This window comes from Arachis hypogaea, chromosome 11 (assembly GCF_003086295.3).
Source record: "Arachis hypogaea cultivar Tifrunner chromosome 11, arahy.Tifrunner.gnm2.J5K5, whole genome shotgun sequence".
NCBI classification, from domain to species: domain Eukaryota; kingdom Viridiplantae; phylum Streptophyta; class Magnoliopsida; order Fabales; family Fabaceae; genus Arachis; species Arachis hypogaea.
Window position 1 is genome coordinate 143,165,262 of NC_092046.1, and position 72,089 is coordinate 143,237,350.

The 72,089-nt window shown below is 35.1% G+C and overlaps 6 protein-coding genes and 2 long non-coding RNA genes across 8 annotated transcripts; 3 read left to right on the forward strand and 5 right to left on the reverse strand.

Moving 5' to 3' along the window:
* Nucleotides 1-12,235: 12,235 nt before the first annotated feature.
* Nucleotides 12,236-12,754, reverse strand: LOC112722074 (cell wall / vacuolar inhibitor of fructosidase 1-like). Its single transcript, XM_025773053.3, has one exon. The coding sequence runs from the start codon at nucleotides 12,752-12,754 to the stop codon at nucleotides 12,236-12,238; it is 519 nt and encodes a 172-aa protein (XP_025628838.1).
* Nucleotides 12,755-15,751: 2,997 nt separating this feature from the next.
* LOC140175985 (uncharacterized) lies at nucleotides 15,752-18,498 on the forward strand. Its single transcript, XR_011867117.1, has 4 exons — nucleotides 15,752-16,300; nucleotides 16,500-16,614; nucleotides 17,598-17,746; nucleotides 18,188-18,498. It is a non-coding gene; the product is annotated as an uncharacterized lncRNA (long non-coding RNA).
* A 1,801-nt stretch (nucleotides 18,499-20,299) lies between these two features.
* LOC112722077 (uncharacterized) lies at nucleotides 20,300-20,821 on the forward strand. The gene has a single exon (XM_025773056.1). It carries the CDS (start codon nucleotides 20,300-20,302, stop codon nucleotides 20,819-20,821), a length of 522 nt encoding a protein of 173 aa, XP_025628841.1.
* A 1,206-nt stretch (nucleotides 20,822-22,027) lies between these two features.
* Nucleotides 22,028-23,380, reverse strand: LOC112722078 (serine/threonine-protein phosphatase 7 long form homolog). The gene is made up of 5 exons (XM_025773057.1): nucleotides 23,127-23,380; nucleotides 22,825-23,040; nucleotides 22,620-22,707; nucleotides 22,122-22,526; nucleotides 22,028-22,039 (listed from the first exon to the last, which is right to left on the reverse strand). Exons 1-5 carry the CDS (start codon nucleotides 23,378-23,380, stop codon nucleotides 22,028-22,030), a joined length of 975 nt encoding a protein of 324 aa, XP_025628842.1.
* A 2,553-nt stretch (nucleotides 23,381-25,933) lies between these two features.
* Nucleotides 25,934-26,452, reverse strand: LOC112724107 (cell wall / vacuolar inhibitor of fructosidase 1). The gene has a single exon (XM_025775377.2). The coding sequence runs from the start codon at nucleotides 26,450-26,452 to the stop codon at nucleotides 25,934-25,936; it is 519 nt and encodes a 172-aa protein (XP_025631162.1).
* A 1,805-nt stretch (nucleotides 26,453-28,257) lies between these two features.
* LOC112724108 (uncharacterized) lies at nucleotides 28,258-28,962 on the forward strand. The gene is made up of 3 exons (XR_011867118.1): nucleotides 28,258-28,389; nucleotides 28,514-28,570; nucleotides 28,608-28,962. It is a non-coding gene; the product is annotated as an uncharacterized lncRNA (long non-coding RNA).
* A 14,600-nt stretch (nucleotides 28,963-43,562) lies between these two features.
* Nucleotides 43,563-44,081, reverse strand: LOC112722079 (cell wall / vacuolar inhibitor of fructosidase 1-like). The gene has a single exon (XM_025773058.1). The coding sequence runs from the start codon at nucleotides 44,079-44,081 to the stop codon at nucleotides 43,563-43,565; it is 519 nt and encodes a 172-aa protein (XP_025628843.1).
* Nucleotides 44,082-48,359: 4,278 nt separating this feature from the next.
* On the reverse strand, nucleotides 48,360-48,878 carry LOC112722080 (cell wall / vacuolar inhibitor of fructosidase 1-like). Its single transcript, XM_025773060.1, has one exon. The coding sequence runs from the start codon at nucleotides 48,876-48,878 to the stop codon at nucleotides 48,360-48,362; it is 519 nt and encodes a 172-aa protein (XP_025628845.1).
* Nucleotides 48,879-72,089: the final 23,211 nt, after the last annotated feature.

Sequence of the window (72,089 nt, forward strand, 5' to 3'; positions counted from 1 at the left end):
ATAAAAAGTATTTGTATTATTGTTAGCATTTTTCAAACCTTCCTTAACTCTGATCGTGATTAGGCCTAAAAGATCACCTACCTCGTTGGACATAAATGTAATCTAATCAATTTTCATCTGATAGTGCTATACATTCGCATAGTCATAGAAAAATTACATTCGCATAATTATAGGAGAACTAACTTTAGCGAGATAACAATATGGTATTTAGTTACCACATGAGTATTTTTATATATAGAATTATCAATCAATTATGTATGGCTTCTGATAAAAATAATATATTCAACATGAATATTGTTTGTTAGGTAAAAGATAACAAATTGACAAAGAAAACTAATTACAATGGGTATATTCATTTTAAAAAATATTTTTTTATATAATACTATAAAAAATATTATGGTCACCCTGAATTACTACAGGTTCAACTTCCATCGACAGCGGTGGAATACCTAAATTGAGACATTTTCAGACTATAATATTTATCAAACAAACAATTAATAAAACACTTATTCATATCTTCTCATTTTGAGTATATTTATACATTAAAAAAAAAGAGTTGAAATAGCAAAAGTGATAAAAATAATAATTTTTATAATTTTGTGTGGCTATCTATATATCGAAGATCAGAAGACTACTATGATAATCTAACAAAATTAATTTTATTTATTGCATTCAATTTGAATAAGTAAAAAATCATCTTATTTTATTTTAGTCCTTAATTCACATGATTTAAATTTAGCTCAATATATATGATTTGATTTGATTTAATTATTAGTGAAAAATATATTAAGAACCTATTTTAAGCATAGATTTGTTATTTCAATGATTAATTAATTAATTTAATTAATTAAATAATTAATACAAATAATTAGTATAATTAATTTGATTTAATAAATTAAAAAAACAAATTAAAAAATACTAACAAAATATTAAAAGAAATAAATTAAAAAATACTACAAAATCAATTTGATATAAATAATAATAAATTATGTGATATTTAAATATCTAATCAAATCAATTAGTTGATATAGTTGATTTATCATAATAAATTGTATTTAATGAGTTAAAAGAAACAAATCGCTAAACACTCTCATAAGCATGCATGTCACGTCAACTCCATCATTAAGTGTAGAAACCTGATTTTTATATAATAAAATAGATAATAAATAGAATATATGAGAATATGATATGAGACATATTTTAATTATGAAATTGATATTATATAATATATATTTTCTAAATTCTTATTACTTGTTCGTTACTAATTTTTACGTAATTATTTAATAATTTCCGCCTATGAAACTATCAATTACCTAATATTATGATTTAATTAATAAGAATGATGACATTAATATTTTTTCATAAGTCTTGTTATTATTTATAATTAGGAAATAGCCATAAATAAATTTATTTCTTTAATGAGTGTTAAATTTGTTGTCAAATTCTATATTATCTTTAAAATTTTAGCGTAATTGAGTCTAATTTCTACATTTTGAAATGAATTTACTCAAAAAAATTAATATGTAAATCACATTATTATTACAAATTACTTTTTTTAACATAATTAGTGGTGCTTATTTGAACCATTAAATTTAACTTCTAATGATATTAAAGTCAACATATTTTATTATCTTGTACCTTCAAAGAATTTACACGACTAACATAAAAATATAATAATTGAAAAAAAATTCATTACAATGGTATATTTATTTTAACAAATATTCTTCTATCTAATACTATAAAAAAATACATTGGCCACTTTGAATTGTTACAGGTCAACTTCCATCTACATTAGTAAAATTCCTAAATTGAGATATATTCATCAAACAAACAATCAATAAAACACTCATCCGTACTTTCTCATTTTGGGTACATTTATACATAAAAGAAATTATACATAAAGAAAAAAAAGAAGAAAAGAAGAGTTGAAATAGCAAGAGTAATAAAAATTATGATTCTTATAATTTTGTGTGGCTATCTATATATAGTAGACCAGATAACTATGATTATCTAACAAAATTAATTTGTATTTATTGCATTCAACTTGAATAAGTAAGAAATTATCTTATTTTAATTTAGTCTTTAATTCACATGATTTGAATTTAGCTTAATATATATTATTTGATTTGAGTTGATTTAATCATTAGTTAAAAATATCTCGATTGTCTATTTTATTCATAAATTTATTATTTAATGACTAATAAATTAATCAAGTTAATTAATTAGTACACACAATAAATTTGGTTTAATAAATTAAAAGAATTAAATTAAAAAATACTAACAGAATATTAAAATAGAAAATATTACCAAATCAAATTGATATAAATTATAATAAATAATATGATATTTAAATATCTAATCAAATCAATTAGTTGATATAATTAGTTTATCGTAATAACTTGTATTTAATGAGTTAAAAGAAATAAATCGAAAAATATTCTCAAAAGTATGTCACATCAGTTTCATCATTAAATGCAAAAATTCAATTTTTATATAATAGAATAAATAGAATATATTAATAATCAACATATCACCCTTGTCTCCCACTATATTTGACTATATCTTCAATGTAATTACTTTATTTTGTTAAATTGGACGTTTTACTTTCCTTAATGTAATTATTTATATTACAAATCTCATTTTCCATTTAGTTTTAGATTAATAATCCTTCATAATTCCTGTTCTAAAAACTAGATCGAACATTGAGAATTGGTTATTAAAATGATTTAGTTTAAGATAAAAATTAATCAATAATAAATTGGTTAAAAATTTAAAACAATCAATCAAACAACCAATTAATTGATCGAACTAATTTGATTTTTCAGCGATTAATTGATTTAAAATAATCAAATACAAAAATCAATTTTATTTTATAAAAAAATTATGTATTTTATACATAAATATATTATTTTATTATATCTGATTTAATTTCAGTTAAACTTCGATTAAATTTTTAAATAATTAAACCTCTAATTCTATGGTTCGATCGTCGATTTAATTTTTAGAATCTCGCCGAAAATACTGATTTATTATATATATAAATCTAACATGATATCACCACTTTGTTTTGTTAGGTACTATTTATTTTACATACATTTTCTTGTTAGTTATATTACAGTGTAACAATATAATTATGGATTATTTTGGAAGAAATTAAAACTCAGTTGTCAATAGCTTTATCAAAATTAAAAAAATAAAATAAACCCCTTAAAAAATGGACCAAAAGAAGTGAGGAAAAAATAGCAAATTTATTTCAATCATTTGGAAGAGACACACATAAATATGTAACATATATCATATACTAATTTCGTGGATTATTTTATGACTAGTTATATAAAAATATTTTTATATAAAATTATTAATTAAAATTTATTAGATAATTTAATATAATGCGTATTAATATTTTATTTATTATTAAAAAAAATATCCAGAGAAAAAGGAGAGAATGAGAGAGAGAGAGAGTGGGTGGAAAATACAGAGAAGGGTAGATCTAGGGACCATGGCAATGATCCTAGAGTTTGGAATAGAGAAGAGTATAGGCGGTTGGAACATGAGTCTTACTCTATTTTTGTGAGCAACCTTCTTGAAGACATATCGAAGCGCATCAATGATATATATCTATCCCGAAAACAAAAGAGTGATAAGATATACTTTTTTGCTTTCATTCGATATACAACGAAAAGAGGGGCGTTGAAAGCTATAGCAAAAATGGATCGAATGAGACTGAGAGGTAAGGTCGTTTTTGTTGGAGAGGCTAGATACAGAAGAACGTCGGAAACAATGAACAGACCTCGGGGAGAAAGAGGGGATGACATGCAACACCACGCAGAGCCGAAGCCACATAGAGAAGTCAGGCCGAATGATGGTTTGTCGGATGGACATGCTCTACGAACGGAGAAGGTCGATAAGGACCCGCATGGAAATGGTGGGACGAAGACGGTAGAGGTTGGAGTGGCAAAGAAAAATCTAGAATGGCTGCAGCGAAGTCTTGTAGGGGGCACGACGAAGCCTGTTAATTTTGGATCTCTGAAGGAAGTGGTCGCAAAGAACTTGCCCAATGTCATCCAGGATCGGGAAATGGGATCATACAAAGCTCTGCTGACCTTTGATAGTGCTGTGCATGCCGAAGAAACGTACACCTTGAACATGAATCGCCTCCTACATTTTTTCCACAGTGTATGGAGGTGGGAGGAGTCAGAACATAGTGAAACCCGTAGGATGTGGCTTGAATGTTTTGGGGTCCCGTTACACGCATGGTCTGTCGACACATTCAACACGATAGGAGGCCAGTAGGGGGAAGTAGTTGGGTGTGCTAGAGAGACAAAATTGTGCAATTCCTTTACTGTAGGTCGTGTACAGATTGATACGTGCATAATGGACGTCATTCAAGAATGGATTCATATAACAGTCAGTTCTGTGGGCTTTGATGTCTTTGTGAAAGAAGTTGGACATGAGGCGTGTAACTTACAGTGCACCAGAATACCTGGTAATGAAGCAATAATAACCGATGGGCAAAGGAACCATGGTAACCCAAGTACAAGTCCGGGAGTCAATATATGGCAGAGGCCGTCGCATGGGGTGGCTCAAGAAGAAGACGTGCTAATACAGGTAATACGGGAGGAGGAAGAAGATAAGGATAGAATTGTAATTCCAGCTATAATTTTAAATGAATGGGTTAATGCCAATAATTATCACAAATGCTTGAATATCGAAACGTATCAATCAGTTAGGGGCGAAAATCAACGCGGGGCTAATTTGGGGGAGGGACGGTTATAAGTGAGGAGGGGGAGTCTGAGAGGACAATTTCTGTTGCTATTGATGGGCTGGAAAGGAGACCCAATAAAGGAAAACAAAAAGCTAAGTGCCAAAGCTTAGATTGGGCCTGCTACAACAAAAATATGGAGAAGGGGAATCAATTTATGCTGAGCGCAGCATCAAGTGAAGACTGCAGCAAATCTTCTGGGCCGGTGCTGGGGAATCTGGGTCGGGCGCTATGCTCTTCACCCATCAAAACGGATGAGCAGGAGGGACGCCAACACAATAGCGAAGGTCTTGAGGATGACGGCAACTCCCTTGTTGGGGCTGGCAAGGGGGGTCGTCGGTGGTCACTGGCCGAATGGAGCAGCCTGGGCCGTGGTGGGGTTGCACGCACAAGGACTGACGACTGTGAGCCCGGTGCGACAGCTAGAGAAGGCTGTGACTCGGCGATTGACGGCGGTGCTGAGGGACTGGTACTAATAACACATTTTGGGGGGGGGTATAGGTGAGATGGAACCGATTCGGGGGGGACGGTTGGCCTGGCGCCTTAAATGACGCGGCTGCGGGTGGAAAAGAGAAGAGGGCGAATCATCAGTTTCAGGTGGGGAATGCAGGGCCAAAATTTGGTGAAGCACTCAGTGGAGTTAATACTCAAAATGACCCCTGAAATTTGACCTCCAACTCAATTTAGCCCTTGAATTACCAATTGACTCAAATTGTCCCCTGAAATTTTAAGATGTGGCTCAAGTTGGCCCTTCCGTCTATTTCCGTCACCGAAAAGCTGACGTAGCCCATGTAATTGACACCTGGCAGCCTCAACGGTTGTCTGACGTGGCGAAATTCTTGTATGCATCAATTTAGCCCCGAATAGTTTGAAAAAAAAAACCTGCATAAGTCTTCTTATCAGGCTTCACCTCTTCCTTTATAAACCTTGTACGATTCAACTTCACCCCCTCCACTATGCCTCAGATCCCTCCTACCTTTCCTGTCACCACCACCATCTTCTTCACCATAACTACCATTTTATTCTTCACACTCATCTCTCCTCCGCCTCTCATATCTATCCTTATCCTTATCCCTACCCCTATCATTCTCTCTATTCCTTCCCCTTCTCCTAGAATCCCCTTTTTCATCATCATAATCATCGTTATCTCTATCTCTATCTCTATTCCTATCTCTATGCCTTTCATCTCTATCATATTTATCATACATGTCCCTCCTATCTCTTCTATCCCTTCTATCTCTGTCTCTTCCTCTGTGCCCATCTTCATCGTGTATTTGTCTGTCTCTAACACCACCATGTTTCTCTTTGGCTTCAGCTTCAATCTCCTTATGCAGCTCCTTAACCCTATCCCTATCATCTGCAATAGCCAGTGCCTTGAACTTCCCCTTCGAACCACCACCGTTCTGCTTCGAACCCTTGACGTCGCTGTTCCCAGAATCCTTCTTCGGAGGGAGAATAGCGTGGATTATCGTGAGAAGTGCACGGACAAAATAGTCCGACAATTTGGCACCGTTCTCCTTCAATTTTGTGTCGAATTCTTCGACGTTCTCGGAAGATCGACCCAACTTGGTGATGAACTCGGCGAGTACATTGTCACTGTTTCCAGTGTGAGACTCCATTTCGGTGCAAACCTTCGAAACAAGAGACAAGTACTCGAGCTTCTTCAACGAATCTTGTGGGTTCTCCACCGCCATGGCTCTGATGAAGAACCGAAGCGCGAATGACGAATTGAGAATTAGCGTGGATTCGTGGTGTTATGTGAGTGCGAATTATTGGCTTGTGTGTGGCAGTCAATGTGTGAGTGTGTTGGCTGTTGTGACCGGATTGTGTGAGTGCGAGATGAGAGAGTTAAGAGACTGAGGTGAGATTGTGGAGAGTCTGAGGCTCAGCTGCTGGAGTTACCTGAGGCTTGGTTGCTGCTTTCCAACTCACCAGAAATGACTATGATTTGGGAAAAATGGGGTTGCTAGATTTTTTTTTTTAAATTATTGGGGGCTAAATTGATGCATACAAGAATTTCGCCACGTCAGATAACCGTTGAGGTTGCCAGGTGTCAATTACATGTGCCACATCAGCTTTCCGGTGACGGAAATAGACGGAAGGGCCAACTTGAGCCACGTTTTAAAATTTTAAGGTACAATTTGAGTCAATTGGTAATTCAAGGGCTAAATTCAGTTGGAGGTCAAATTTCAGGGGTCATTTTGAGTATTAACTCGCACCCGGTGACTACCCTGATCTGAACGTAGGTGGAGGTCCGGTCATTGCTCAACATAGTATGCGGAGGAATTCTAGCCATGATGAGGGACGCGGTGAAGGGAATGAGATTGGGTATGAGGAAGGTGAGAATGCTGTGGAAGAGGACAGTGACACGCAGGGTTTAAAGCTAGCTGAGCATATGCTTGAGAACCGAAGAACTTGGGAGTTGGCAAAGGAGTCAGGTGCAATGCTGGTCAATGAGGAAGTCGACATCATGGCAATACTCCAATTGCAGGACAAAGAAATAGAACGCAAAAGAAAATTGGCGAAATAGAAGAAAAAACTGAGACGGTGCAGACCCAAAAATAAAAACAGGTGTCAAAAGAATTTTAAATGATTTTTAGCTTTTGGAATGTTAGGGGGTTACGAGGTGATGGAAAGATAAGAATGGTGAAGGAATTAAAGAAAAAACATAGTTTAGATATGTTGGGTTTGATTGAGACTAAAAAGGAGTTAGTGACCAGATTTGATGTTTCAAGAATTTGGGGACAAGATGGTATGGGGTGGGATTTTGTAGGCTCTGATGGTGCAGCAAGTGGGCTCTTGTTAATATGGGATGAATTAGTGTTTAAAATGAATAATTGCTATAAGGGGAGAGGTGGTTGTGTGTTGAAGGGGTCCTGGTGAAGAGTAACTTCAATTGTGCTTTTTTCTTGGTCTATGGTGCACATAATAGGTATGCGAAGATTCAGGTATGGGAGGAATTGAGTTACATGACTGGGTTATGTCAGGTTCCTAGTTGCTACATGGGAGACTTTAATGAAATAGTGCATGTGGGCGAAAGGCAAGGTACTGATGTTCTACCTAGGTCGGCGGAAGATTTCAAGAGTAGGATACAAGATATGCATCTAGTGGATTTGCCGCTCACAGATCGCAAGTTCACATGGTTTCGGGGACGGTCTTGCAGTCATATAGATAGAGCTCTGGTTAGTTTGGAGTAGTTAGAGGAGTTTCCTGAGACCCGGATACGCGGTGGCCCAAGGGGTTTGTCATACCACTGTCCTGTAATTCTAGAAGTCATGAAGCAGAGGGCAGGTCCAAGGCCGTTCCGAAGTTTAGATTCTTAGTTTACACATGAAGGCTTTCTTAGGATGGTTAAGGAGGAGTGGAGAGGCTTGTGGGAGATACAGTTCACAGACAAGTTGAAGGCTTTGACAATTTCGTTAGGGAGATGACATAAGGTTCATTTTAGGGATGTGGACAAGAAGATTACGAAATTTGAGAAAGAAATCAAGAAGGTTGATGATTTGGTAAGCAATGGGGTGTATGATGGAACAATGGAGGCTAGGAGGAGGGCGCTGGTTACCTGCTGTGAGAGGTGGTATGTCAGAAAAGAAGTTCATTGAAAACAGATGTCTCGGTCTCAGCAAGCAAAGGAGATGGACAAAAATACATGATACTTTCACAACATAGCTTCAGCAAGAAGGAGGAATAATAGGATTGATACACTGCTAATTAACGGAAGACTAGTCAGGAATCAAGCTAGAATAAAAATTGCTATTAGAGAGTTCTATAGAGATTTATATCACCAAGAGAGGTCTCCGATGGCGGGCTTTAGAGACGGTCTGGTGAGTAGGATAGAGCAGGAAGACTCTGTAAATCTGGAGGCGCTGCCAACAGTTGAGGAAATCAGAGAGGCCGTGTGGGACTGTGAGTCTTCTAAGGCACCAGGTAGTAACGGATACAACATGAATTTTATTAAGAGGTGTTGGGGTGAGATTGGGTCTGAATTCACGACTGCAGTGATGGGGTTCTTTCAGACATCAAGGTTGCCGGCGGACTCCAACATCACTTTGGTGGTGTTGGCACCTAAGTTCATTGGGGCAAGAGAGATTAAAGATTTGCGACCTATCAGCATAGTTGGGTGCGTGTACAAGGTTATCTCCAAGATTTTGGTCAGGAGAATGAGATCAGTGATGCCAGCGTTAGTAGGGAAAGTTCAGAGTGCATTTGTAAAAGGAAGGAAAATTTATGATGGAGCACTTATCGTTTGTGAAACTGTAAACTGGCTCAAACTGAGAAAAAAGGAGGCAGCAATAATCAAGCTTGACTTCCAAAAAGCATATGATAGAGTCAAGTAGAACTTTGTGGACCCTGTATTGCAAAAGATGGGGTTTGACAATAGATGGAGATCGTGGGTTATGGAGTGTGTGACCACAGCATCTATGTTGGTTCTGATAAATGGGTCGCCATCCAAGCCATTCAAAATGGAAAGAGGTCTGAGACAAGGTGACCCGCTTTCTCCTTTCTTATTCGCATTGGTTGTGGATGTACTACATCGAATGGTGGGAGAGACAGTCAGAAATGATCGTATATCACTATTGTTGATTGGGAGAGATAGTATAGCACTGTCACATCTTTAGTTTGCTGATGACACAATTCTGTTCTGTCCACCAGAGGAGGAAACTATTAGGAATTACAAGCGAATATTGAGATGCTTTGAGTTGATGTCAGGGCTCAGTATTAATTTTGACAAGTCGAGCTTGATTCCGATAAATTGCGACGATCAGTGGATCTAGAGTATGTGCCAATTGTTGGGTTGTAAGGTTGATTCGCTTCCAGTCAAATACCTGTGTATTCCCTTAGGTGCAAATCCGAGGTTGGTGAAGACCTTGAAGCCTATAATAGATAAAGTGGAGGAGAAGCTCAGTTTGTGGAAAGCTAAAGTACTAAATAAAGCTGGAAAGTTGGTGATGATTAAATCAGTTCTAAATAGTCTGCCAGTGTACTATTTGAGTTTGTTCAAGATGCCAAGAGCTGTTGCTGAGAAATTGATTTCACTACAAAGAAGGTTCTTGTGGAGCAAAGAGGATGGTAGTAATGGAATGGCATTAGTAAGATGGGAAGTGGTACAAGCCCCTAAAAAACTAGGCGGTTTGGGAGTTGGAGATGATATGGTTCATAACACAGCTATGTTATTTAAGTGGTGGTGGCGGTTCGCAAAGAAAGATTGCCCGTTGTGGAAGAAGGTGGTTTGTTCTTGTTATAATCTGAATCTTAATGAGCTACTGTCAACTCAAGCTCTACCTTCTAGAGGAGGCTCGTGGAAGGATATCTTCCAGTTACAAATAACGAATAACCATATCAGGGAGAAGATGGTTACAGGCTTATCCATGGAGATTGGTGATGGACGGCGTACTCGGTTCTGGAAGGATATATGGTTGCTTGGTGGGTCTCTAAAGATCGGTTTCCCAGGCTTTTCTTTGTTTCAAACCAATGTGGATCTGTTATAGGGGATTGTGGGTTCTGGGACGGATTAGAGTGGATTTGGAACTTCCAATGGAGGAGAGAGCTCTTTCAATAGGAGTTGGGACTACTGGATCAATTACATGAGACATTGAGACCTGTGAACTAGTAATTAACAGAGAGGATATGGTGGTGTGGAAATATGATAAACTAGGAGTTTATTCAACTAACTCATTTGTTCAGGTTTTGCAGGAGGCGATACTCCCAGAGGAGGTTACAAGTTACAGCTACACAAAGACCATTTGGAAGGGGTTAGTTCCACTAAGAGTAGAGCTGTTTGCCTGGTTTGTCCTGATAGGTAGGGTGAATACAAAGGAACGGTTAAGCCATCTTAGGATCATTAGCCAGCTAGATAACGCCTGTGTTTTATGTAATAGAGATGTGGAACATGTGCAACACTTATTTCTATACTGTGAGTTTACTTGGCAGGTGTGGAGTGCTTGGATATCAATGTTTAGCCAACAATGGTCTATTTCAGGCACAATGAAAGAATATTTTCTGTGTTGGATAGAGGAGCCGAGGAGCAAGGAGGATAGAGAACAATGATTGAGATGCTCCTGTGCGATCGTTTGGAATATTTGGTTAGAAAGGAATAGAAGGATATTTCAGAATAAAAGCAAAGGTGTTAAAGAAATTACTCACATGACTGTCATGAACCATAACGAGTGGAGAGGTGCGAACCCTTCTAGTTGTTGATGGTTATGCCGGAGATGATAGGAGGATTTCTTAATGGCTGCCATGTTACTTTTAAGTTGTTATTTTGTTTCTTGTTTGATTGCTCCACTGTATTGTGTTGAACTCTTTGTTTAAAAAAAAAAAAAACTAGACTTCTAATTTTCTTACAATAGCTGCCAGCAAAAGAGCAATATCATGAATCAGGTTATCATGAATCAGGTTTGGTGTATGTTTTGCTACATACTTGCACTATAACTTTATTTTTGTCATCATTACTATTTACGTTTGTTTTTAGAGACACGATGGAACATAATCCGAAGGAGACACTGAAATTCCATTCCTGCCGCTCCTACTGATAGTGGATCTGCGGCTCTCGGTGCTGTTTGTTGAGTTAGTTCTCGATTCTAACACTGAATTATGTTTTGGAATTTAATTTTTGATTATACATGGAAACGTTCGATCTTGGAAACAGAATGAATTTTATTATTCTTTCAAATATATAAATACTTCTAAGATAAAAATAGTTTTAATGTTTAAATTAAAGAAAAATAAAAGATATTTGACCACCTAAAAATGGTTAGATCCTCACACACCAGGGGACCACGAACAACATTGCCAAATTTCTCCACCTCACACATACTTGTGTTGAACTGATTGTACATTTTTCATTTATTATATTGATAGTTATTAAAACTGAGTTAGTAATTGATTTGGTCAAAATATTAAATCACTAGTTGAATCATTTGACTTAATAATAATAATAAATTAAATATATAAAATTATAATAAAAATTTAAAACTTAAATAATAAAAATAAAGAAATGTGAAAGATAATTTGCAATTTAAAAATTGTCCACAATCATAATGAACACAGTAGTTTATTATGGACGCGCATGGGTCAAAAGATTGTACTGTAATTGCATGTAAATAGTCTGATTTTTTTAATAAATTTAAGGCGAAAACTCAAGTGCAGTTGTTTTCATGTAAAACTGATATTTAAAAATTGTTTGACTAAATAACCATCTAACAATTTTTAACTATTAACTTCATATGAAGATAATTGCATGTAGTTGGCCATTAGACTGTAGATGTGGTGTTTATAGAAAACCAACTTTGTTAAACCATGATTCGAAAAACTGAGAGGGTAAATACCTAATTATCATTATTAGACTAATTATAAATCCTACTAAATTCGTGTAAAGTGAAATTAATTGTGCAATAATTAAATATAATTTTGATGTATCCTTTTGTAGTTATATAGGTTTATTTATTGAGTCAGCAGAAAAGAAAAAAAGAATCAGCCATTTAACAAAATCTTAAGAATTGCAGCAGAAATATCAAGAAGCTGCAGCATAATCCCATTCCTAGAACTCAAAGGTGACTGATTCCCAGTGAATTTCTTGTTGCAAGCAACAATGTCTTTCTCAGCATAGGAAATAGAGTAATTTGCAAAGCCAAAGTTGCCTCTGTTTATAGAACCAACAGCTTGAGGAAGAACATACTTAATAGCAGGGATATATGACTCAGCACAAAAGGTCAATTTATGCTCCAATTCATGGTCAGTGACTTTCTTAATAAGGTCTTCAATGTAGTTGAGAGTGTTAGTGGCATTTACTATAGTGTAGTTGATCATTATCACAACCATACCCTTTGGATCACTTGGGGTGGCAGGGTTTGAATGGATGATATTGCTACAGAGTTCATAGTATGGTGTCTTCTTGCATGTTTGGTCTATCAAATCATCTGAATATGTTGTGGATAGAAGAGTCAAAGTGAGAAGAACAAGTGTTAACGTGGTTGAGGCCTTATTCCTCATTTTCTTTTTCTTGAAATGATGATGGGTTTGTATTGAGTGAGGAATTATGAGTTAGTTTGGCAGGTATTTATGGTTAGTTTGGCCGTTATCTCAGTTCAATTTGATATAAAAAAAAATTTACGCATTAAAATTAATCACTAATATAAAATATATATTAAAATATAAAATATGTATTAAAAATAAATTAAATAATATAAATATATATTTATGAGTTAAAAAATAAAAAAAACAATTAATATAAAATAAAAGAAGTAAACTAATTTAATTATATCATGTGTAAAAGGAATACATACATATAGAAATATGTATTTATCATCTCATAAAAAAAATTATTATATTAATATAAACAAGTTTAATTATTTTTATTGCAAACTCGATTATTTTAATAATTAATTATTTAATTAAAAATAATATGTGTATTAATATATAAATATATTTAAATATATAATAGATATAGTAATAATTTTTTGATTGATTTATTGTATATTCATAATATTTTTCTAGTAAATATAATTGAAGAAATAGCAATAAATTTTTACTCTGTGATGATAGTATAAGTTTATAACCCACAATACGGTAATGTTAGAAAAACAAAAAAAAAATTATAATTTATTTTATTCAATAATATTTATTAATTGTCATAATTAATTTATTTTAAATAAATTATAGTTATTTTTGATTATTTTTTTTGTTACTAAACATTCCGATAACCCACAAACGGTAAAGGTATGAGACATTGTTGTAGGTGATTATCTGTACTTATTTTATGTTTTTTTTTTTCTTTTTTCTTGACAATTTCACTAACTGAGAATATAAATTTTATACAAACTATTGGTTAACGCAGATAATTTTTTTAAAGGAATCATTGAAGACGATATGATGGAAATTTTTTTGACTGAATTAAATTTTTTCCTATGCATGAAATATTTCAGTCAACTAACCTTATCATTAAAGTCTCACACTTTTAACGTTTTCACGAGAATTATTTCAGTTGATTAAATCAAATATAAATGTTTTAGCCTCGCAGGACTTTGATGCATTAAAAAATATTATATATACATTAAAAATTATATATATTGTGTAAAGTATGTTCTCTGCAAAATTCTAGTATTTGTGATGACATGCGTTTCTCTTAAACTCACCTACCAAAATATATTAACAAAAAAAAAAAAAAAGACCACAATCTTATAAAGTATATATATTCTGTTTCCTTCTTCTCAATGGATGTGCAGTTTTACACTTTTACAAGAAGAATGTACATATATGGTTGTTATGAGTTACCTTCATCAACATATTCTAATTCATAAAACAAATCTATCACATAGGAGAATCCCATTAAAATAAATAAATAAATAAAAGACAATGCTTCCAATTTTTTAAAGAAAATAATGAAGTAAATTTAATTAAAGGATAGAGACGTATATTTTGACTAGAATAATATAAGTTACTAAACATTAATTCTTTACCATAATATTCTAATCTTCAATTAAAATTAAATTTAAAATTAAATATGAAACTCGTTATCAATACGGTGGTTCACTTTTTAAAATAATACTAAATATTTAATAAAATTTATTATTTTTTGTCAACATTTAATTAATACTTTAAATATTAAATAATAAATATTAAATTATAAATTTTAAATTTTAATAATATAAAAATAACACGTTGACTAAATTTTAACTAATATTCATATATATAAAATGTTAACTTTCTAATATTTTTTCGCTTTTTATTTAGAATTAAAACTCAACATCTCACCCTTGTCTCCCACTATGACTATATATTCAATGTAATTACTTTATTTTGTTAATAGAAGTTTTACTTTTCTTAATGTGATCATTTATATTCCAAATCTCATTTTCCATTTAGTTTTAGATTAATAATCTTTCATAATTGGCTGAAAAAGATTTGGATTCTCTAAAATTTGAATTTCACTTTAGAAAGTAAAGTGTGATCTCTCACTATTTATTTTATAGGTGAAACCAAAAATAAATATAAAAAAAAAACTATTCAAGAGTATAAGATCATACTTTACCCTCTAAGGTACAAATTTAAAATTTAAAGGATCCAAATTCGGCTGAAAACCATTGTTCTAAAAGCTAGGTCAAAAATCGAGAATTGGTTATTAAACTAATCTGATTTAAGATAGAAATCAACCAATAATAAATTGATCAAAAAATTAGAAAAATCAATTAAACAATTGATCAAATGTCCCAAAGGCTACCAAAAACTGAAAATATCAAATTTGCGTAGAAGACCAAAACTCAAAGTGTCGAAAAAACATGAGCACTAAAAAGTAATTGAAAAAAGTTAACTAATTGAAAAAACTAAATCGATTAAATCGAAATGAAACTCACCATGAACACAATGTCAATAATGATGGAATGTTGATCGGAGTTTCGAGTAGGGAGAATAAAGAGGTCAAGGGGAGGTTGCATTGTTTTAAATTCGAACGCACCTCTTATCAATGGCCAAGCCGTTGTTAAAATTAGTTATTGACAGCAATAAAATACACTTTTCATTTATTCAATTTTATTAATGACTTAGCCGTGGGTAAATATAAAGGACGCACAAAATTTGAAAATTTCAACCCATGAATTTACCCTAGCTTTGCCGTTGATAAATAAAAAATTAATTTAAATAATTTAGCCATTGGCAAGTCGCAACGTTTATTTTATTTTCAAAAAAATATTTTCACATCGTACCGACGGAAGTAATTAATAATTAAATTATTTTTAAATAAAAATTAATTTATTAACATTATGGTTAAGTTGTCGATAAACCAATTTCTAAATTTTCAATAAAAAATTATCAACAACTAAACTGTTAGTTACTAGCATTGTCAGTATTATTTGTGTCTGTCCAATAACGTTTATGTGGTGCCAAAACTTACTTACAGCTAAATAGTTGGTAAACTAAATCACAAGATAAAAAAAATGAAAACCTTTAAATATTACCGATGCCTTGGAGATTTATCGACGACATAGTCATTGGTAACCTTCACCTCTAAAATGGTTGTCGGAACTTTTGTCAATAAACTCGTCCTGTGTAGTAGTCTTTGGGACCAGAAGATTCTTTGGCCAATAATTATACCAAAAATAACTACTAATTCACCTCAAACTCACGGTTGTCGCCGCTAACCTTGTTACAAGCACCCTTTCCCCTTTGAGAAAAGCACTGCTTTTGCCGGATTCGAGGTCATCATTGTTCTTCTTTGCTCTATGTTATCTACTAGATTTATTCGCGATCTCCTCCTGCGCAGTGCGTGGTTCAAATAGGATGCAGCTGCACGATAGTCCTACCACCGTCATCTCCAACCTCTATCGTCGACACCACGTATCGCAGGTTTAGACATATCCTACCTACTCTTCTACGTCCGCGCCTGCTCCTTCGAATCCGCTGCTAGAAGCTCCTCCTCCTTGGAGCATTACAGATTGTGTTCGATTCTGTTTTAAATCCGTTGCATGATTCTACTCATTGTTCTAGCCTTTTTGTCCTAGGTCTTTTGTTTCATATTTCCATTGCTGGAGCAGCTAAAACGAGGTAAGTGGCATGAAATTTGTCCCTAATTATACTGGTTGTATTATACAAGTTTAATATCTATTTTAGGTAAATGATTGTTGTGCTGAAATCTATTGCGAAATGGTTACAAGTTGCTTTCGTTTCTATTTTTTGTTGATTTAAAAGAATGTTTTTGCTCAATCAGGTTGTATTTCAGTTTTGATTTGTATATTTATTTCAGATTGATAAGTTACACATTTCTACCTTCATGTTTGAGGGAGGTAAAGAAATTGGTAAGGCCTATGCATGGCCCAAAATCTCTCATGGATGAATCATTAAGGGTGGCAATGAGTAAGGTAAGGTATGATCTGAATCCAACCCTAATCGGCGGGTTGAGAATATCCTAATCCTATCCATTCTTAACTCGCGGGTACCTGGTCCTACTCACAGGTTGTCAAAAAAATACAACATTATTATATAACTTGATGATAATTTAAAATAGAACCGATTTTTATGTAAAAAAAAAGTATTAAATTATCAAATAATGATCTTCTCTTAATGGCTAAGAATCTTTTGCATTTAATGAGAGGTCTTTGATTCAACATCCACTTGAAACATATTTTTATATAAGTATATAATATATATATATATATATATATATATATATATATATATATATATATATATATATGGATCGGGTGACCGAGTAAAGTGAATGTTGCCACCCCTATGAATCATGAACCGAAATTGTGGTTTCATGCTCTTTTTTTTAATGTCTGAACAGCATCTCGCTTTAATAATGAGAAAGTGAGACTTGTGCTTTGTTGGGATCAAATTCTTCGTATGATTACTTTGGATTATTCTAAATGCTTTGTGAATTTGTGTTGTTGTTAGTCTGATGATTACTTAGTTTTTAGTATATTCTAGTTATTCTTTCAAGGAAGGATGTAATTCTCATTAAAATTTTAGTTTATTCTCACACACCTCACAAATCCATGAAAACTATTGGTTTGGACTTTGGAGTTTAGTTTAAGCTTTATACGTGTTAATAATTTCTTGTTTGTTGGTGTACAAAGCCATGCTTGTGAGCAGCACATATCTCTAATTCATTTAACTATTTCATTTTGGTGTTTGAGATTTATTGTATCAAGTTTTCTATCTCTGAAGCGAGTTTATTTGATTAATCAAATTCAATCATCAATATGTATCATTATGATGAATACATTTATAGCTTTTTCTTTTAATCACTAGTAGCTAACTTTCTTCAATCATACTTATAGCTAGTAATTAATAAATTCTTATTTTATTTTACAAATTGCAATATGACTTAATTTTACAGGGACTTAGATGAAGAATTTAGAAAAGACTTATTGGTTATGGGAAGCTTTGATTCTTAAAGACTTGAATAAAACGCACATGATGAAGATTTGGTGCTTGGAAGTATTCTTAATATTTTCCCATCATTTTCACTGGAACAACCATTGAAAGGTGATCTTTCATTCTTTCTTAACATTTTATTTGATGATGCACATAAATACTTTGAATACTTTAATAATATACATAAGAATAAAAGGATGTAGAAAAATGTAAGAGTCTTCTATATTCTATATGAAGTTGGGTTGCAGATTAAATATACAAAGGGCAACAAGGTAAGTGTAAAATGTCCCCAATTATATGGCAATTTGTTTGACTTTGTAATCCTAGAAAACAGGAGGGATTTGAAGAGGAATTGTTATGGTTTTTGTTGACAAAATGGTGTGAGCACTAAAAAGGCTTGGTGGCCATTATGCTATAGTAATAATGTATTTAGACTCGCTACCTATCTTGCTATTATATGTTAAATGTTTGCAAGCTTATTAAGAGTTAGATACATTTTAGCAAAAGCATCTATGAAGTTTTTCTTTCATGTATATATATTTTTTAATTTAGGTGATTTCAGGATAAGCTTGCTAAGGAAATGGCATATGTTGCTACAGGATTTGGGCATGTAATGTTGCCTGAGAATGTTCATGAACCAGCCTTAAATTGTGCATTTTAATCAAACCAAATTATTTTTTGCACAATTTTAGACAAGTAACATAGTTCTGAACATTTGCAAAAACTACAAGGAATCTTTGGAAGAAGTTGTTGTCTTATTGAGCAGGTACATTTTAGGCATAATTTTATATGGTCCTTTTTCATATATTAAAGGATGAATAATGTAATGTTAGGATACTTAGAGAGATGCATTTAACCGTGAAAGTGTCAATACAAGTTTCTTTTGATATATTACTCAGTTTTACTTAAATGAAAATTAGGGTAAAAAACTTATATGCGCCAAGGGGAGTTTAAAATTACCTAAATCAGCTAAATGAAATTCTGATACATCAATCCACCAAAGATCACTTTAATGTAATTCGAATCAATAAAATTCGAATTAGATTTCCACATAATTCGAATTGACAAAGTTCGAATTATTCCCAAGCATTATTCCAAGGTAGTTCGAATCAACATGCATCGAATTAAGGATGCATAGTTCGAATCATATCAATTCGAATTACTATCATGACGTGGTTAAGGGGGAAGTTCGAATCTTCTTGATTCGAATTACTCTCGTTTGGTAATTAAAAGTAATTCGAATTGAGTTAATTCGAATTACGTATATATAGTGCGAATGGAATTGATTCGAATTACTGTGAAGCAGAGCTCTATATATATGAGGTGTACGTGAGTTGCTCTCAATAGAGGGACAGATGGCTAGTGAGGATAGTTTTCTAGTGTTGGTTCACCACAGAGGATCGATTAAGAGAAAAACTCGATCCGGTGTGAAGTTCACCGATAAGGATCATCTCTGTATTATCGTGAGGCCTACGACGAGCTATGATGACCTTGTTAGCTCTGTACTGCTGAAACTTGGTCTGGATGGTGTGAAAAGGGTTAAGAAGTTTTTCTATCGCATTTCAACCACGGTGCTCCAAGATATCGTGAAGTATGATTGTTTCATGATCGGGAGTGATGAGGACTTACAGGTCATGTTTCATTGTCGCCGGCAGTTTTCCGAGGTGAGGACACCAGAGCTGTTGGCAAAGTTGGTTGATATGGTATCCAGTTCGGGGGATTCAAACTGGAATACACACACTTTAGCCACGGTGGCCGGTTCTAGCTCGAGACCTGCCGTTGCTTCTTCCACCGTCCTTGCGTACGAGCCACCGATCCAGCCTGTTGCCTCCCTTTCGTTCGTTGTTGATCTTAGCGGCAATGTCGGTGACGAGGTTGGTACAGGGGAACATCTTCCGACCTCATTACATTGTGCTACACCGGCTGGTGTTGGAGACGGATTGTTTGATGATCCAGATGACGATGATGTTGAGCCGGATCTGATTGCTGATGACAGTGGCGATGACCTCAGAGCGAGTGACCCGAGAGGGGTTGTAGGTGGATCTAGTTCTGGCACACAGCAGTACCTACCCCATTTTTCATCATTGGACCTGGATGCCATGAGGCAGGATGGGCTTCTTGGGCAGGCTGCTGGATTTGGCACTAGAGATGCAGATGGGTCTGTTGGTAACTTGGTATGACAGAGTTCCAGGTTGGTCAGCAGTTCTAGGATAAAGATGAGACCATGTTGAGTGTGAAGACTTACAGCATCCACCGAGGGGTACAGTACAAGGTAGTTGAGTCTGACTATCGCCGGTATGTGGAAAAGTGTTCTGAGTTTGTGAATGGGTGCACATGGTTGATTCGGTTGAGTCTCCGGCAGCGCAAGGGCATCTGGGAAGTGAAACGGTACAACAGACCGCATACGTGTCTCGCCACCTCTATCTCCAGCGACCATAGGAGTTTGGATTATCATGTGATATCGACATTCATTATGCCAATGGTGAGGGCTGATGCATCTGTCAACATCAAGGTGCTCCTAAATACCACGGCCGCAAACTTTGGATTCAGGCCGACGTACAGGAGGGTCTGGATGGCGAAGCAAAAGGCTGTTGCCGTCATCTATGGTGACTGGGATGAGTCGTACAACGAGCTCCCTAGGTGGTGTTAGGAGTCCAGTTGACCATGCTTGGTACAGTAGCAGTCCTTCGGACATGCCCTGTTCGAGTTGGGGGACAGCTGGACGAGTCTCAAGCTTATTTTCATAGGCTGTTCTGGACGTTCCCACCTTGTATCGAGGCATTCTGTCATTGCAAGCCGTTGGTGAGTATTGACGGCACCCATCTATATGGCAAGTATGGGGGAACGTTGCTTGTCGCAATTGCACAGGATGGGAACTCCAACATACTGCCAGTGGCATTTGCACTAGTCGAGGGTGAGAATGCTGAGTCGTGGTCCTTCTTTCTCTCTCACCTCCGTCAGCACGTGACACCGCAGCCAGGTCTGCTAGTTATTTCGGACAGGCATAATGGCATCAAGGCCGCGCTTGAGGCTCTTGATGGGGGATGGCTACCTCCGGCTGCATACCGGGCATTCTGCATTCGACACGTAGTAGCAAATTTCGCCCTCACCTTCAAGGGCAAAGACGCTCGGAGGCTTCTTGTGAATGCCGCATATGCCAAGACCGAAGTGGAGTTCGATTACTGATTTGACATTCTGCGCTCTGAGAATCCGACGATGTGTGACTGGGCGAACAGGATTGAGTATTCGTTGTGGATACAGTATTGTGATGAGGGGCGCAGATTCGGGCACATGACGACCAATATCTCTGAGTGTGTGAACTCAATCCTTAAGGGTGTTAGGAACCTCCCTGTGTGCTCGCTGGTGAAGGCCACATACGGCAGGTTGGCTGAACTATTTGTCCGCAAGGGGAAGGAGGCCGAGGCCCAGCTGGGTACCGGACAACAATTCAGTCAATACCTGGTAAAGTGTATCGAGGCCAATCTGAAGACGGCTATGTGAAACTCAATGCTGCATGATCTGATGAACTAACGAAATTAAATATAACACTGATAACGAAAAGATATAACATACAACAAAGATAACGAAATAACATATACCACGATACACAAATCATCTAAAGAGGTGTGACCCCGTGCCACAAAGACGTGGAACCCGTGTCCTGTGACCTCTACGGATAAGGGGCTCCTCATCCTCGATCTCATCCTTTTCGTCCTCCGGGGGTGGCTGTGCAGGCGCCCTAGACTGGACATGTAGGGGTATGGACGATGATGGTCCGGCGACTGAATGTGACACAGCAATATGTGCGGATGCTGGGGTCCCACCCAAGGCGAAAGCCTGAACAGGTGCCACGGAGGGAGGCTCATTCAGATCGACATCTAACACTGCCTATGTCCCCGTCGTCTGTCCCCGTCGACGCGCTGCCTCATCCTCCTGCATGATGGTGGTGATCTCATCTAGGAAATGTGATCCACCAAAATCCACGTCAATCCCATCACCGGCAAGAAACTCTGAAAACATGGATCCCGGAATCACCCATGGCGTATTCTCCTGAGGTGTCTGGTCGTCAACGGGAACACCAACGGAGTAATCTCCGAGCGGCCCCTCTCCAAGCCCAGTGTCAGCATGGCTCGATGGATCTCCCATATCGGATCCATACCACTCTCCACCATGTCCACCATGAGCGGGCCTAACACCCTCCACTGGAGCCCCTCTTTCAGCGGCATGATCACCACGATCAGGCATATCCTGCCTAGGAGCAGCCCCCTTCTCCTGCCTCCACGCCCTCCTCGTCGACCACCGCCCCTACCGGCCTCATCACCCTCCTCCATAGCCTGGTCTAGCCATCTCCACTCACGCTGGCTACGACGTGTCCCGACTTGAGCTCTCCTCTCAACCCGACGCCTGTCAGGAACGTCATCAACTCGGTCCATATCAGGAACTCGGCCGGCACCCCTCTGCGTCACCTCAATCGGAATAGGAATACCTCTCGGATCCCCAAGTACATCTCAGGTGACAAGAACCTCTTTCCATGCTGATGCCACCAGGCCAAGAACTCATGTGAGGGTCCCGGGTCAGCAACAACATCGAACCGTAACACGTGATCCGCACGTGTCTCCCAGTGAAGATGCCAATGCTGTAAATAGGACGGGAACCAACGGTCACCTCCTCTCCCGTCCTTCGACATCAAGAAGTCGATGTTCAGGGCGGGATGCGGGGGAGGCTGTACGCTGCCGAACTGCGGTAACACTCTATCAACCTGATGCCACTCAACCACCGCAAAATATATCAGGGACGTCACACACCGCCATAACATCGTATGCCGAGGCTCCAAGACCTCCGGATGGACAACCTGGAGGACGTCGGGTGTGCTATAGGGCATCCATATAAACTGAAAAAAGCAAATCAACTCCATTAGACGAATTCGTTAAACCATATAAACTGAAAGAAGCATTAACTATACATATTAGATTAGCGTACTTACATCCCAAGCCTGTAACAAGTCAATCCTCAGTCGAGCCATCTGCACCCGAGGTCCCTTCTCGCTAATCCTAGGATTGTAACCTGACCACCTGCGTAGGAAATTAAACATGGTACTGCATTCATGAATGATTCTAAAAGGCATAAAATTACATGCGAAATTGAAAATAAATAAAATGAAGATAAATAGTACAATACGATAGTGGTACCTCGAGGCAAGGGGCCAGCTAAACGCATCATACCCAACAGGCCTAAAACCAGAAAACTGCCAAAAGATCCACGACTGAAGTAACTGTAACGGCTCAGCTAACTTCACGACATGTCTGTTGGCCACTCGGCACATGCACCGGTACAACCATGCTAGTGCAGCAGACCCCCAGCTGTAGCCACCCATCTCCTCAAGCCTAGCCACGAACGGGAGCCATCTGATGTGAATACGATTGCCGGACTTGTCGGCAAACAGCTGGGTGCCCAACAACATCATGATATAGGCACGGGCATAGCGCCTCACCGTCTCCTCATCGGCCCCCTCGGGGCACTCTCCAAAAGTCTCCTGGAGCCAGTGCAGTTCACTGCGAACTTCTGAATTTGGTTCGCGGGAGGTAACACACCGAGCAACTCATGGAACCACTGCCAAGCTAGCTGGCCACCCTCTATGTATACGTGGAAGTCTGTCAGGAAACCACTGACGTAACGTCCGTCCACTGGCAACCTTAACTGGTACGCGGCGTCCTGAAGTGTGATGGTGCACTCTCCGAACGGCATGTGGAACGTGTGCGTCTCCGGACGCCACCTCTCCACGAATGCACTCACAAGGGGCTCGTCCAATCGGAACCATCTGTCGTTCAGTCTCGCAAGATGGTATAGTCCGGCCATCTGCAAGTACGGAACGTACCTATCATCAAGTCGCATCCCCTGCTGCCGCCGCATGCTCGATATGCAACGCCGGGGCTGCGCATTACATGGACCGCATAATTAGAACGATTTACAATACCACTAATAGATAAAATTCATGACGTAAACAAGTAAGAAAATAACACATGCAATAGGAGATATAGTCAACCACTACGAAATTGCAAACAAAAGCCGCAAACATAGACCGCTTCTAAATTCCACATGCAAAAGCAAATTGTAGTAAACCGTTAGCAAAATCGCATACTCAAACCGCATCCAAAAAATCAGAAAAATAAACCACATGCAAATCCACTTACGAAAACTGCGGGCAAAACCACTCATTAAACCACTCGTTAAACCACGGGCAAATCCACTAACATAAACCGCATACAACACAACTAACCCAAACCACTAACATAAACCGCCAATAAAACCGCATGCAAAACCGCTATCATAAACCACTTGAAATACCGCTTTCATAAACCACTAACATAAACGAATATCATAAACGACCATCAAAAACCACTAACCTCGTCGTTGATCACCCCGGCTATATGAACGACTCCATCCAGTCGATACAGCCTTCCCGGATCGTCCCCCATCGCCTAAGTATGCCGCTCCAGAATTTCTCGGACCGGTTTTGGGTCGTTTTCTCTGGAATTTGGTGGGGTATGAGAATGGAAAACTGATTCGAATGAAATTGGTTCGAACTCCTTATATAGGGCACTCACTTGTAATTCGAATCAACTCATCTCGAATTACCTTTTGCTTCGAAATGTGAGTAATTCGAATCAACTCCTTTCGAATTACAATTTGTTTCGACTTGTGAGTAATTCGAATCAATTTAATTCGAACTTCCTCTTATTCACGTGTTCCTACTAATTCGAATTGATACAATTCGAATTATGCTTCTATAATTCGATCCAAGTGGATTCGAATTACTTGAACGACATGCTTGAGAATAATTCGATCTGTATTGATTCGAATTATTAAGGAATGTAATTCGAATTAACTTGATTCGAATTACATTAAAGTATGTTTTGGTTGAATAGTATATCAGATTTCTATTTGGCTGATTTGCGTAACATCTTTCCTCCCTTGGCTCAAATAGGTTTTTTACCTTGAAAATTAGGTGCAGAGGAAGACAAACAATTTAATATGTTAACTTGAAAGTCTATGAGAGATCAAAGTGACAGAAATCAAAGTAATTGATTATATACTCATGGAAAATATCAGCGATATTTTTCTCTTTTGTCATTTACTACTCGTCAATAAATTTATTTATTACAAGTCATTAGAATTAGTCTTGATCTGTTATTGGTTTATTAGGGATGTTAAACTAGCTTTTGCTTTGCATTATATGAATTTGAGATTGGATTTTGCTATGTTTTAGCATTTTGAAGGATAATCCTGAGAATCAGATGTTGTTTTGAGTGTTAGATGGATTAGAGAGTGATGAAACATGACAAGGAGGCATGAATTATGGTTTTCTTTGCAATAATAATCTAGAGCATTTGAGATGCACGGAATAGCATCATATTTAGACGTGATACACTTGATTAGGAGAATAAAACTCACACTCTTGCTCGTGTATGTGGGTATTTCACCATTCAAAAAAGAAAGTTATTTCAAAGTGCTTTGACTTTCATAAATTTTTTTATAATCTTATATAGCAGATTGAACTGCTGTCACAATATTTTTTAGAACCGATAGCGGCGGTTAAAAACCGCCACAATTTAAAAAAAAAACTATTTACCAAATAACGGTGTTTACAGTTGCACGCGGCAAAAAGATTTATTTGTTTTGCGACAGTTATATTAACCCTTTCTGAAAATAAATCCCCGCAAAAATTTCCTACGCACTATAGGACGGAGGTTGAAAAACTGTTGGAGATCGATTTTGCGGGCAAATTGCAAAATAAACCGCCGCTATTCGGCGTTTATGTTGTGGTGACTACATACAACATTAAATAAATAAATGGTATATTATTTAGAGTTTTAGAAGGACATTTAATTAGATTTAATTAAATGGTAACCTCCTCCCCTAAAATGGCCTTGGAACTTCCGTCGGTAAGCTCGCCTGTGTTAGTGTTTAGGACCAGGAGATTCTTTGGTTAATAATTAAACAAAAAATAACTACTAATTCACCTCGATCACTTCTGACTTTTTACCAATCCCATGCCGATATGCCTGTGTTTTATTTTAATTTATAAGCAAATCCAACTTTGGCTAATAATTGCATATTATTTAAGAGTTTTATACAGACATTTAATTAGATTTTTAAATAATTTTTAAAATAATAAATTAAAAAATTAACTATTTTTATTGATATAATGATATACGATTAATTATTTATATAAAAATTTTATTGATAATGATAATACATGAAGATTAAATTCATTATGTAATAATTGAACTATATATACTATAATTGTTTAGCAATAGCTCCTAGGATGCGAGCAATTTCATGAGTAATATTGTTCTCCTTAGTGATTGGCGATTTTCCATTGAAGCTTTTCTCACATTTACTAACCACAAGTGCAGCAGTGTTAGCATAATCTTCAGCCAAACGGGGTTTCCCAATTTTGAAAGAATCAATGGCTGCAGGTATAGCAGTATTGATAATAAAACTGTAACTTTCAAGACAAGTTTTCAACTGAGCCTGAATGTCTGGTCTCTTTCCCACCCCAAGCAATACGAAGAGAATGTCTTTGGGATCTTGTGCTTTGAGTTTCAAAACTTCTGCCATGATTATTCCGAGACCTGGAACATCCCTAACATCCTTGCTATCATAAACAGCTTTTATGTAACCAAAACATTGGGAAGGGTATGGTGTCTTGCTGCATGTTTGTGTTATGAGTTTGTCATCGCTTTCACATGGTGCTATTGCAATTGAAGCCACAACAATTGTGCACAATAATGTATTTAGAGAAAAATGCTTCATGTTTAATTACAGAGAATAATAATTTATTATGAGCCACCAAGATGAAGGGGGGATATTTATAAGTGAGGCAATTTAAATATGAGAGATATCATTTTGTTTGTTTTTGGAAACTTGATTATTCTTTTGGATAGATTTAATTTTGTACATTTAATTTTAGACCATAGTGAATCTGGAAAGATATTATACCATGTGCGTTTGGATAATTATGTTTTGAAATTTAATTTTATTCACATATGGAAACTATCGGTCTTGGAAACCTAATTAATTTTATTCTTTCATATAGATAAATAATTTAACCATGAATACATTAAAATCAGTAACCAAAATTATTTATTAGTATAAAATATATATTAGAATATAGATATATATTGAAAATAAATTAAACAACACATGTAGTTATACTTATACATAAATATATTAGTGACGGCCTAATTTTAGTGTACAGATTGTATTTTTGTAAATCATTTTATACAAAAATTAGGCAACCAAACAATTTTTTAACTAAGTCCAACTAAATAATTATGTGCGCGCTTTTTCTTCTTTTTACTTGTACTCCGGCTATTTTTTTTCTTCTTCACTTCCTTTTTCTTCCTCTTCTTCTCTTGTTATTGTAGTCGTCACCACCACCACGACTTCCTTTTCCTCATTTTTTTTTATTTGATTTTTTTTCTTCTTTATTTTTTTCTCCTCTTTCGTTATATAAATGTTTTTTAATTTAATTTACTAAAAATAGATGCTATAATTTTTAAAAAGTAAAAATTTTACCAAATTAAGTCTTAAATAATTAGATACTAAATCAATTTAAATTAATTGAGTGATTAATTTATTTGAATGCTTAAATATATGTTAGAAGTTCAAATTCTATTTTATATGTATAACAAGAATTAAAGATTGGAGATTGCTCATTGAAGCTTTCCGCACAATCACTAACTCCATGGGAAGCAACATCAGCACCTACTTCAGCCATGCGCGGGTTCCTATCTTTGAAAACATCAATGGCTACTTTATCTAACATCAATATGCAAAATATTATGGATTAATGGTCAAATTAATCTTTGAAAAATTGTCCAATTGTTATTTTCGTCTCTGAATAATTTTTTTAATCAAATTAGTTCCCTAAAGATTTAACATAATCTCGTTTCTCCTTTCGTTTCTGGACTAATAGTTTTTGTCAATGGTTATACACGTGGGGTGTTACCTGACACGTATGTTGACAGCTCTACGCCTAGATGGAACCTGATAATATATGTTTATTATATTACGTCAAAATAGTCCCTGGCCCTATTTGTATAACCTTAATCCCAAAATCTATAGAGACATTAATCCATCTTGTTGAGTGGTGTTACAGTGGTGCAGAGTATCCCTTCAACCCCATTAACACCTTTGTGTTGTTCGATTTATAAATTTTTTATCCTCTGTGTTACCTTTATTTTTGTAAATAATTTATTCATGATTCAGCAACAGAATTCCAAAACTCCCAATCATTGTCTTAATCTACAAAGAACACCATCTTAGCAAACCCTGCCCTTTAGATGGGCTTTTTTATTAAAATAAATAAAGAAAAGACATTAATTCTTTAAATATGCATGCATGAAATTAATTCCCACAATACGCAGGTCCATCTCAGAAAAATCACTCATGAAATGGGTTTGGCTACCAACTCCGGAAAGGCACCCTCGAAATGGGGAGATTGCCTGACAAAGTCTGCGTGGAACTCCAAGTCGAGCATGGCACCCACGAGATGAGTCATGTCATTGGCGGCGGCAACAATATGGGCATATCAGGTGAGGAATCCACCTCTTTATGAAAGGAATCCATCTAGCCTTAGCACGAGATCTTATCGGCCGGACAGTTTTCAGCAAAATACGCCTATGCATACTGGCTATGATAATAGAGTTAATGCAGAACAATCTTCAAGTCCTCTATATGATAACAAGGTACTAAGATCATGTTTTTCAAACGTGCCATACAGCTTAGCTCCTCACTTTATGTCATCATTTGATTCATGATTATTTGGTCACTTTGCATAGTAGATTTTACACATGACATGGTTAATTGCAGGTTTGTCCAATTTGTCTCATCAATGCAAAGGATATGGCTTTTGGTTGCGGGCATCAGGTAACCAATTTAATATAATAGCCTTATCTCATCACAGACTTGTTGCGAATGCGGTGTAAACCTCGAATTCTTCCCCATTTGCAGAAGCACAATCCAAACCAGGATAAGGCTTTACTAGTTATTTACGATGCAGAATCGGTTTTACTTGCTAATTTGTTCTGTTGCATGATAAAAGTTGGTCATAAAAAGGAACTCAGAAACCAAGTGTTGTTTTGAAACCGTAAACCATAAAATTATAGATTCATGGATGGGTTACTTGTTGTTTTGAGAGAGGGAGAGAGATGTAAAGAATTGTTGTGAATGTTGATGGGTAGGTTACTTCTTGTACATAAAATACTGTATTTGCAATTTTGAGCCAAAAAACTGTAGAAAGGATGGACCTTACCCCCTTGTCTATAGGCTTGCGCATTTCGTGGGCGCCGCAATGGAAATGCACCATTTCGCGTGGGCCAGCCATGCCTTGGCCCAATTTGTGGGCGCCTCACCTGATATGCCCCCGCCGCCAATGACATGACCCATCTCGTGGGCAGGGCGGATCCAGAAATATTATTATGGGGGCAATAACATATATAATATTAAAAAATTATGCAAAAAATTATATATTGTAAAATGTATTACAAAAATATATCGATAGAAAATATATTTTAAAATACAAAAAATATGTATGTATTTTTTATTGACGAAGTGGTCAATTTTTCGTATCATAAAATTCATCGATAATAGAATCTGTGTCAAATTTTTCAACAATTTTCTTTTTAATATAATTAAAAGACAATTAGCAAGAAATTCATCTTTCATTTTGTTTCTGAGTTATTCTTCACAACATTCATAGCTGAAAAAGATCTCTTAGTTGTAGTAGTTGAAACATATAGAATTAATACCAAATGAATCAAGAAAGACGCTCATAAGAAGAAAAAAAATCCATTTTATGAGATTTGAAAAATTTTATTTAATTTAAAAATATTAGTAATAATATCTTTTCAGATTTTTTTAATATTGTTACTTATTTTTTAGATATTAGAAATCATTAATATTTAAGTTAGATTAGACTTTTTTTATATTAAACTAAATACTAAATAATTTTTTAAAAAATTAAATCATACTTAATAACTTATTACTATTAATCTTTTTTTTAAAAAGTTGGGGGCCGAGGCCTCCACTCGCCCCCCTATGTCCGTCCCTGTTCGTGGGTGCCATGCTCGACTTGGAGTTCCACGCAGATATTGTCGGGTAATCTCCCCATTTCGTGGGCGCTTTTCCGGAGTTGGTAGCCAAACCCATTTCGTGGGTAATTCCCCTGAGATGGACTGCGTATTGTGGGAATTAATTTCATGCATGCGTATTTAAGGAATTAATATATTTTTTATTTATTTTAATAAAAAAGCCCTTTAGATGAACTGAACAAAACAACAATTCCATCTATCCTTCTAAAATTACATTCAGCCATGTTAAAACAGAGCATCCAAATTTTTCAACCAAGAAAACATGCAAAACCCTAGCAGCAACTACCCTCAGCACAAAAACTCTATCCTAAAACTAACCAACATTCAACCCTAACCTCCCCGCAATACTACACACTTAGACCAGAAAAAAAACCAGAAAAAAAGAAAGAAAAATCAGCGTAGTAAGGGTTTGTACCTCTCACCCAGAGCCAGCGCCTACACAGCGGCGCAATGGTGGCCTAGAGACCCAGACCAACAAGAGCACTCGCACTCTGTGCAACGTCGCCGATGATTGCTTCCTTTGCGCTTCCGGTGATCAGAACTTCTTCATCTTCTCTTTGTGTTTAGTGACTTTTTGTTTCTTTTGAGTGAAAGGAGAAGACCATGGCAGTGTAACAGTACCCTATATACCTAGACGACCAAGCGCAGTCGCAATCTGTTATGCGTTGCCAATGATTTCTTCTCTTTTGTATTTCATTTGTTTTGAATGAAAGGAGAAGAGTGGTGAGTAATGGGGGGATGTAACGAAATAGGAAACAACGTCATTTTTAACCAAAGCACCCTAAACCATAAAACGGCGTGTATCTATCATTAGTTGTCACCTAACGTTGCACGTGAAAAACCCTTAAAAGAATTGGTTAAATATTTGATGAAAGGACAAATGAGATTGATATTAAATCTTTTAGAAGACTAATTTAATTAAAAAAAATCATTCGAGAATATAAATGATGATTGGACAATTTTTCAGGAGTTAATTTGACCATTAATCCAAAATATTATTGTAACTTACAAGACATGCTTTCAGTTGAGCTTTCAAATTCGATCTATCTCCGACTGAAAACATTCGATAGATTTTGTCCCTGGCAAACGACTTTCACTTTGAGTTGTAAAATTCTTGCCATGAGTATTCCAACATCTTGAAAGCATAGGTTAGGGTTTGGTATTTTGGTACATGCTTGCACTATAACTTTGTCTTTGTCATCATCACTATGAGACACTAAAATTCCATTCATGCCGCTCCTACTGGTAGTGGATCTGCAGTTCTCGATATTGCTTCATCTGCTGAGTCAGCTCCCAATTCTATAGTTCTATTCACCTTAATTTCCACAAATGAATAGAGAGTAAACACAAACAAATTTCACATCAAATAAACAGAAAGATCTCTATGTCCCTGCACATAATTATTTTGCCTCTCTCGTTCTACAACTCTATCTATCCTAAGAGTTCAAGTCTCTATTCTATATATGTAATAATTGACAAAATAAATAATTTTTCAAATTTAAAAATTATGTCCACTTATATTAATTTTTAATTTTTAAATTCAATAAAGGCTAATAACAATGAAAACACAATTAGATATATAATTATCAATTTAATTGGACAAATTAAATTATTAGGTCTATCAAAAATAGCAAAAATATTACAAATAATCCCCATAACAGCAGCAACGACAATGTCCCAAAGGCCACAAAAAATATGAAAATATCAAATTTGTGTCAGAGACCAAAACTTAAAGTGTCGAAAAAATGGAAACACTAAAAAATGAATGAAAAATATTAACTAATTGCAAAAACTAAATCGAAGAGAAACTCACCATGAACATACACAATGTCAATGACGGAATGTTGATCGGAACTCCGAATAGGGAAAATAGCTAAAGAGAATAGGTGCTGTTGAGTGAGAGAGTGGAGCAAGAGAGAGAGTGTGTTTGCTAGAGTAGGGAGCACTAGCTACTAGAAATAAAGTTTTTTTAGACGAATTTTGAGATAAAATTGAGATAAATTTTGAATAAATTAGAGACAAAATTTTTGTTTCGAACATAATTTAGTCAATTTTTTTGTCCCAAAAATTCTTGTTACTAATTACATTTTGTTTAAAATTCTGTCTGATACTTTGTTGAGACTATTTTGTTATAGATTTTGAATAGACATTTATCTTTCATATTTTTAATTATTATAATATATTTTTGACGAATTTCAGACAGATTATTCAACATAAAGACAATGTATTTCAGACAAATTTCAAATAAAAAATATTTTATTTTAGACAAATTTCAAACAAAAAAATACCTCATTTGACAAATTTCTAATGAATTGAGTCAAATATAACATATTTATTCAAATAAATTTTAGACAAATCAAAAATTTTTTTCGATTAAATTTTAGACAAATTTAATAATTTAATATAATTTATGTATTTCAAATAAATTTCATATAAAACAAAAAAATATTTTCACACAAATTTTCTAACAAATTTAATATAATTGTTCAAACAATTTTCATACAAAGTAATTTGTTATTTAATAGATAAATATTTTAGAAAATAATAATTTTATTAAAAACTTTGTATACGATATGCTTTCTAAATGAGGGCCATTATAATAGACAAAATTTTCATCTTACATCATTGAAGTGAAATACATAATAAAGTCACAAAAAAAATTAATTACAATAAATGACTTAATAAAAGACTTATTATTAAAATATTTATATCCATAAATATAAACAAACTAAAATAAGGAAAAAATAATTAATTTAAAACAAGAAAAATCTTTAAAAAATCACAAATCATGAATAATTAGAATGTACTAATTAACATACCTAAAACTTTCTTAATCTAAATAAGAAAAAGTATATACTCCAAATATTAATTACTCAGGTTATCATTCTCATTATTATTAAGGTCTGTTTTAAGCACATCTTTCGTAAGAATAGATAAGATTAAAAGAAGTGGATGAAAGATTCAACTTTTATATAAAATATGAAATGTCTTTTTTAATAAAATTTGACATCTAAAATAACATAAAAATTCATATGATTAATAATATATATTGTATTTAATTTTCAATAACATATACATAATTTGAAATATTTAAAGAGAGACACTAAACCCTAAACCCTAAACTCAGATAAAGATCTAAAATGTCTTTTTTTAAATATGTTTTTTAGTAATTAAAATTTAACACATATAATCGATTAAACCATGTTATTTTTGTCAAAATTAGGCTAGACAAATTAATTTGACTGAAAAAATAGTGAATCAAATCTTGAATTAGTCTAAATTAATATTATTTTTTATAAAAAATGATCACTACAATACCCTTATTATAAAAAATGACTAAAATACTATTATTCTATATATTAATTTTGAGAATCCTAAAGTCTAGTCCATTATTTCTCTGCCATTATAGGGTTAGGATTTAGAGTTTTTAAAATTAATATATATATATATATATATATATATAAAATAGAAATATTTTAGTCATTTTCTATAATAAGGATATTGTAGTCATTTTTATAAAAAATAATATTAATTTAGACCGGTTCAAGATTTTATTTACTATTTTTTTGGTTAAATTAATTTGTTTAATCTAATTTTAACAAAAATAACACGACTTAATCGATTATATGTATTAAATTTTAACTAATAAAAACATATTAAAAAAAATGTTTTAAACGTCTTTATCTGAGTGGCTTTCATATTTAAAATAATAACACTATAAAATAATAGCTGCCAAAATAATCAATTAGAATGTAAAATAAATTGCTATTGTGTTTTGGTACCAATCTTTGTACACACGAACATTTTGAATCATTAATAGCAAATTTCATATAGATAATACTATATGCACACATATGATAAATTTACAACCCACACGTTTACTTAATTATATGAGTAAGAATTTATAATACTAGGAAATTGTTCTTTTTTAATATAACAACTATGCTAACAATATAATGATTTTGTTGTTGCTTCCTCCAATCATGTCCTCATCGAGAACCTTACGTCACAGGCTCACAGCACATACTCCAAATATTATATATATTACAGATCATAAACTTGAAAAGCACCATGATCAAAAATGCCTTTCTTCTTATGGTCCTCATTTCTGATATTAATAGTTCATTGTCTGATACCATATTTGGCTATAACTTGCTATATCCTTTCAAAGTTCGACATGTACTCATGGAAATTGGGCTTATTTATCTGGTTTATGTTTACTTTTCTGCTTTAGCATGTGACATTTGTCATATAAAATTAGAAAAATATTAATTCTTCAAAATGTTGAATGAACTGTTTGATGTAGACAACATTATTGGATTAAATGCTGAGCTTATGAATGCAAATGTTGCTTTGATTCTTTTGCTAAAATAGTTCTACACCAACTTTGCCTTGAAATTAAAATCATAATTGTTAGAGAATCATTAGCATCATTAATTTAGACCAATTAGTATCATCTATATTTATATAGTATATCTGTATATTAATTATAGAATTCTATGTCTTTATTACTCTGATTTATTTAGCACCTATAAATACCCCTTGTATACTGTACCTTTAATCAACCTGAATAATACACAAAACACTTTTCTCAGATATCTCTCTTGTTTCTAACATGGTATCAGAGCGAGTCTTGATCTTGTATACCCATCTACTGCCCACAACTTCCTGATCAGAAGGAGGATCAACCGAATCCCAAGTGTGTGCTTTTTCAAGTGCCTGTATTTTTTCCCGCATTACTTGTTGCCAATTTGGGTTTGAGGAGACTTCTCTGAATGACTTAGGTTCATGTTGATGAAGGATAGTAGAATAGCAATGATAATCAAGAAGATGAGGAGGTGGATTCCTTACCCTAGAAGAACGAGCGGGAGGAGGAGGCATGACGGTAGGAGCAAGATCATCGTCCGGTCTGGAATCATCGGGAGATAGAGAAGGCGGAAGAACAGGAGGCTGTGGAGGGTCACTCGAGATAGAATCTGGAGAATCATCACTAGAAAAAAGATCAACATTGGAGTTAGTAAACAAAGGTGACTGAGTAGTAGGAATGGACTCAAATGATGATAACCGAGAAAACATGTGGTGTTCCCAGAAGACAACATGACGAGATATACGAATACGTTTAGAGAGAGGATCCCAACAACGATAACACTTGTGTTCAGTGCCATAACCAAGGAAACAACACATACGAGCCCGAGGTTCAAGGTTACTATTTTCATGAGGCTGAAGAAGAACAAAACATACACAACCGAAAACTCGAAGAGAACTATAATCTGGGGGTATGATAAAGACGCTCAAAGGGAGTAACATTACCAAGAACAGAAGAAGGGAGTCTATTGATAACATGAACAGCAGTAAGAACAGCTTCACCCCAAGTACGCTCAGGACACGAAGAAGAAAGAAGCATTGCACGGACGGAGTCAAGAATGTGACGGTGTTTGCATTCAGCTCTACCATTTTGTTGAGACGTACCAAGACAAGAAAACTCAGACAAAGTACCCTGTTCAGCAAGAAAGGCTAAGAGTTTGGAATCACGGTATTCCATAGCATTATCACGTCGGAAAACCTTAATGACCTTGGAAAATTGAGTTTTAATCATAGTAGCAAAGTTGATATAGATCTGAGGTAACTCATGGCGATTAGTCATTAAATAAACTCAAGTAAAACGGGAATAATCATCAATGAAAACGACAAAGTATCGAGCTCCGCCCATAGAGGCAGTGGGAGTGGGGCCCCAAACATCAGAGTGATTGAGATCAAAAGGAGAGCAAGCAAGAGATGAATTATTGTGAAAAGATAAAGCAGGTTGTTTGGCAGTTTGGCAAGAAATGCAATCAAAAGATTCATTTGGAACCTGACCTAAAACACCCTGAAACACAAGAGGACGCAGTTTTCCTAAGGAGGTGTGGGCAAGACGTTGATACCATAAGTGAAGGGTAGAGGGAGAAGAAGCAGCACAGAGATTTGGTACAGGAGAAATATGAAGAGTCTCGAGTTCAAACAACCTTCCGACCTTACGTCCAGTCCCGATGATTTGTCCCGTCCGAGGATCCTGTACACGACAACCAGAAACGGACAAAAGTGACGTCAAAACCCAGATCAACAAGTTGACCAACAGAAATAAGATTGAAGTTTAATTTGAAAATATAATAAGTATCAGGAAGATTAAGAGTTGACTGGAATATAGAACCCTTGTGTGTTGCGTGCAAGAGGGAGCCATTTGCAGTATTGATAGAAGGTCCATTTGTAGTGGTAGACATGGACGAGAAAATATTACGCAACGGAGACATGTGATTAAAGCGACCCGAATCAAAGTACCATTTAGAATTACCTGGAGGGGTCGATAAAGCAGCAGGGGTATTACCAGAAACAGAGAGAAGACGCTGAAGAAGAGATGCAATATCAGATAGAGAGACAGGAGACGAGTTGAGTGGATCTGGATCAGGACATGGTGGGCGTGTAGGACAGGCAGTAATTAAATGTCCCGAGAGCTTGCAGTAACGGCAGAACAGCTGTGAACAATGGTAGCTAATATGACCTGTCAGGTGGTATGTGCGACATTCGACAGAGGGACAGTCGGGGAAGAGGTGCCCAGAACGGTTACAGTTTCGACAGAATTTACCCTTTCTGTCGGTGGCAACAAAAACATCTGGCTGTCCCATGATAGTGGTCACAAAGATCAAAGAGAGGAGAGAAAACGGTAATTTCAGAGCAGAAAATGAGAAATCGGAGTGCAGAATCGAAAAGAGCTCACCAAAAAATCTTAGGGAGGGTCCCGCTTGTCTGCCACGTCAGCGGAGCAATGACACGTGGCGGCGTCTGATAGGAGTGGCAGGCCATGTTGGCGATGAGGTGGAATGCGGGTGGGCAACCGGACTGGGTCGAGTCGGGTCACACGCGGGTTCGCGGGTCGCTGGAGAAGCTGACGGCGTGACACGTGGGCGCTCCAGGATCCTCTGATCAGCAGCAAGATCCAACGGCTACTGAAGCATCTGGGAGGAGGAAGAATCAAGCTGGGCAGGGAGCTTCCGGCGGCGCGTGACGCGCGTCTGGTGGCCTCAGGTGACGATTCCGGCAACGTTGGAAAGCTGACAAAGAGACGAACACAATGATGCCGGAGGTGATGAACCAAAGCGTCAGAAACAGATCGAAAAATGAGGGAAAAGAGGCACGGGTGGAATCTGGAAGGAAGATCAACCTGGTCGTGGCAGCGTCTTTCGGAGGCGCGTAGAGGCGCGTCTGGCGGCGGATGGCGGCGGTTCTGGTTGCGATGGAATCACGGCGACAAGACGAACAAGATGGTTATGGGAGTGACGAACCAAAGCGTTGAAAAGGAAACGAAAAAAGAGGCCAAAGAACACTGTCGGAAAGGAAAAAAACAATAGGGCTATGAACTAATATTCATTGAAAAAAAAAGGCCTAATATTCATGAACGCACCAAACACATTGAGATTGATTATCACTTTGTTCGGCAACGTATCCTTATTGATGTTGTTCGTCTCATTGCTGTTGGAACACTAGATCAAACTGCTGATATCTTCACGAAAGCTCATCACCCGACTCGTTTCCGGACTTTGTTATCCAAACTCAAGTTGGTATCCTTAGCTCCCACTTGAGTTTGAGGGGAGATGCTAGAGAATCATTAGCATCAATTTAGACCAATTAGTATCGTCTATATTTATATAGTATATCTGTATATTAATTATAGGATTCTATGCCTTTATTACTCTGATTCATTTAGCACCTATAAATATCCCTTATATATTGTACCTTTAATCAACCTGAATAATACACAAAACACTTTTCTCACATCTCTCTTGTTTCTAACAATAATATTTCTTATAATCCAACCAATAATTCATTGTTTTATGCCGTTGTTTCCATTTGCTGCATTAGTATAAAGGTTGTTTGGCGGTGGACAAGAATCCAAAAAAATAAAAATAAAAATCTTGGAGCACTTATTATCATCCACTTAATACAGAACCAGAAGATCTTTATATTGTCTCAATTATGATTTCTATGAACAAAAATAGATAGATATGGCTATAACCTATAATTCTGTAAATTCAAACAAGCACGCCTTGGTATTAATAGCAGTGTGTACGTAACACTTATTTTTTATTTTAGCTAGGTGCTCAGAAATAATTATAGAATCTTTGTAAATCATTTCACTGATTTTTAGATTAATTTTGTCTGGGGTCTAATAATGAGATTCTTGCATTCATAATAGCATAAAACAAGCTAATGCAGATATCCTTAATACTAAGTCATAAAGTACCTTTTCACTCATTTTTTCAAAAGAATTCATGATTATGTCATAGTATTCACCAAAGTATGTATGGGTGTTGCCTCGAGAGAAATTGTTGCATCGTTTTAAATTCGGACGTACCCTTATCAATAGCCAAGTCGTCGTTAAAATTAATTATCGACGGTAATGAAACACACGGTTTCATTTGTTTTATTTTACTGACAGCTTAACCGTGGATAAATATATAAATGACGCACAAAAATTAGAAATTTTACCTCGTAAATTTATCCATAGCTTTGCAGTCGATGAATAAAAAATTAATTTAAATAATTTAATCCATGTTATCAATGATTAAACTGTCGCTAAAGACAAAGTGCCGGTGCACTCAAATCAGAAATTGGATCAGAACCGTGACTTTGGGCTACGTATGAGAGGAGCCGAATTAGGGGTGAAGACTGGGTCGGTTGGCGGATTTAAAGCACGCATGACGTTTTCCAAACAACAAAGGATGAAGGACAAAGCTGTCTCCGTTGCGGTGCCAACCTTCACTGCCATTATCAAAAACGGACACAACAAGAGGTTACGCCCTTCTTCTTTGCAGACTTCTCCGTCGACTCCGGATTGCTTTGGCAACACCAGCAAGCAACAAATTAGCAAATTGGAAGGGTTGTCAGTGGAGGGACACAGACTAACTGGGCAACAACCGGATAAGGACAAGCAAGTCTCAAGGGGATATGATGGTGGATCTTCATCATCTCGTTAGGGACTTCAAATGAGATTGGTCCTTTTTACAGTACAATTGTTTTATAGATTATTTAGATTTAAGCTTTCTATTTTGGAATATTATAGGAGCCTCTAATAAATTGGCCCGGGTTCATAGTAAGAAGTTAGTGAATAAATTTCACCCTACTTTTTTCATTCTGTTTGAAACCCATATTGCTTTCGAGATGATAAAATTTTTTTAGAATAATCTAGGTTACCAGGGTGTTGGTATTCTTGAGACTAATGGCCATAGTGGGGGTATCTAGATTTTATGTTCTAATTCAAATATTTCTGTGAGAATATTGGATGTAGTTGATCAATGTATCAGTTTTGAAATCACTATGGACAATACTTCTAGTTACTGCAGTGCGGTGTATGCTAATCCGCATATACATCGGCGTAAAGAACTGTGGGGTGACTTGACAAGGATTGCTAATATGATCCACGAACCTTGGATTGTGTTAGGAGACTTTAATGATGTTCTGTTGCAGAGTGAAGTTAGAGGGGGGGGGGTAGTTTAGACTTGCCAGAGCAGAACAATTTGCAGAAACATTGGAAGATTGTGGGCTATTTGATATGGGGGATATTGGGAGAAGATTCACTTGGTATAGGAAGGTGAAAGGTGGGGTGCAGGTGGCTAAGAAACTGGATAGAGCAGTTATCAACCAGGGCTGGCGACTAATATTTCCGGAGGTTTATACTGAGGTGCTGGCGCCTTCACTCTGATCATTGCCCGTTGTTCACTAGGTTCAAGATGGCAGAACGGGCTACCAAGGGCCATCGTCTGTTCAGATTTCAGGCTACATGGATGACTCATCCTCTTTTTAGGAATGTTGTTCATACAGCTTAGAATAAAGGAGCTCCGGATGTGGTTAAATGTTTGTTGGAGGTTCAAAAAGATGCAACTAGCTTCAATAAAAAGGTTTTTGGCAATATTTTGTTAAGAAAAGGGAGTTGCAGAGGCTTTTGAATGATGTTCAGATTACTCTGAAGAGTCGGGAGGATCAACAGCTTAGGATCAAAGAGCAAGTTTTGCATCAAGAACTGAATGCTGTCCTTCTTCAAGAAGAGTTGTTGTGGTATCAAAAATCTAGAGAACAATGGGTGAGACGTGGAGACAGAAATACAAAATTTTTTCATCTGCAGACAGTTATCAAGTAAAAGAGGAACAAAATTCATGGGTTGTTTTTGGAGGATGGGTCTTGGGCCACGGAGACTTCGACTCTAGAAATGGCGGCAAATTTTTTCTTTCAAAAACTCTTTTCTACAAGGAAGGATATTGACCTGGACGTCATGGGGTCTTTTCCTTGCCCGTCTCATAGTACTGAGGCTTGTCAAAAGCTAGTGAAACCAGTGATGTCTGCAGAGGTTAAAAGAGCTGTGATGGCCATGTGTTCGTTTAAAGCCCCAGGGCCAGATGGGTTTCAAGCAATTTTCTACAAAGAGTTTTGGCTAGTTTTGGTCAAGCGAGCCTTTGAGGGTGAGCCAATGAATGCGGCTATTTTTGATACTCTCGTTGTTCTAATTCCTAAAGTGGAAGTTTCCTCTTCCTTACGGGAGATCATTGGTTTATAAAATTGTCTATTAGCTTATGTAATATAATTTATAAAATTGTCACAAAGGTTCTAGTTAACAGGTTCAGACCTTTCCTGTCGGAGATCATTGGTCCTTTGCAAGGAGGGTTCATTCCAGGAAGAGGAACCACAGAGAATATTATCATTGCTCAGGAGATTATGCACTTCATGAGGAACACCAAATCTCGAAAAGGGACCATGGCATTCAAGATTGATTTGGAAAAAGCTTATGATAGGGTAGATTGGCATTTTTTGGAAGCTACTTTGGTCCGATTTGGGTTTCCAAAGGCTACCATTAATCTTATATTGAATTGTGTGACTTCCTCTTCGTTGGCAGTTTTGTGGAATGGGAACAGGCTCCAAAATTTCAATCCAAAGAGAGGGTTGAGGCAAGGAGATCCCATGTCTCTTTATCTATTTGTACTCTGTATGGAAATGCTTGCCTGCTTTATCTCTCATAGAGTTTTTCAAGGTTTGTGGAACCCGGTAGCAATTTCTAGGAACGGACCACGACTCTCTCATTTGATATTTGCAGATGATCTTTTGCTTTTCTGTAAGGCATCGAAAGCTCAAGTAATAGAGGTTATGCATTGCCTGGACTTGTTTTCTAGAGCGTCATGTTTGAAAGTAAATCTTCATAAGTCAAAGGCCCAGTGTTCCAAGAAGGTGTCGGAGAGGAGAAAATAGGTTCTCTCAGGGGTCTCTAATGCAATGATTTGGATAAATACCTGGGAATTAACATCGGTCATCCCAGAGCTTCCAAGAAGATGGCTCAGGAGGTTATTGAAAAAATTTCAAGGAAGCTCTCCAGTTGGAAAGGATGCCTGCTGAATAAGGCAGGGAGGCTTAGTCTTGTTAAATCAGTTATGGCCTCTATCCCGGTTTATGAAATGCAAAATTTTCTTCTCCCGAAGTATGCATGTAATAAAATTGATTCCTTAATGAGACAGTTATTGTGGAAAGGCCAAGCGACCGGAAATGGGCTGCCTCTGGTCAGGTGGGAGGTTGCCATAACTCCTAAAAGGGGCAGGAGGATTGGGTATTAGGGATACTTTCTGTGCTAACATGGCGCTTCTGGGAAAGTTGGTATGGGATTGTCTAAATAATAGTGAGAAGTTGTGGGTGCAGGTTCTAAAGCATAAATATCTCAAAAATCAATCTGGTATGAACGAAAACGGTAGAAATTCTTTATCGGCTACCTGGAAGAACATTGTTAGTGCCTATGAGCATCTCAAGGAAGGGTTTCATTGGAATATTGGGGATGTCCACAAATCAGTTTGGTATGATGAGTGGACTCCTTTTGGTAAACTTTGCAACCTTGTTCCTTATGTACATATTTCTGAATCAGATTTCATAGTGGCTGACTTGTGAAAAAGGGTGTCTTGGGAGGTTGATAGTCTTACCACGCCTATTCAGCATGAGATTAAGTAGTTTATTTGTGGTTTGAGATATCCTAGTTCGACTGAGTTGGAGCCACAGTGGGAGTGGTGGCTTGCAGCAACAAAAAAGTATAGTGCAAGGGAGGGTTATAGATGGTTATTAGAGAAAATATTAAATTGGAATGCCAATAGTAACTGGAACTGGTTGTGGAATACAAACATTTCGAAGAAGTTCAAATTTACTATGTGGCTTGGTTTACATGATGCTCTACCAACTGAGACCTTTTGATTCAAGCGGCATTTAGTTTCGTCAGATATGTGTAAGAGATGTAACAAGGCGTAGGAGACTATGGAGCATTGCCTTAGAGACTGTGAACGATCAAAGACAATTTGGCATATGTTGGACCCTAGTATCCTAGACTCGACGGCTGGTACTGCTTTTGAAGAGTGGTTTCGAAAGGCCTTGGCTAACAATGAGGCATCTTTTGGTGCAGGGCTTTGGTGGGTATGGAGACATAGGTGCAATGACATATTCAATACTGACAACCCTTGGACAAACCACAAGGTTGTTGCCTTGGCCAGAATTACCGCCAGGGACTTACAGGTTTACAGGAATCGAAACAATGCCTTTAGGTCTCTCCGAAATTGCCTGTGTTGGGAACCATCGGTAGGCAACAATTTTAAAGTTAATTGTGATGCAAGCTTGTATATGGATTCAAATTTAGCGGGATTTGGGTGTATTATTAGAGATTCTAAGGGAGATTGGATCTCGGACTGCTCTGGAAACATTCCCATTGGTCTATCATCAGATGTGAATTATTTGCTGCTTAGAGGGGGCTGATTTTAGATTGAGATTGCAGTTTGAGAGATATTATATGTGAAACGGATTGCCTATTCTGCCCATCATGCATGAGCTTACAAGTGGGTATTCATCTGAAGTAACAGATTTGGTTCATAAGATTCATGAGCTTTTATCTCGTCCTTGGCTTATTCACGTTGAATGGGTGTCCCAAGGAGCAAATAGAGTTGCGGATTGGATGGTTAGATATGATGCCAAGAGTAACTCTAATCATGTTATTTGGTTTGAACCTTGTGTTGATCTCCAGCAAATCATCCACTCGGATATAAGATAGTTTTTGCTTTGTTTCTTTCCATGTTTAGACCCAAACAAAAAACTGTTGCTAAGTCACAACGTTCATTTTATTTAAAAAAAAAGTTTTCACAATATATCAACGGAAGTAATTAATAATTAAATTGTTTTTAAATAAAAATTAAACCGCTAGTACACTAAATACACGAAAAAAATAAAAACCTTCGAATATTATATACCGAGCGATGCCTTCGAGGTTTATATATTGACGACATAGTCTTCAGTAATCCTGCCTCTAAAATGGCGGTGGAAACTTTCCTCGGTAAACTCTCCCTATGTACAATGTAGTCATGTTTGGGATCAGGGAATTTTTTTACTAATAATTAACCTAAAAAAACTACTAATTCACCTTAATCACTTTTGATTATGACCAATCCCATGTCATGATGCAATATGCCTTTGTGGTTTATTTAATTATAAACAAATCCAACTTTAAAAAAAATTGACTACATACAACATTAAATAAATAAATTGCATATTATTTAAGAATTTTATACGGATATTCAATTAGATATTTAAATAATTTTTAAGATGATTAATTTAAAAATTAACTATTTTTATTGATATAATGATATACGATTAATTATTTATATAAAATTAAATTAACGATGAAAGCACATGAACATTAAATTCATTATTTAATAATTGAACTATATATTCTATAATTGTTTAGCGATAGCTACAAGGATGAGAGCAATTTCATGAGTAATATTGTTCTGATTGGTGATTGGCGATTTGCCATTAAATCTTTTCTCACAATCACTAACCCCCATTGAAGCCATGGTAGCATAAGAATGAGCCAAACGGGGTATCCCACGTTTGAAAGCATCAATGGCTTCAGGTATAGCAGTATTGATAAGATAATTATAAGTTCCAAGACAAGCTATTATCGGAACCCGAATGTCTGGTCTCTTTCCAGCCGAAAACATTGTGGAGAGAATGTCTTTGGGAGCTTCTGCTTTGAGTTGGAAACTTTGTGCCATGATTATTCCAAGACCTGCAACACCCTTAACATCATTGCTTTTATAATTAGCTTTTATATAACTAACACATTGAGCAGGGTATGGTGTCTTGCTGCATGTTTCTGTTATGAGTTTGTCAACGCTTTCACATGGTGCTATTGCAATTGAAGCCACTACAATTGTGCACAATAATGTATTTAGAGAATAATGCTTCATGTTTAATTACAGAGAATAATAATTTATTATAAGCCACCATGATGAACGGGGTGATATTTATAAGTGAGGAAATTTAATGGTGAGAGAGAGCATTTGGTTTGTCTTTGGAAACTTTATTATTCTTTTGGATTGATTCAATTTATATTCAATTTTGTATTTAAATATCACAAATTTTATTATAATGTATATCAATTTATTTTGGTAGTATTTTTAATTTAATTATTTTAATGTTTTGGTTGTATTTGTTTAATTTATTTCTTGTTTTATCAAACTAAATTAATTATATTAATTATGTCTATTAATTGATTGATTTGATTAATTTATTATTAGTGAATAAAATAATAAATATATGAATAAAATAGTTAATTGAGATATTTTTATTATCTATTAATTAAATCAAATCATATGTATTAAGCAAAATTTAAATTATGTGAATTAAGGACTAAATTAAAATAAGATAATTTTTTATTTATTTAAATTGAATACAATAAATTATAATTAAAGAGGTTTATGATGATGATTTTATCATGTTCATGTAAGAATCATGGATGTTATATTTATTTTATATACTCTTAAATCTCATGTCCTTTATGAGTAGTTGTGACTGAATAATTATTAAAAAATTAATTTAATATCTATTTTATATTCTATTTAAAGTATAATAGTAAGTAAATATTTTTTTTATTTTTTTAAATAAATAATATAATTTTTTTATAAAAACAAAATTTTAAATTTAAATAATTATGAGATTAAATTATTCTATAGATAATAATAAAAAGGAAAAGGCTAGGGGCCAGCAATTTTTGTGTTTTCTGGCCAGCACTTAACCATCAAAACAAAAATGAGTGATCTCCCACCATTAGATGTAATCTCACACCATTAAAAATACTATCGATAGCTAATTGATGGTTACATAATACCAAAATTACTAGCCCCTAACATTCCTCTAACAAATATATTGACATTAGATCTGTTATAAAAATGAACAATATCATGAATAAGAATATTATAACACCAACTTCAGCCATGCGTGGGTAACATACAAGACATTCTTTCAATTGAGCCTTCAAATTCGGTAGAATTTGTTCATGGCGATTTTCGCTTTTGAGTTGTAAAATTCTTTCCATGAGTATTCCAAAGCAAATAGGAACAAATTTTACATCAAACAAACCAAAAAAATCTATATGCTCTCGTACAGAATTATTTCGTCTCTCTCATTCTATAATTTTATTAGAAAAGTATAAGTAAACAATGAAAATATTAAATAATGTAAATAATAGATATATCGGATGTTCATTTTATTAGTGTACGGATGATTATTTTAATATTAAAATTTAGACGGTTAATTTAGAGGTGTAGTATGTTTTTATTTAATTGGTGGTTGTTCATATTGTTCAACAAAATCATTGTGGTCCTAGCATTTCTCAACTTTATTTTAGGAGTTCAAAGTCTAGGGAGCCAATGGCCTAAGTGTACAATGGACTAAATCTTTGGTTTATGAATCAAATGAACCAAGGTTCGAACCCTTGACCTTCCGGTTCTGGAATTCTTATACCATATCCTGAAACCACTCATCCCAAAAACGTAATTTGACAGGACAATGTAACACTAATAATAATATCTCTAATACTTTCCAAACCTTCATTGTACACATTATACGCTTAAGTCATTGGCTCCCTATACTTTCTCCTATCCTAAACATGTAATAATTGGTAAATAAATATTTTTTAAAATTTAGAAATTATGTCTACTTATATTAATTTATAATTTTTAGATTCAATAAAACTTAATAACAATAACAACACAATTAGATAAATAAATATCAATTTAATTAGATAAATTAAATTATTAGATCTATCAAAATCAGCAAAAATATTACGAAGAGTCTCCACAGCAACAGTAACGACAACGTTCCAAAGACCACCAAAAATATGAAAATATCAAATTTGTGTCAGGGACCAAAACTCAAAGCGTCAAAAAATGGGGACACTAAAAAATGATCGAAAAACATTAACTAATTGTAAAAATTAAATCGATTAAATTTAAGAGAAACTCACCATAAACACAATATGGATGAAAAAATGTTGATTGGACCTCCGAGTAGAGAAAGTAACTAGAGAGAAGGTGCAGTTGAGAGAGAGTGTGAGAAAGTAGAACGAGAGAGAGTGTTTCCTAGAATAGAGAAAAAGAAGAGAGGTTGCGCTGTTTTAAATTTGGATGCATTTCTTACCGATGGCCAAGCTGTCGTCAAAATTAATTATACCTACAGCAATGAAACACACCGTTTCATTTATTTGATTTTACCCACGGCTTAGAGTGTTTTTGGGTTCATGTTAGGAGACAGAAGTCCGTTTGAGCGTCTTGAACTTTTTATTTTTATGTTTGGCAACCTTTTGAAACTCTCAATCCAGAAGTGCTTACACTTCTAAATCGTACGTTTATCTGAAGTAAAAAATTTTAACTTCTGCATTCATATTGGGTAAATTTGGTTACCATTGAAAAATTAAATGAGAATTTTTTTTTTCTTTTCTACCAATCTTACCTTACAATTTCGCCAATGAGTAATAGTTCAAATGACATAGTCTCCCCATATTCAATTAAGAGGTTGCGGGTTCGAGTCTCATATTTTTAGTTAAAAAAAAAAAATCTTACCTTACATTTTCTTCTATAAAAAAGATGCAAGTAACCATATATTTTTTACAGTAATTCTTTGGATACATTCTTGGTTCCATTTTTTTTATACAAATTTATAAAAAATTTATTATTTTTTGTTTATATAAGTTCCTTTTTTTATTTTTTATTGTACTATATTTATGTTGTGTATAAATTTTTTTATTTTTTTATTTGGTTTTATTCATATAAATTTTATTTACTTCTAATTGTAATTTTTTTTATATAATATATGTTGTTGATCGTAATTATTATATACTATATTTGCATGATTTTTTTTCGTTTTTATTGTATTTTTTATTGTACTTTATTTTCGTCTTTATTATATACTAATTATAAGTAACAAAAGAGTCATAAATAATAAAAATTTATAATCCAAAATGATACTAAATTAAAGAGTACTAACGATACTAAAAAAATTATAGAACATTTTTTTTTTCTTTGACATTATAAAATGTATAATACTATCTTTTATATTGTTATTTTTTATTATATTTATTTTGTTTATATGATAAATATTTTTTATATTATTTTTTTAATGTTCTGCTTTTTTATGTATATTATTATTTTTTATTGTTTTCTAGTTCATATAAATTTTTTTATAATATTTCTTATTATTTTTTATGTATTTTTTATTAGTGTTTTATCATGTCTTTTAATAAGATCTATTCAAATATTTAAAGTAAAATAATAGAATAATATAAAAAATTATTTAAATTAACGTTTCTTTTAGTAATTTTTTATCTAAAAGTAATTTTAAGTAGTATAATCCAAACAATATTTATTTTACTATAATCCATTTTGATATAAAAATTGCCAAACATAAATTACGATTAACACAAATTTACTTTTCATCAAAATCAAATTTACAAAAATCAATTTTATACAAACTACAGTTCAACTCGAAAATTTATTCATGATTTTGCCGTCGATAAATAAAAAGTTAATTTAAATAAATTAATTTAATTTACCAATAGCTAAGTCGTTGGTTAACAGCATTGTCAATATTATTTGTGTGCATTTATAACAACGTTTATGTGGTGCCAAAACTTCCTAACACCTAAATTATAGATAAATTAAATCCACAAAAGAAATAATTCCGTCAATGATTAATAAAATGGACAACATGCATGGACGACATGGACGTAGGTAACCTCCTCTAAAATGGCCTCAAAACTTCCGTCGGTAGGCTCACCCTGTGTATAGTTGTGGTTGGAACCAGGAGATTCTTTGGCTAATAAATATTTCATTGGCTCCCTATACTTTCCCAATAAAAAATAACTACTAATTCACCTCGATTACTTTTGATTTTTTACCAATTCCATGCCGTATGCCTTTGTGTTTTATTTTAATTTATAAGCCAATCCAACTTTAAAAAAATTCGGACAAATTACACACAACATTAAATAAATAAATTGCATATTATTTAAGAGTTTTATACGGAGATTTAATCAAATTTATATATTTAAATAATTTGAAAATGATAAATCTAGAAAATAACTATTTTTATTGATATAATGATATATGATTGATTATTTATATAAAATACTATTTATGATGATAGTACATGTATATTGAATTCATTATTTAATAATTGAACCATATGTTCTATAATTGTTTAGCAATAGCTCCTAGGATGCGAGCAATTTCATGAGTAATATTGTTCTCATTAGTGATTGGCGATTTTCCATTGAATCTTTTCTCACATTTACTAACCACAATTGCAGCAGTGTTAGCATAATCTTCAGCCAAACGGGGTTTCCCAATTTTGAAAGAATCAATGGCTGCAGGCATAGCAGTATTGATAATAAAATTGTAACTTTCAAGACAAGCTTTCAACTGAACCTGAATATCTGGTCTCTTTCCCACCCCAAGCAATGTGAAGAGAATGTCTTTGGGAGCATGTGCTTTGAGTTCCAAAACTTGTGCCATGATTATTCCAAGACCTGGAACATCCCTAACATCCTTGCTTTTATAATCAGCTTTTATGTAACTAACACATTGGGCAGGGTATGGTGTCTTGCTGCATGTTTGTGTTATGAGTTTGTCATCGCTTTCACATGGTGCTATTGCAATTGAAGCCACAACAATTATGCACAATAATGTATTTAGAGAAAAATGCTTCATGTTTAATTACAGAGAATAATAATTTATGGCCAATTATACGGTACAGATGTTTTATAAAGATATAAAGAGATTCCTTCTAAAGATTATAGTTGTCTGACACGTATTGTTTAGTTGTTTTTTTGTTTTCAATGCGTGCCAGAAGTCGCAGAAAACTAAAATTGGTTACGGTTGACTCGTGTAACCGTTGTAGCTGTTTATGGAAATTAAAGTTATAAAAGAACTTCCGTTAAGTGAACCTGCGGGACAAGTGAAATGAGTTGGCCAGGGCCGTTGAGAATTTTTTTTAGGCATGAGGTCCAATTTTATTGTCAATGCATTGATGGACTGATTAGGTACAAAAAAAAAAAAAACTTAAATACGTTATAGGAGGAAGATATTGCCTTTCAATAAAAATAGTGTCATATTTATAATGAATTTTTTTTAATTTTTTTTTATGTTCATATATGTCAATATAAATCTTAAATTACGATTAACATTACTAGTAGTAGGTGATTTATACATAATATTTTGTCAAAAATAATAGTGGGCAGAACAATAACAATAAACATATATCTAATAAGGATCATTGTTGGATAATAATAATAATAAGTGGTAAGATGATAACAAAAATAACCTTGTAATAAATACAATAGTATTAATAACAATTGCTGATACACCTAAATAATAAATAGTAAAACATTAATTTACATCAATGAAGATTTTTTATGTATATTCTACAAATGGAATGCTTTAGCAGAAAATATGAATACATATTTTTAAATATTTTTAAGATATAATACATATTTTTATTATATTAACAAAAAATATAATGGTAAGAGCTTAAAGTTATATCATTTATTTTTTAACAAGGATCACAAGGTTTTTGTTTCATTAACTAAATATTTTAATTTTTTTTTTTAAGATCAGAGTTAATAGTTAAAATCGCCCCTGAAAGACACCTCATTCTTTATTTTGGTCCCTGAAAGATAAAATTAATCAAAAGCGTCCCTGAAAGAAACTGACGTTGATAGAGTTCGTCCTTCCGTCATCTCAGTTGCTGAGGTGTGTAACGGCTGAGTTGGAACGTTAAGTTACAGCGTGGCACAGACCAAAATGACGTAGTATCAATCCTCCACCCCCAAAACCATGGAACGACGTCGTTTGTGACTTTGTGGTCCAGAGTGGGATTTTCAAATGTTTCTCCCCATCACCTCCTCTCATAACAACCCTCTTCAACTTTCGCTCCAAAACCCTCGTCTCCTCTCTACTCTGTGACTCTCTGCCCTGAGACACTTGCCTATGATCAGAACCTCCTTATTTACTTGACAACCTTTGTACGCATCGACATTTGTGGAGGAGTTGGCGCTACTAGAGTGAAAAGTTGGAGCCGGAGGAGCTCGCGGAGAACTTACACGGTTGGAGGAAGGAATAGTAACTGCTATAGGTAAAGATTTAATTTTTTTGTCAGTTTTTGTTGATTTTGCAGTGTTGATGTGTGTCGCTTTATGTTGACGTAGTTCTAAGAAGAGTAGATTAAATGAAGGGTAGCCAAAAAGATAGAGATTGATGGAGAGTGAAGACAAATAAAATCATATAGGCAAATTCAGATTCTAAATGGCTTTATATTAGACATCATTTATGATAAAATATTATGACATCATTTGCGAAATTTGAAAGTTATGAATTTTTCAGGTAAAAGTGTATCCCCATCATATTAATAACCTTGAGTTTGCAAATGCATTAGTTGATGCATTTTTGGATATTAATGAGAGCTCTACTAAAGATTCTACTCATAAACAAGTAGCGAGTCCTGAATCCATTGATCACTTTCGTAAAGATGATGATGCTTCAAATGCATCAAGTTTTAGGAACATTGGCTATGCGCCTAGTGAATTCCCAGATGCAAAACCAGGTTCTCATTCAATTTGCTTAATGTTCCTAATCTTCCCAAATTTGAAGAAGCTGGAGGTGTTGATCTGATAGTGTTGTATAGGTTATTTACTTCAGGTTATTTACTTATTGCTTTATCTTTAATACCACTTGTATTTATTTAGTTAAAAAATAATGGTTCTACCAACTGACTTATGTAGAATGAAAAGAGATGAAGGCCACCCAAATTGCATGTCATTAAACGCAAGACAAGATTGAATGTCTTCACCAAATCACCTGTAACTATATCTGCTGAAACACTGAAAGGAACAAGTTCTGCAACTATTAAGAAGATGTAAAACTTCATGACATTTGTGCCAACTCCAGGCTTCAAGCATCCAAGAAAGAAAGATTAAGAACTTTAATTAAGAAATGTGTTTTGTATGTCATTATTATTAGCTTTTTGGGAACACGACTGTGTATCTACTAAGACAATATGATATGATTATAATGTTTGTTATGGATTATAACAATTATTAGTCTATTCTTATGTATACAACTTTTTGGTGAATTTATATTTAAGTACAAACATCACCATATTGTATTTTCAATGAAACCCATCCTGCTCAAAGGACAAGTTTATGTTGACTTAAACACAATTAAGCTGGAACACCTAATTTCATTCATAAGTCACATCAACATTACATATCAATTAATTCAATCTCAAAGTTCTAACAACATTTCTAAAGCACAACAACATAACACTCCATCTGTAGCTTTACTTGGAGATACATGTGAACAAAAGTGATGCACAAATAACAGTAGCCACAATCATTGCAACTAAGATGTACATTATTAGCATTTTCATTGCTCTAACTTCACCTTCCAAGCTACCCAATCTCCATGACACATTTAATCTCCATTCATCATAGTCATCACCAACTTCTAGTCCTCTACATAAGTTTTTGCCCCTGCTGCATACCCATCATCATCAACTCACCTAAAGAAGTTGCAGTGGCTTCCCTTCTGAATATTTTAAAAAAAAATATCAATTTCAACTGCCCAAAAAAATAAACATAGGAGAATGAAAAACAAAATTAATTTATCCTAACTCATCGGGTATCTTGCACAAGTGTGGAACAACCTATTTGGGTTCTCTCTTGTACCAGATTTCTTAATCGTTGTCTTCAACTCGCAAAATCATGTCTGGTCCTTGATCTTCCTCCTCCATCACATAGAAGAGTTGGAACCGTGACTACCAAGAGACTGAGACGGCAAATCACCGCTGCGACTTCCATTCATCATGACAGCGATTGAACAAACATACAAGATCATCTACTACGAGAATCACACACATTTATGCTTCGTATTGGAGTTAGGTTAGGGTTGTAACATTAGGACTAATTTGAGCTAAATAAACAAACTTATCTGCTCAGCATTAACGTTAGCCACGCTGGAGTGTGCCACGTTGTAACTTAACATTCTAACTCAGCAAACGTTACACACCTCAGCAACTGAGATGACGGAAGGATAAAGTCCATCAACGTCGGTATCTTTCGGGGACACTTTTGATTAATTTTATCTTTCAGGGACTAAAATGGAGATCGAGGTATCTTTCAGGAACGATTTTGACTATTAACTCTTTTTTTTTAATATGTGTAATATGTAGGGGTGGCAACATGCACCCTATCCGCAGGTATCCAATCCAACCCAACCCGATCGAGTAAGGTTGTTAACTCGATCCGCAGCGGATAGGATAGGGTGCAGGTAAGGTTTTCATGCAGGTCGGATAGGGTGCGGATTGAGCCTCAACCCTACCCGACCAACTCGTACCCTATATATGTATATGCTATATATTTATATAAAAATATATTTCAAGTGGATGTTGAACCAAAGACTTCTCACTAAATACAAAAGATCGTTAGCCAGTAAGAGAAGATCATTAATTGATAATTTAATACGTTTTTTTTTAACATAAAAGTCTGATTTATTTTAAATTATCATCAAATTATATAATAATGTTGTATCTTTTTTGTACCTCGTGTGTAGGGTCAGGTACCCACGGGTTAAGAATGGATAAGGTTAGGATTGAGATATCCTCAATTAGCGATTAGGATAGGATTGAGTTATAGAAAAATGTCAACCTACGGATATGGTTAGGGTTAAATCCAAACCCTACTCTATCCATTGTCACCCCTAGTAATATGTTTAACTTACCTTGTTATTTATTTAATTTATTTATTTATTTATTTATTTTATTTATTTATTTATTTATTTTATTTTATTTTTTTAAGTATTATGCCTTTTAACAGACTTCGGGTTAGGTCAATTTTGTTAGCAGGTTAAAATTAGTACTCGGTAAATAGTTACAAGATTGCAGACCTAGCATGTTTAAGGTGAAAATTATTTTACTTAATAAGAATAAGGGTACAAAATTACAGACCTAATTTGCGGATAGAATCTTTTAACACTCTTTGTGTTCACATAGTATGTGTCTTGGTGTATCTAAGTATCATCTTTATCCCTGCTAAGTTAATAGTGGAAAGGTGGAGCTATCGATAGTAAGACATAGAACACATGTATGAGTGAAAATTAGGGTAGCCTAAATATACATCGTGCGAAATGTAAGACCTCAAATTTTTTTTGGAAATTAAATAGTAAGTTATTAATTATAATTTATTATATTTGTTGATAATTTTATTTTTAAAAAAATTATTTATTTATCTCTAATTTTAAATTAAATACCTAATTAAAAATAATTTATAAATTAAAAAATATATAGAATTCTTAGCGTTAATTATATTGGATTAAATTTGATTTTAAATTAGTAATGTACCGAAACCCTAATTTTACCTAACCTAACTCTAATACCCTCTCACCCTTCCTTTTCACCCATCAGCCGCTGAAACTCTCACCCTCACCAACAGATATACATACACACACAATAAGGTAAAAAGAAAAGAGAAGAGAGGGAGAAACGGAAGAAGAAGGGAATGGAGGGAGGCGACGCCAATGGACATCACTGCCACCGTCGTTGCCATCATTGCCGAGAGAGAGAGAGAGAGAGAGAGAGAGAGAGAGAGAGAGAGAGAGAGAGAGAGAGAGAGAGAGAGAGAGAGAGAGAGACCACTGCCAGATTTTTAAATAAGATAAATTCTAACCATTTTAGCTTATTTTTGTTATCAAATATTTTTGTCGTCAAATTTTCAAAACTTTTGCTAAATTTTTTTATCTAAAGTTGTAAATTTAGAGAATAAAATCCAATAAATGGATAAAAAATCAAAAACATTGAAACAAAAAATCAATAGTTACTTATTACATACAAAACAAAAAGGAGATCTTTATTCTATAAGTTTTATGAGATAATTTTCCAAAACCACAAATTTATTTCATCCACTTTTTGAAAAAGAAACAACAAAAAACCACGATTGTCAACTATATAAGTGTTCACATAGTCATAAATAATAAATAAAATTTTGCTATGTGAATAGAGAATAAAAAATAATTAGAACTTTTTTAAAAACACGTAAAGAATTAAAATATTTAGTTATGCTGAAAATAAAAAGAGAATAATTATAAATTATTTTTTGTTATTTAAGATTAATATACCTTTTTCTAAATAATTAATTATTAGAAATTTTAATTTAATTTATACGAAGAGATATTTGTATGGGTTTAATTTAATATATTATTTTAAAACCTAAAAATATACTTATTATAAAGAAAATTGTGGGGTTATAAACGTATCTAAGTCATTCTAACATATTTGAATTGTTTTTTGTTTTAAAAAAATATTTTTTAAAAAATAAAGTAATTTATTGAATTTTAAAGATTAATAATCAAATTCGTCTATAAAAGATCACTTATTCTTTAAATTGGTTCTCAAATAATTTATTTAGTCATAATATTAGTCTTTAAAAGATAAAATGTAAGTTAACTTGATACTTCCGTCACTTGGATAATGACATATCACGTTAAGTACTACATAACATAATGACATGATAAGTAAATGTCACGTATCACAAAATGATTGGTTGAAGTGTAATAATACCTTTTAACATAGTACCTTTTAACATTGATTTTTAACTTTTAAGATAGATAAAAAAATAATTTTTTTAACTAATATGTCTTTTTTTTTAAATTTAATACCAAACTACTCCTTTTTTGAAACTATTTAGCTAAATATCATTTTTTTATATTACTATAATTGATTATAATTAAAAATAAATAGCTTTTTAGTTATTTATTAAAATTATGCATGAAGATAAAGAGGGGTGTGAATATAAATATTTAAATAAATTGTAAGTTAAATAGTGTTAGAAAATATAGATACAACTGTAACACCCTAACTACCAAAGCTCACGCTTCTGACTGTGCGACTCTGATAGCTCGGACATTACGACGACTTTCATACTATTTAATACTAAAAATATGAACCTATTTAAAACTTTAAACCACAATACCGATCCAAAAATACTTTCGTCTGATAACGTACATCCATAGATACCATACAACTTACAAAACTCATAAAGAGTATATATATATAGCATTAACCAATACAATTCCTATCCCTCTTACAGAATATATCAAGATAAAGGCGAGGGTACAATAAACAATAACTAAAGTAATACAGAGCATTTCAACAATAACTAAATAAATTCTTCGTGACTTCTGCGCCATATCCTGAAAGGGAAAAAATGTAGGGGGGTGAGAACATCATCCTCGAAAGAGTTCTCAATAGAGGGTTTTTGGAAATTACTGTAATAGGATACGTAAAGATAAATCGTACCAGTGATTAATAACTGTCTTATGCCTCTTTTCAAAAACAACGGTTTACAATAAAAGTAAAGTCGGAAATCCTTTCTGAAAGAGGAACCGTTCAATTCTCAAAAACTCAAGCCTTTTGAAAAGGTTTAGCTATGCTGAACGAAAATAGCATTTTATATTTTTCCAAACCAGAAACACAAAACCGAAACCAACCATCGGTCCATCTCATTTCAACCACGGCCCTAGGCCCAAACAATCCAACCATCAACCAATCACCACAATCCAACAGAGTCCAGTCGCAAACACATATAGGAAGTTCAAGCACAAACAAACAGTTACAACAAGTAGAACAATTAGCAGTTAATCACAAGTAGTCACAAAGGCAAACCAAGTACAATATGCACACCCAAACAATGTCACATAGATGCATATGATGCATGCCTGTCCTAGTGGCTGATGATATCATCTGTCGGTTATAAAGCCAGCCCGACAAGTCCTGGTAGCTAACCATTGGACTGTCCCTCTGTCGCGCATCCCCAACTCGAGTTATACTCAACATAATCGTGATCATAATCATGATCCATATCCAACACCCTCACTGGTGTATATTCACGGGGGCAAGCTCATCCGGGACTTTCATAGTGCCCGGCCACACTTACGACATAGGGTCAGCAGAGTACCAAGTATCAACCTGAAGCACGTGGTGGCTAGCCACTGCTACTACCCAGGGAAACTCGTATCTCAGATAGTGGAAGTGCAACATTCACAATTTCATTCAATAGCATATATGCATTCATTCTCAGCCATAGATCAACATCCATCTCAGCCATCCGGCTCACGGTTCAATCCAGAACCAGCCAATATCCATAATCATACACAGCCATTCCGGCTCACGGTTCAATCCAGAACCAGCCAATATTCATAATCATACACAGCCATTCCGGCCCATAACAAAACAAAACTTCCACCATTCAACATCATTAAATTCATAAAATCGGCATTTAAGCCATAAATCACTTTTTCTCAATTCATTTCACTTTGAAATCAATTTTCAACTCTTTTCAGCCTTGGCTTTAAAGATCTCATTTCTCAAATCATCTCAGGCTCATAAGCCACTTTTACTCAAAGTAAATTCCCCTTTTAAAACAATGCCACTCTCAGCATCCTCTTTCCAAAACTTTCATAACCATGGCAAGTTAAAGATTTATTTTGAAATATTCAAAATTATCCATCCAACAATGGGATTTTATAACAAAGGTTCCTTGGCAGAGTCCCAAATCTTTAGGGGAGATTAACATAACTTATTTCCTCAACTCACTTAAAATCATTAAACCTTGGCTTCCTGATTTGAGTAACAAAATAGGATCTAAGCCAAACCGAGTCACGTAATCAATTACTCTTTTCAAAGCCGTTTCCTTTACTTAAACAAAAACCAGCTTAAACCCCATGGGAAGTTCTAAAGCGTTTCAATGGCTCAAAAAATTGTTTTAGTCTTGCAAAAACTTAGAATTCAAAGAGTACTTAAGATTTTTCCCAAAACATTTTAGAATAAAACTTGTCAATAGACGTTCAGGTTCTTTCAAAGTCACTGAAAATTCTCTGATTGAAATCCTCAAGCCAAATTCAAAGGCATAAACCCTTTTCACATTTAAAATATCCTTAAAGCATAAGTTTCATCTAAATAGCTTGTTCACAAGGGAAATATAATACTTTTCTTAAGAAACAAGACTAAATAACAATTTCCTTTTTAATAATTCATTTCAAAAGCATAAGTCATCCCTTTCTTAATAATTCAGATAAAATAGTAGAAGCCGTTAACTCATAAGTTTCCGAATAACATTTCAGTAAAGTCCAGGATTCTACTGGAATTTCAGCAGTACCTCCCCTAAAACTTGGACTTTGCCACCCGGTTCGGGTCCCAACAAAACAATCCACAATCCTTTTCAACAGCCCCAAGTCCAAAAATCAGTTTAAGGCAAGCCAAATCCAACAGTCACCTCATTCTCATATTTCAAGGAAACCGTTTCAAAATCAAATCATTGACAACCGATTAAACTCATTTCTTAAAGCTTTAAAGAAACGGTTCAGCAACAGTCATTTATTAAAACCAGATCATTTAAAGCAGACCAGGCTGAATCCAAGAGTATATTCTATTTTTCACATTATCAAGAAAATCAACTCAACTCAAATCAATTCCCCACGGATTAAACTCGATTTCAAAGCTTTAAAAGAATCAACTTCAAAAGCATTTCGTTTCACAAAGCCACACAACAATCCAACCAACAAACGTTCATAATCAATCGAGACAATTCAAACCATACATAAGGCCGATACAATCACCAAATACACATTTTCTCACATCAGTATCCATATGTAATAATTCCATTACATAAAGTATAGTTTTTGGAAAGCGTCCCTACCTCAAAACGCAAATCCATAACCCAAACGTCTCACAGAGTCCTTTCTGCCTCAACTCGAAATCAAAGGCAGCTTTAAAGCACAGCCCCACGCATTTTCGCAGTAGCATAAACAGCTCTAAATTACAACAATCAACCTCAGTTACTAAATCCTAAGAACATTAATACCGTAAAGGCTTCAATACACGTACGGGACACTAACGCAGGGCATTTCGAAACATAATTACTCACCGAAACCAAGAAAGAACGGCTGAACTGAAACAGCGGCGGTCTCCGAGCCGGTTCGGCAGCAACTCGGCAGCCACCTCAAGCGGCAGCGGCGACAAATTCCGATCACGACAACTGAAACCAACACGTAGTGACTATAGTATTCTCGGAATTCAAAAAGGACAGAAACCACAATTAAAACCCTTATTGGCAAACTTTTCCGGCGACGGCCGCAGGGTTTCAAGTGGCAGAAGCTCAGCCCGGAGCTCCGGCGGCAATCCCGGAAGGCACAGGACCATCCCCGGCGGTCAGAATCACAGAAATGCAGCTCCCTTCTCCGGCAGTGACACCGGCGGCGACCTGAGCCCTTTTCTGATGGCGGCAGCGACAACCGGCGTCCTCAGTGACGATGGAGGCACGGCGGCGGCGCTCCTCCTCCGACACGGCTTGAGGGCGACCCTGTGACAGCTGGCCGCGGCGGGTCTGGCAGCATAGGCGGAGATTGGGTGGAGCAGTTTCCCTCCTTCGCAGTCCTCTCTTTCTCACCTCAGTCCTGATTCGCAGCAGAGGTGGCCTCTCGGACAGCGGCGGCGGTCTTCCCGGCGACAGTGGCAGCGCGACAGTCCCGAGCAACGCGGCGGCAGCAAGCTTCGATCACGGCAAGGGACAGCGCCGTTCTCCTTCTCCATTTTCGCGCAGCTCCCTTCCTCAAGGCTCGCCTCGATCTCTCTCTCACTCAGGCTAGATCGGCGGCTTCATGGTGGCGGCGACGGCAGGACGCGTTGGCGCGGCGGCAAGGCGACGGAAACGCGGTGAGCTTCCTTCCGCCTCTCCTCAGCCGCAACTCAGTCTCCCTCTCCCTCTCTGCCTCAGTTTCTTTCTTTCATGGAAATGGGAAGCCGTGCGTGTTGCGATCTGTTGGGGAAAGGGGGGAAGATCTGCTGCTGTTGCTGAGTGTATTGGTTTGAGGAAAGGGGAAGTGTTGCTGCTGCTGTTAGAAGGGAGGGGCTGCAGCAGTTGGGGGAAATCGGGTCGGGTTAGGGTTTCCAGGGTTAGGATTTCATTTTTGAAAATAAGGGTTAGGGTTATTTTTGTAATTTCAAATAAAAGTAGGGGTAATATAGTAATTAGGAACAAATTTTAACCCAACAAAATTAATGTATAAAAATACTATTTGCTCATCAATTTTACAAATTATTTTCAATAAAATGCTCAAATCAAATAATTAGAAATAATATACTTAAGTCTCTATTTTCCCAAAACAATAGTATTAATATTTAAAATACTAATTATTTAATCTGAATCATATAAAATCTTTATTATTTCACAACTACTAACTTTATAATTCAAATATAGAAAATCATTCAATAATTATAAAATTAGATAATAATCATAACTTATCTCAAATTCAATAAATTACAACTTGCCTTAATTATCTTTAATAAAATAATTTTTGAAATTAAGGCTATAAATAACTATATGATTTTGAGACTTGATCATAATAAAATTTTTCAAAAGTTCTAGATCTTACAACAACAACAACAACAACAAAGTCTTATCTCATTAGGTAGGGTCAGCTACATGGATCAAATGAGGCCATTGAACTCTATCATATATTATGTCTACAGAAAGACTTTTATATATAGATTTTGTTTGACCACCTCGTCTAAGCATCACATTTTAAAAAATCTTCATTGATGTAAATTAATTTTTTATTTTTTATTATTTAGGTGTATCAGCGATTGTTATTAATGCTATTGTATTTATTACACGATTATTTTTGTTTTCATTTCACCACTTATTATTATTATTATTATTATTATTATTATTATTATTATTATTATTATTATTAACTATCCAACGATGATCCTTATTAGATATATGTTTATTGTTATTGCTCTGGCCATTATTATCTTTGACAAAATATTATGTATAAATCACCTACTGTTAGTAATGTTAATCGTAATTTAAGATTTATATTGAAACGTATGAATATAAAAAAAATTCATTATAGATATGACACTCTTTTCGCTGAAAGTTAATATTTTTCTTCCATAACGTATTCAAGTCCTTTTTTTGTGTACTTAATCAGTCCATCAATATATTGACAATAAAATTGGACATCATGCCTAAACAAATCTGCAACAGTCCTGATCAGCCCATCTCATTTGTCCTACACGTTCACTTAACGGAAGTTCTTTTATAACCTTCCATAAACGGCTATAACGGTTACGCGAGTCAGCCGTAACCAATTCTAATTCCCTGAGACTTCTGGCACGCATTGAAAACAAAATAGATCTAAACAATATGTGTCGATAACTGCGATCTTCAAAAAGAATCTCTTTATATCTTTATAAAACATCGGAATCGGAGAGCGACCCATAATTTATTATAAGCCACCAAAATGAAGGGGGTGATGTTTTATATGTCAGGCAATTTAATTATGAGAGAGAGCATTTTGTTTGTCTTTGGAAACTTATTATTCTTTTGGATTGATTCAATTTTGTACATTTCATTTAAGTCAATAGTGAATCGGGGAAGATATTTTACCATGCACGTTTGGATAATTATGTTTTGAAATTTAATTTTAATCACAAATGGAAACTATTGGTCATGGAAACATAATTAATTTTAGAGTAACGTTACATGTTCAGCAAATATTATTATTTTAGTATTTATTACGGTACGATGATAAATTCATGCGTACCGATATAATAAAAATGTGGACAAATTAGAACAAGACATGTGGATTATGTTTTCCACGTCAATAATTAATTTTTCTTTTTTTAAATACAAATTATATCAATACTTTTAATAAATCATCCTTATACTTTAATAAAAATAAAAAATAAGTTTTATTTAATTTTAATAAAAAGACTTAAATATCTTTTTCTTTTCTATTGGATAAAAATCACCCGAATCCTTTTAATTTAATCAAAATTCAATTAACTTTAGTTTATAATTTTATATTTGAGTCAATTTAAAATTCAAAATCAAAATACATTTCATTATTCATATACACTACAAAATTACTTTGTTTCTAAGAAACCCTAATCTAATTTCTCCTTCCCCATTCATACCAAAAAAAAAAAATCTAAAGAGTAACTTCACCCCTAATCCTCTACCGCATAGCCGCATTCTACCACCACCCTCTCCCTTTTTCGTAGCTGCGCCTCCTCTCCGTCGGTCTTCACGCATAGCAGCATGCACCAGCAGCAGCCGCTAGCCGTTCTCTGTTTGGACAAAGAAGAAGAAGAACACAGTTCATCCAGCAAAGACTTTTTCTGACGGCACCGTCGACTCCGTCGCCGCTGCAGTTCACGGCACCGCTCTCATCGTGTACTTACATTTCTTTGCCAACATCATTCAGGTTTCCTAGCAAAGACTTTTTTCCTATTAATTTATCAAATAATTTCTCACATTCTTCATGCAACCTCTGCAAAATATTGAATTGCAAGATAATTTTTCATTCTCATGTTAACAACGACATTATTAATACTAATACCAGTATATGGTCCCAGCTCAAACACTCCCTATTATGTTTTCTATGCACCACTTGTGTTTGTAAAAATGGGGTAGTGAAAATCATCCTCATTTGAAACTTGTGTTTTGGGGGCATGTTTGGTTTGGTGGGGGTGAAGCTTATGTGAAGTTTTTTTTTAAGGTTGTTTATGAAGGAGTAGAAAAAGAGGTTCCTTTTTTGGGTAGTTTATGTTTAAAAACGTAGAGAGTGGTGTAGCATTAATGGCTTCCTTAGAAGAAAAGGTTAAAACTTGTGGTGTTGGTGTTGTTGTGGGATCAAACTCTAGTTGGTGAGATGAAGCACCTCAAGAAAATGCAAGAGCACTCTGTTTTGTAATCTTTGTTTTATCTTTTCACTAAATCTTTTCCTATTAATTAATCATGGGTGGTTCATTATATGGTTTCATCATTCATCAAGCTCAATATTTCACCTTTAACATTTTTTGCCTTCTTTTTATGATGATGGTAATTTCAGGGGTGAGAAAGACTTTGAATTCAGAACTGTGGCATGCTTGTGCTGGCCCTCTTGTCTCTTTGCCTCAAGTGGGAATTCTTGTTTATTACTTACCCCAGGGATATAGTGAGGAGGTAAATCTCTTCTTCTGATAGCAAATGTGTGAATATTTTTTTCTATAGCAAATGTGTATCCATTTTAAACATGGGCTAGGGTTGAGTATCATGAATCTAGTACTATGATTAAGTCATTAACAGAATAGAGTTTAGAATAGTAAATCGCATTAAGCTTTTGCTTTTAAGTAATTTACACAATTTACACGTGTGTTCATATTAAAATGACCTGATATTATCTCTTACTGTTAGTATTAGGCAGTATTTTTCTGTAACTTGAAGTAATTTATGGATGAGACCTTTCTATGGAGATTTTGTTTTAGCACAGAGCTGAATTTTTCTCAAGTATATCACTATTTTAATCCTCGAAAGATTAGTCTGCTAAGAAAAATAATCCTGCAAATATTGATAATTATTCTATGATACAGAAATTGATTAATAATAAAAGTAATAAGTTCTCATCTATGATTAACAATTATGTAAATAAATTGTTTCTGCAGTTCTCATCCATGTTTTTTGTAAACCCTGTTAAATTAGTAGATAATTAGTCAATAAATTAGTTTTTAATAAATAAAATTAGAAATACAAATATTATATCAAATTAGGATTGAGCTTATTGAAACGAGAATTTTGACAATAATTTCGAAGAAATCGGTCCAAGATTGGACCGAACGGACCGAACTGGTTAAACCAGGCCTAAACAGGACCCGTGGGTCCAACCGGCCCAGCAATTAAATGAGCCACGGGCTCTTCTTTCTTCTCCATTTCAGCAAAACGCTGAAAGCTCCAGGGAAGGAGAAGAACGCCATAACCCTTACGGTGATTTCCAACTCACGTAACTCCTCCGTCCGAGCTCCGATCGCTGCACCGTTTGCGGCCATGCGACCACCGCGTTGAGCTCTACGTTTCTATTGGAACAATTTCATAGGTAACTTGCTATTTAACCTCAGCCCCTTCTTCCCCAATTTTTGGAAAATTAAGTGGAGATATTGAATTTCTTTGTTCTTTAATGTTTTAGGATCCAATTAGCTTGAGGAAAACGTTCACTCTTGCTTATGTGAAGCTTGGGTAAGGTGAGGATACCATAATTCTATTTTAATTTCATTAAATTTGAGTTTTGAGTATTAAATTGGGTACATATGTGTTATAAATGTGTATTAGGCTGTGAATAAATAATTGGAACTTGAAATTATGAATATTTGAACTTGGAGGAAGCTGAGCTTAGAGTGTATTGAGCTCTTGAGGGGCTGTCTTGGCTTTAATTAAATTGCTATGGTCACTACATGGAAATCGACCAAAGTATGGTTTAGGTTTCTTGCATTTAATATGTAAGGTTCTGTGAAAACTTAGGCTAGATAACTATAGGATAAGCTGGAATGCAGGTGTATATTTAATGTTTAGTAACTTGATTGATGAATATGCTTGGTTTGGTTTGGTGATTTGATTATGAGGTGGAGTTTGTTACTAAGTGGATTTTTTAAGGGATTTATGGTTGTATTATTGATTATATGATTGTAAGTAAATTGTAGGAAAGCATGATGGATTTGTTGGAATATGAATTTGTGTAATATCGCTGAATGGTGATTGATGAAATGATATAGAGCTTGTTGAGTATTGTTGATGGCACTTGGAGTTGGTGTTGATAGGTTTGGGAATGAATGGAATGGAAATCTTGAATGAAAAATGAGATTTTGAAGAAATTGCTAAAGTTAGTTTTTGGCCGAACTTCGGCGAGGTATAACTTGCCTTCCGGACTCTCAATTTGTTTCCAACTTATTTTAAAATGAAAATTGGGTTCGTGATGTTTATGCCACTCGAAGAACGGGTGAAAAACATTGGGAATCAAAGAAGTTATGGGAGTTGGAAAGTTATACCTGTAAACTATTTTTTTGTTTGTAACAGCTCTACCTCCCTGCTACTGCAACTTTGTTACTGCATCAGTTTTGCTTTTTTTAAGAGAACGTACGCGTATGTGTGGCATGGGATTTTGACGATGCGTACGCGACTGATGCCATGCGCACGCGTAAGGGGTAGTAAGCATGTCCACGCGTACACGTGACCAATGCACTTACGTGACATGGAGTTTTCACCCACGCATACGCATGACAAGGGATGCGCGCGAGCTGCAGCTTCACACTCCCACGCGCACGCGTGGCCCCTATTTTAGCAAACATGGTTTTCAGCATTTTAAACTGTATTTCAAACTTCTAAACCCCTACTTTCATTCCTTTAGTCATTAATAATAGTATTAAACCTGATAATCAGATGAAGATAGGGAATGGGGATAACTTGGAGGTGAAGTAAAGCTGAAAAGTGATGAATAGATTATGAAATGTTACGAATGAACATGTATGATATTTGGCTTGATAATCAAATGAATGATTATGTATGATACTTGGCTTGAATGATTAAATGATCTGAGATATGAGATTCCCTGGATAAAGTACCATGACTCGCCACCACGTATACCCGGTTGAAAGCTTGATACTCTGTTGACCCTACGACGTCAGGGTGACCGGTCACTTATAAATTCCCGGGAATGTTAACCCCCATTGAGCAATATTGATTATTTGAGAAAAAGCTATGCATAAACTCTTGGGAATAAACGTCGAGGGATAGTCTAAGGTTTTCGGACTTGTCGAGTTGGCTGGATAACCGACAGATGAGCCTCATCATCCATAGGACAGGCATGCATCATGTGCATACTACTTGAATTACTTGCTTGTGCATTAACTGGGTGTGCCTAAGTGTACTTGCCATGTTAAATGTATATTTGTTACCTGCAATATTTGTAACCTTCTTGTGCTTGCCTTTATCTGTTTATTTGTCTGTGAAATGCTGATGGAGATGGAGGTGTGGAGGAATGGCAGTATGGAAATTAGATTTAAGGTTAAGTTAAGTTATGCTCAGATACTCTTAGAAAACCACCTTTTATGGCTTCTGTTTAATACTTTAAACTCTATAATCTGGGTGTTGATGTTCTAGGACTGCCTCTGGCATTCCCAGGACCTTATCTATTATGTGTGTGGCACCTTTATCATACTGAGAACCTCCAGTTCTCATTCTATACTATGTTGTTGTTTTTCAAGTGCAGGTCGAGAGGCGTCTCGTTAGGCATCTGGGCTCCTGAAGTGAAGTGGTTACTAGGTTATTTTGTTATACAGTGATGTATTTATATGTACTTAGTTTTCTCTCCACATAACTTATTCTTTTTTATCCTCTTAGAGGTTTATGGAGAGACAGAATTTTGTTCATGTACATTTGGGTTTTGGATATATATATATATATATATATATTCTCCAGCCAGCCTAGGCTTCGTGGGCTAAGTTTGGAGCTTGTTATTTTGTATCTTTGGCCCTCTATTCCTACTTTTATTATCTTATGTTTGTATATATATAATATTCTCCAGCCAGCCTAGGCTTCGCAGGCTAAGTTTGGAGCTTGTTATTTTGTATCTTTGGCCCTCTATTCCTACTTTTATTATCTTATGTTTGATAGCTATAGTCTTCTTCACACGCAAGTTATTCCATTTCCGGAGCGGTGCGCTTTTCATTTTGCGATTTTGTTTTATCCATTTTTCAAGGCTCCTAGTCTATTATATTATTTCTACTATTATAAGTATGTATTTTAATTTTTAGAAGTCGTAATACCTCGCCACCTCTGTTTTACATCCTAGATATAAAGCTTTGGATGGGAGGGTGTTACATTTTTTCTTAAAATTACTTTTTTATTAATCACCCATGTACAGATTATATATATATATATATATATATATATATATATATATATACGCATTTGTAATTTATATTGTTTTGGTTGTTTACTAGAGTGTGTTTCTATATGATAGTTATTAACTTATCATTTTATTTCTACAGTTCTCATCCATGTTTTTTTTTATAAATTCCTAGCTTCATCCATGCACATATTGTCAATGATGTAAACTTATTCCTAGTTTAGAATGCATTTTGTGACTATATAGCATGCACTACTATATTATTTTAAGAAGATATATATACGTGTTTTTTTTTTTTTTTAAAAAAAGAAAAAAAGAGGGTGTTATGTACATATACCCAGCCATGACATGAAGCTTCCCTTTTAGTAGTAGTTTTAATTTTGTGCCATGTGTGCGGATGTGAGAGTTGCAGAATTAAATCTACATCGGAATAGCTTGATTCTTTAACCTTCACTTTATTTTTATTTATTTATTTATTTTCCTTGTCATCAATTGCTTGTCTCTTGTACCAAAATTAAAGGCAACCAATTAACACTTTTTGCCTCATTTTCTTTTTAAGTCACAATCTCACTTAATTCTCGCATATCATTTCTCATTGTAATTTGCAACCACCGCAGCATAGATTGAAATAATAATAAGACCAAGGAGTTTATTTGAATTTTGAAGATGTAGTAAAACATGTCTTAACCTATTGATATCACGCATTAAGCTGCTGTAAAACAAGAGAGATGCGCAACTGAAGGAAATGCTTCCCAATTCTTGCAAACTGCCAAGAGGTAATTGCTAGAATTCGGGTAATTATTCAGTGTTTCATAACGCTTGTTAATTTTATTTCTATCTTAGCTCACTCTGCATTTTCGTTGCTATTTGTTTGATTGTATTGATTTAAATAAGTGGAGCATATCATTCGAGAACAAAATATATGGGAGGCATATGAAATTTTAGAGTTATTCTATGAATTTATTCTTGCTTGTGTACCTATAATTGAGAGCCAGAAGTAATTCCATACAAATATAAGTATTTGTGCTTATTGGATGGTGTGTTTTCTTTTTAATTAGCTTACATGAAGTTAGTTTAAACTATAATCATACATGAAGATAAGTGATCGTGGATACTTTTTCTTTGTTGTCTGTTTTTTTGCAGGTGTTAGAGCAACTTGAAGGCAACCACCTCTCCTCCGCAGCGATCCTCAGCCAAGACGATAGTGTTTGGGTTCAGCTCTAATTTCTCTCAGGTTATCTTCAATATTTCTCAATTTCTCTCTCCAAAACTCTCCTTCTTTCTTAATGCTTTGTTTTCTAGAATCATCTCGTTCTTAGTGCTTTGTTTTCTAGAATCATCTCATTCTTTTTTCAAATTAACTATGATAGCATCTAATTTACTTGTAATCAAGCATTTCTTATACATAGTGCACAAATTCAGAATTGCAGAAGTGCACAAATTCAAAAAAATGGGCCAAATTGAAAACAAGGTAATTTCATGATAAATTAGAGAAAAAATTAATGAAAAAAAAAGAACAAGATGATTATGGAAAACAAAGCACTAAGAAAGCAGGAGAGTTTTGGAGAGAGAAATTGAGAAGTATTGAAGATAACCTGAGGGAAATTAGAGCTGAACCCAAACACTGCCGTCTTGGCTGAGAATTGCTGTGGAGGAGAGGTGGTTGCCTTCAAGTTGCTTTAGCACCTGCAAAAAAACAGACAACAAAGAAAAATATACACGACCACTTATCTTCATGTATGATTATAGTTTAAACTAACTTCATATAAGCTAATTAAAAAGAAAACACATCATCCAATAAGCACAAATACTTATATTTGTAAGGACTTACTTCTGGCTCTCAATTATAGGTACACAAGCAAGAACAAATTCACAGAATAACTCTAAAATTTCGTATGCCTCCCATATATTTGTTCTCGAATGATATGCTCCACCTATTTAAATCAATGCAATCAAACAAACAGCAAAGAAAATGCAGAGTGAGCTAAGATAGAAATAAAATTAACAAGCGTTATGAAACACTGAACAATTACCCGAATTCTAGCAATTGCCTCTTGGCCAACCTGCAAGAATTGGGAAGCATTTGCTTCAGTTGCGCATCTCTCTTGTTTTGCAGCAGCATAATGCGTGACATCAATAGGTTAAGACATGTTTTACTACAAAGTACCAAGATCAACAAGCATCGTGTTTAGAGTTGCTACAGAATGAAGAGTATCCATGTAATAAATTGTAAAAGCATCCACTCAAATCCAACCACCAGCCCTGAATGTTTATTATAAGAGCAAGTATCTGAATTTGACAAACTGTAATGCACGATTTACAGATATACAAAGAAAAGAGTGGGCGAATCTCAATACTCAAATCGAGTAATAAAGCATGGATATATGTCAAAAATTGGTCTTTCAAGAACAGAATCAGTAAGTAAAATGTGAGAAAAGTGGGGAAAATCACCCGAGAGTGGCAAAAACACCTCTTTTAAAGAGCTTATTAAGAAATAAAAAGTGACATTGTTGATGATGACGATAATGAAGATCAAATAATCATTCAATAACCCAACAATTACAACACAGTAACAAACATTACAAGAACATTTGAACAAAAATTTTAGAAATTAAAAGGAAGAAGAAAAACCGAGCATTCAGCAACCAGAACAAAATTAAAAGGAAGAAGCGAAAGCGAAGAATTGAAAGCAGGGACACTAACCTTCGACGGAGACATGACGGCAACTGGCGAGACAACGGCGAAATTAAAGCAGAGACGACGGCAAGCGGTGACCTGACGGCGAGCTGCTCCAAGCCACGAACAGAGAAGCCAGCGAGCATGGGGACGACGTGCCGAGCTACCTGGTTCTGGACAGGGGGAAGAGGAAGAAGCGGAAGCGAAACCTGGGGATGGCGGCAGTAAAGAACCTAGGGCTAGAGTTTTGCCGTTTTGGTTTGGTCTTTCACTACTTTACTTCAGAGGGGGGGGGGCACGAATGATTAGGAGAATTGGGACTTTCACAGCAAAGCCAAGTAATAAAATGTGCTTCTCATACCCGAAGCAGAAACGGTGTGGTGACAGGAATGGATTCAACAGCGGAGATTGAATGGAATTGAGAGCAACTTGAGAAGATAAAGAACGATCAAAGAACAACTTTTATTTTTTGTTTTTTTATATGTTTTTGTTTTGTTGTTTAAATTATTTGAAACTATAAAATTAGAATTAATTGAATTCTGAATTTTTATTAATTTAAAAGGGTATTTTTGTCTAATCAAATAAAGTAAGGATGTTTAAGACTTTTTATAAAATTAAATTAAAAATATTTTTTTATTTTTATTTAATTAAAGGGGTGTATTAGTAAAAGTGGTGATATAATATATATTTAAACAAAAAATAAATAAATGCTGATGTGGAAAATAAATTCTACATGGCTTATTATTACTTGTCTATATTTTAAACGTATCGGTACGTATGAATTTATCATCGTACCGAAGCAAACACCTATTATTTTTGGTCAGCAATAATTTATACTTATATTTATAGATATTTTATAAACAAGAAACATATAGTTTGCATTTATATTTATCAGAGTTTTGTACATATGAATTAATACAGTTTACATCCACATTTTTCAGAGTTTACACACATGAATTAGTAAAATTTATTTGTTAAAGATAATTCAGTATTTTTGCTTGTCAAATAATGGTCAAAAACACTAAAAATTGAGGGTAAATCACATAAACAATACAAATGCCACTCAATATTACACAAAAATCCTAAAACCCAAAACGTTATATGCATGTCTCATTTTCAAAATTATGTAAATTGAAGCTAATAAGCTCGATTTAGCCATATACGATGTAAATCGAATTAAACAAGTTCAATTTAGCACAAAAGCAAGTAATCAAATGATATAGATTTGATTCAAATTTACTAGAGTCAATTTATAAGGAGAGGGCTTGATACATAAAACGATACAAATTAATTCGATTTACTCTTTGAAATAACCAAAGTAAATCGAGTCTAGTTAATTCGAATCAAGGTTAAGTACTTTTTTCCGTCTCTAAATTCTTGGGTCAAATTCAAAATCGTCTCTGACCTTTTTTTCTTATTAATATTATCCTCAAAGTTACTGAACATTTTAAAATCATCCTTTTGAACATAATAATTTTTTAAAAGATACAAATACTCTTTTTCTATTAGCACTACCATCACATCACCCACCTATTACCCCCACCCTTCCCACTTAAAACAGAAAAACCAAAACGAAGAAAATGAACAAAAGAGGGAGAAAAAAGAAAAGAAAAGGAAGAAGAGGGAGGTGACAGTGGGAAAGAGTGCGGTCGCTGCCGTCGCATTGTGAATGTAGAGAGACAAAACGAGGATATGAGAGAGAGAACAAGAGAAGAGAGAAATATGGAGGGAGAAGAATGGAAAGGAAAGGAAGAAGAGGGAGGTGATGGTAGGAAAGAGTGTGGTTGCCCCGTTGCATCGTGAAAGAGAGATGACAGTAGGAAAGAGTGCGGCTGACGCCATCGTGTTGTGACTGAGGTGGGAGCTGCTTTGTGGCGTCGAGCTCCATCTCCATTGTCGAGCTTCTGGTGGTGACGGAAGTTGCTCTTCCCCCTCTCTCAATATGTTCCTATCCTCAGCCGTAGCTGAGACATCGCTAGCAACAATAGCTTTCCGTGCCATCGCTGTCACCATCTACCTCCATCTTGTCTAAAGCACATCCAAGTGACCTAGATGGACCAGCATGTAGGGGGAGCTGCTGCAACTGCAGAGGGGGGAATCCCACCCAGTGCAAATGTTCATCCAAAGGTCCTGATAGAGGCTCATTCAGGTCCACATCAAGGTGTCCCTGGGATCCGGCAAGCTGAGATCTACGACGCTCTACCTCATCCTCTTGCATAACCACGCTAATCTCGTCCAAGAAGCGTGACCCTTCGAACTCTCCATCAAGGCTTTCATTTCCAAGCAAGTCCGAAAATAACTCACCTGGGCTAATGTATGTCTGGCTCTCATGTCCCGCCATGTCTCTACTAGGAATCCCAACAAAATAATCTCTAATAACCCCCTCAACTAAACAACCACCATCACCACTACCCTAACTGTCAAACTCCACCGCTCCCTCTATGTCCACCGTCAACTCCACAAACCACCAACTCCATCATCAACTCCACCACCTCTACCTGCACGTCCACCTCCGTCGTCATCAACACCACTATCACCTCCACTATCATCTCCACCGTTGCCAATCTCATCTCTGCCTCAGCCTCCATGTCTAGCTCTACCTTGATGACCACCCCTCCCTCCTTATCGACCGCGAGCCTTAGCTCACCTACGGCCTTGACCCCTCCCCTCCATGGCATCAATCACATCCTTGAGCCACCTCAACTCATACTCACTCGCTCAGGTCCAAACACGACATCTCCATTCCACACGACGCCTATCTGGAACATCTGGCACCTGATCCATCTCAGGAACCTGTCCTAGACCTCTCTACATCACCTCGACCAGGATAGCAACTGCTCTCAGGTCACCGAGGAAGAGTTCAGGCAATAAGAATCTCTTCCAATGCTCATGCCACCACTCCAAGTACGCTTGTAACAGTCCTGAGTTTGATATGACATCAAATCGTAACACATGGTCAGCCCGGTTGGCCCAATGGATATGCCAGCTCTGCAATGTGTTCAGAAACCACCGGTCTTTGCCTCTGCCATCTTTCGACATCAGAAAATCAATGTCGAGTGCGGGTCATGGTCGATGTTGTACTCCACTAAACTGTGGCAGCACCCTATCGAGTATCGACCTGATGTCACTCTATCACAACAAAGTAGATCAATGTCGTCACAGCCCTCCATAGTGCCATATGCCGGGTCTCAAGTATCTCGGGATGAACCACCTGAACGACCTTCGGTGCGCTATACTGTAACACCCTAACTTTTAGCACATCATGATCGTACTAAAAGTTCAGGCGTTACTTATCTCTAAACCTTTTTATTCTATACTTTTTTTATTTAATATTGAGCCTTCGCGAATACGAACCGAAACTTTCACCAAGAAAATGAAGAGTCGGTACTTTAAATCATTTAATCACAAAATTATATATATCCACATAGCATTTATACATAGACTTACTCAAAAATCCTCAAATACAATTCCTAC

Excerpts from the sequence above, each read along its gene's own strand:
- LOC112722074 (XM_025773053.3), bottom strand. The coding sequence starts at position 12,754 with ATGAGGAATAAGGCCTCAACCACGTTAACACTTGTTCTTCTCACTTTG.
- LOC112722077 (XM_025773056.1), top strand. The coding sequence starts at position 20,300 with ATGCTTGGTACAGTAGCAGTCCTTCGGACATGCCCTGTTCGAGTTGGG.
- LOC112722078 (XM_025773057.1), bottom strand. The coding sequence starts at position 23,380 with ATGCCGTTCGGAGAGTGCACCATCACACTTCAGGACGCCGCGTACCAG. Across the intron at positions 22,708-22,824 it reads AGCTGGCCCCTTGCCTCGAG|GTGGTCAGGTTACAATCCTA; the intron begins GTACCACTATCG and ends TTTCCTACGCAG. Across the intron at positions 22,527-22,619 it reads ACTTGTTACAGGCTTGGGAT|TTTATATGGATGCCCTATAG; the intron begins GTAAGTACGCTA and ends TGCTTTTTTCAG.
- LOC112724107 (XM_025775377.2), bottom strand. The coding sequence starts at position 26,452 with ATGAAGCATTTTTCTCTAAATACATTATTGTGCACAATTGTTGTGGCT.
- LOC112722079 (XM_025773058.1), bottom strand. The coding sequence starts at position 44,081 with ATGAAGCATTATTCTCTAAATACATTATTGTGCACAATTGTAGTGGCT.
- LOC112722080 (XM_025773060.1), bottom strand. The coding sequence starts at position 48,878 with ATGAAGCATTTTTCTCTAAATACATTATTGTGCATAATTGTTGTGGCT.